Here is a 72,089-nt window from a genome sequence, read left to right on the forward strand (position 1 = left end):
CCATGCCATGCACAGTGTCAGGTATTTAAAGATGATTAAAATTGATTTGAAATACGGTTGAACAAGACTGTGGCAAGATACTGAACAAAGACTACTAGGTATCTGTAAGACTAAAATCACAGGTGATGGGAGATAAAAATTTTGGGGTTGCCCGAGTAGAAGAATATTCTACAGAGTCCTGAGAATGGATTCAATTGTGAAAGATTGAACCAGAAGATAAATACCCATATCCTTTAGTACAGAAACATATACCTCAAGGGGTTGAAGACAGCTGACAGAATAGCCAAGGACTCCAGGAGAGTAAGAGGATTTCCAGCCTTTGAGGTGTTAGAGGATTGAATCAAAATGCATGAAAGCTATTTGCCAACTGCAAATTAAATCAAAGGGATCAAGACAGAAATAATAAAGCAGTGAGCTCAAAGGAGAGAAAATAATACCATTAGGCAATGTGTCATACAACTTTAGGTCATGTGTCACACCACTTTAGATAGTAGTGACTAAATATACACCTTCTTGAATATATAATATAGAAATATATATGCTATAATATGCATTTGTTTTTTGGTAAAGGCAGAGTGTGTTAGCTAGTCATACATTAGTTTCATCATTTAATAGATAATTTAATCATATGAAGGTATATATATTACCCCTAATAAAAAGAACATGTTTTTCATGTATATATGGTTAGTGAAGATCGTCATAACCGATTCCTGCCTGTGGAACAAAGGGCAAAGAAAGTTTGTCAAATGCAACAGCCACATACTTCTAAATTAAAAATATTCACTTTTGGAATATGTCAAAAGGAACAAACCCCTTTATGTTAAAAAAGTTGTGTTAAAAACATAAAGGTCAGCAATACAGAAGAAGTTTATTTTGAAAATAAAAAAATCACTACCTCTAAATATATTTGCTATGTTTCATCAGTAAAGTAATTTTTGGTATGAACCCCAAATTTCTGCCTGTTAATTTTAAATTATCTCCATATGATACTATATTAATATGCTTTAATATAACTTAAAGCCTACATAAATGCAGCTTACAAAATTATGAGATATAAACATTTTCATGCAAGGATCAGCTCCAACCCTTTTAAAAGTCAAGACAACTTTACTGTGGTATCAGCTTTATAGAGAGCTGTAGTAATACTGCATTGCTTTAGTTCTTTGAAGAGAATCTTTATGCTTTTTAAAAAGATGCCTCAATAAAAATATTTTAGGATAATTATAGAGCACATTAAAACAGTCTTAGAAAATTATTTACAACCTTGTGATAGTATAAACACCTCAAGCAAAATAAATCTGGATCTTGTACAAAAATATTCTAAATATAAATATGAATTAAACACTGAATAAACAGTCACCATATTTAGGGGACACAATTAGTAAGGTTATATTCTGGGTGTTAAAATGAAAATTACATCCATAAAATAATGTTTCCCTAATAATTGAAGTTTTAAATATTTCCACCTCAATCACAAAGTTTCAAGCTTCACAGTCTTAAAGCTGCCATTTTTATAAATATAAAGTTGGCAAACAACTCCATTAAGACCACTTTTATGCTTTGCTCTGGTAAGAATGGCAAAAATACTACATTCTTCAAATGTTTATATGCTTTGTGAAATATATCAGCATCTCTAAATTAGATCTGATTGTATCCCTTCTCTAGAATGAGAAAGCATTCAGCTTTTGCAAGTTGAGGTTTTATTTAAGGATTTTGAAGAATACATCTCTCTACCTCTAAAAAATTTGCAAAATTCTAATAGTTAAAAACATTAATGCTGCCGGGCGGTGGTGGTGCATGCCTTTAATCCCAGCATTCGGGAGGCAGAGGCAGGCGGATCTCTGTGAGTTCGAGGCCAGCCTGGTCTACAAGAGCTAGTTCCAGGACAGGAACCAAAAAAAGCTACGGAGAAACCCTGTCTCGAAAATAAAAAAAAAATTATGCTAACATATTAAGTTGGTTCATATAAGCCAATGTATCAGACATTATATCAATATGTTAATAGTATCTGAGAGGAATATGATTGACCAGCAAGTTTCTTTGGGCCACCATAGTTCTTAAAATACTTTAATTAATTCTTTGAGAATTTTATGCAATATGATTTGATCATAGTCACACCCATATTTCCCCCAACTCTTCCCAGATATACCCCTATTTACTCCCACCCAAATTCCATGTTATTTTTTAAAAAACGGATTCTCTTCTCAAGAAGTCATTACATACAAAAAGCTCCTCAGGTAGTGGTTTAGGGCTCACGAATCTTTTCAACTTCCGTGGTAGAAGGTTTATTGGCTCAATGTTGTGCTGCAGGTCAGTGCAGGCAGCTACTGCTGCGGTGAGTTTATGAGCACAACGGTCTTGTCATATCCAAAGGGCGTGTTCTTTCTGAGCCTCTGACTCTCAAATGCTTCCCTTACCCTCTTCCACGATAGATTCTAGGCCTTGGTGTGTGTAGTGATGGATATTGATGTCCCATTTCAGGGTGAGTACACACAATTACTAATTTCTTGCACTTGATGACCTGTATGTTTGCATTGACTACCATCCAGTACACAAAGGTACTTCACAGTGAGGTCGCAGAGCTGCACCAATCTAAGGGGAGAAAGTAGGAATGTAGAGGGCAGTTTGATACTATCGCCATTTGGCAGAATAATTATAAGAGCTTCTTCACTGGGGCCCTAGAGCTCCCCAACCATGGGGATATTGGTCATATTTGCTTGTGTTTCCTCCTATGGAGTTGGCCTTAAATCCATTCAGAAAATGCTTGGTTATCCTCATACCATCCATGCCACTATTTCACCCATGAGCATATTTTGCTTGTCACACTAGTCATTATTGTAGTTCAAAGCTGAGCAAGAATGACAATGACTCCTGCTCCCACCTAGAAGCCTACACAGCATCCCCCAGTACTATGAAAGATAGTAGTCAGCATGGAGGAAGCTTCCTGATTGGTACAAGCTTGATTTCTCCTGTCATGTTTCCAAAGTGTGCAATAGGGCACTACCACCAAGTTCTCCTAGACAGCCTGGAGCATTGCCAATAGCTTGCATTGTTTGGGGGGATATCTGGGGCATCTCTGTCCAACAACTTGGGGGAAGGTATCCTGTATCTGGCACCGGGCTCTTTATTTGGCAAACTATGGCATAATCCCCTGGATAGGGCAATTACAATTCAAACATTTTATATTAACGTATTTAATTAATATATAAAATCTTATATGACATTTATGAACGTGATAGGTTTCCCTGTGTCTTTTTCAATTCATTGGTATTAGTTGTCCCTTTCTTCTGACCTGCCCTTGCATCCTTCTTTCAACCAAAAATTCCCTCCCAACTATTAAATTTTCCTCAGATGTAAAGAAAAAAATGTAAATAAATGAATGGTGCTGGAAAACATTATATAGGTGAGGTAACCCAGGACATCCCATGTCGACCTTAGTGTCAAATCTTTAGATGTGTGTGTTCATTTTAGAGTGCTGGAGAATCTAGGAAACTATAAAGGGACCATTGATACTGAGGGGAAAGAAAGGCCTTAAAGGAGGAGAGATAGTAGAGCATAGGTGATATAAGGATGAACTGATGGGATGGGCCAGCACATTTAAATATGCTTTGCATCTACATAGCACTTCATCATGTGAGTAAAGTAATTGTTACCACCATCTTTGGAATAAAGTACTTGTAGTACTAACAATTTTATTCGGCGGTGTGTGTGCATGTGTGTGAATAAAGAGGCCAGAGAACGATGTTGGCCATCCTGCTCTATCTCTCAACACAGTACTCCTTGAGACAGACTATTCCATTGTTTGGGGAGATATCTGGAGTACGCATGGGGCAGTTTGGAAGGAGGAAAGGGATGAGGAATAATATAATTACAACCTCAGAAAGTTTTTAAAGGATAAAAATATTTCTTCACCTGAAAAATCTTATCAAAGACACTTTTCAAATGTCTTGTCTGCATGGTTTGAAAGATTCTAGCATCAACATTAATCTCTCATAATGACACCTTCTCCCTGTATAATTTGAGGAGTTAAAAATAAAATCAAGGGTTTTTTCTGCCAGATAGTTAAACTTTGAGCTAAAATAAATTTATCATAGTTGTTATTAGTTATTAGAACTATCAAACCTAAGATACTATGTTATCTAAATAAACATTAAACAACCATGAATTGAGAGACTGAATGGGGAGAATGTCTAATTTTAGGCTGTAAATATGAATTGAAAATAGAAAACTGAAATTATGCTTTCAGACACAAGTTCATGTTTCTCTTTGTAGTACATAAAACCGAGAATTGTGTTGAAAACTCCTCTATATTTTCTGCTATCTCTCTTGGTAGGATTGAACCTGATGAATTATATCAGTTATGAACTAGATATTTTGTAAAACATTCCATAGACTCTATTTGTATCTGTATCATGTGGCTTTTTAGATATAAAAATTCTTATTTGGCATACTGGAATATAAGACTAACAATGTTTAAGCTAGTTTCAAATAAATAATGGAGTAAAACTATATGACTCTGCACTGACAGAACATGGGGCTTGCTTGGTTTCTGTGAATCCCAGAGTCTTGACTGTAAGAGTCAAGCATGCTTCTTTTAGCATCTTGTACTTCCACTGCCAACACAGACCTGTAGGATTACCTGCTTGATATTGCTTTATTCTACCAACTGTAAGGTTGTTTTAGACAGGCATGACTATTGCTTGCTCTCTTTTGCTCTGAAATTAGCTTACTACCTGGCACGCAGCAGGTGTCCAACACATAATACTTAATGACCGTGTACATCAACAAAGGAAAGTTTGAGGACAACATCTAAAAATATTCTTGATTTAAGAAAGTTTAAAGACAACCAGGTTATTTGATTATTTTTAATGAGTGTACTTTATGTAGTAAGAACCATACATATAACTTTCCAATAATTTAAAAATAAAAACATGCAGCCATCTAAGAACTATGTACATGCAAATATATATATATATCTATCATATATATGTTATATGTTTTCATCATGAATCATGTAAACATTAGCTTTATGGTCAAGAGAATGTATCTGTTGTAATCTGACTTGTAATCTCTCTCTTTTCTCTGCTCTCTTCACATTTTATTCTGCCTTGTCATTTCCTTCTGTTTCAAGATGGGCTTGCCTTTCTCCTTACTTTTAATTTTATTATTTCTTGTTCTGCTTCTCTTTCCATTGCTTGAATTTCTCATTATCCTACCTCTTCTCTAAATTCCTTTTCTAAGGTATGACTCATTTTTGATTTTAACTCACAAAGTAGTGCAGTTGTGTGTGCAGAATAAAAACAAAATAGAAAAATGAAAAAGAAAGATAAAATGTAAATATATTGAAAGCGAGCATGTGGCATCAAGACTTTGGGAAATTTAGAAAAATTTCCACTTATCTTGGGGTAGCCTTACCTGCGAACTTTCCTCTGAGGTTTTAAGAGAAAAACAAGCTGGAAGGTGAATAAGGAATAAAGAGCTTCATGTTATTGATGGGGTGGGCCCATGTATAAGGTAATAGAATCTAATCAACTTACATTTCTTTATCAATAGATTTTGATCATTTTTATTTCATAAAATCTATCAGTAGACTGATGAAAATGAATTTTTTAAGAAAATTTGGATGTACAAATAAAAATTTTAATATTGGTAAATCTGGTTGGAACACATCAATAGAACCCAGTCCAATTGAAGTCCTGAAATGATCACTCTTCTGTCTATGATCTACTTATTTTATATCTATTTGTCTGTCTGTCTCTAATCTATCTGTTTGCCTTAATTTGATTTATATTACTATGATAAAACACCACAATCAAAAGCAGTGTAGGTAGGACAGGGTTTATTTCAGCTTACAATTGTAGTCAGTCATAAAGATAGTCAGGGTAGAAACTTAGAACAAGAATACAAAGGTGGGAACTGAAGCAGACACCATAGAGGAACACTGCTTACCAGCTTGCTCCCTAGGTTCTCACTGAGATTGCTTCCTTCTATCAGTTAGAACCAACTGGATAAAATTAGCACCACTTTCACATCAATCATTAATCAAGAAAATTTCATACAGGTTTACAGATTTGCTCACTATCCAGTCATTGGGTGTATTTTTTAAAATTGAGATTTCCTCTTATCCAAATGACTCTAGCTTGTATCAAGTTGACAAAATAAAACCTATGAGGACTCTATCTAATCTATCTTTCTGTCTGCCTATCTATCCATTTGTCTTAGTTAAAGTTTCTATTGCTGTGAAGAGACACCATGACCATGACAACTCATATAAAAGGAAACTTTTAATTGGTTTGGCTTACATTTTCAGAGTTTCAGTCCATTATCATCATCATGAGACTTGATGGTATGCAGGCATACATGGTGTTGCGGATGAGCTGAGATTCCTACATCTTGATTTATAGGCATCAAGAAATTGTCTGTTACACTGAGAGTAGCTTGAGCATAGGAGACCCCAAAACTCACCCCCACAGTGACTTCACTCTAGTTAGAGAGAATATATGAAAACTATATATTGGAAAGGAGCCATGCCATTAAGAATTTTTCCTACTTCCATTTTTTTGTTTCTGTCCTACCTGGAAACATTCTAACTGCATAACAGGCTGAATACTAGGTTCAAGATGTTTTCCTTTTTGAGGAGTATAATCATAAATCAAATAATAGATGCAGACTATCCATACATAACTCACAAAACACATTCTTTCACTTCAAAAGCCATATAAATCAAAGATAACAGGTGTTACTAAGCTCTTAACCATCTGGCCATTTCCTTTTTGAGAACTACAGTGAGAGCTTCTTATGAAAGAAGACAACCCATCTGTAAACTGTCAAGATCCCGAGAGTATAATGAAGGGATTTTTAGAAATTGGACTAGCAGCTCATAGGCTATTATATCACAGTAGAAGTTACTGTTTTCAAACTTTAGTTATATATAATATACAGAATATTTTCCTGTAGGATAATTAAAAGAGTGAAAACAAATGAGTTTTGAATAATGGAAACAGATTTTCAGTACTGCTGTATGCATTCTATTCCTTTTGGCACAATCATCATTTTTTTCATACCTGACATGTTCCTACATTTAACTGGATCACAAAGTATAAAACGAATTGACATTAATTCATTGAGATTGGTGAGTAAAGATCAGGGTCAAAATTAGTAAAATAGAAACAAGTTAATGTCCAAGAAAGCCAATGAAATGAAGAGTGGTTCATTGAAAAGATAAACAATATACATCTTTAGTCCCAGCACTCACATGACAGAGGCAGGTGGATCTCTATGAGTTCAAGGCCAGCCTGGTCTACAGAGTGAGTTCCAGGATATCCAGAGTTGCACAGAGAAACCCTGTTTTGAGAAACAAAACAACAATAAAAAAGATAAATAATACTGCTAAAGTTTAGCCAAATTAGTCAAGAGAAAGGAGCCAGAAATTAATAAAATTGGAGATTGTAGTTATTTATTTATTTATTTATTACTCTTTTACTCTTTATACTGTTTGTAGGCCCACTTCCCAGCTTCCAAATAAACACATGGAGACTTATTCATACCTATTTAGGCCCGGTCTTAGACTGACTTATTTCTAGTCAGCTTTTCTTAAATTATCCCATCTATCTTTTGCCTTTGGGCTTTTACCTTTCTCTATTTCTGTATATCTTTTCTTTTCTTCTTACTGTGTAGCTGGGTGGCTGACCCCTCGGGTCCTTCTCCTTCTTTCGCTCCTAGATCTCACTCCCAGATTTCTCCTCCTATTTATTTTCTTGGACTGCTAGCCCTGCCTATCCTGTCTCCTGCCTTGCTAATGACGGTTCAGTTCTTTACTAGATCATTCAGGCAAAGTAACACAACTTTATAGGATTAAACAAATGCAACATAAAATAATGCAACACATCTTTGCATCCTTAAACAAATGTTCCACAACATAAAACCTTGTAATACATCTTAAAATAATATTCTACAATGGGAAGGGAAAGGGAGACATTGGAATAAATATCAATGAAATTATCTCTTTATGTTAGGAAATCCAGAAGAAATGGATGAATTTCATCCATTCCAGAAAAAAATATATATCCAATTCACATATATATAGCCTGATAAATGTAAACTGAGATGTGACAAAGGAATTTAAACAGATTTGCAGCAAGCAGTGAAGTTAAATAAGTAATTTGAAAAACAAAACAAAAATAACCCTCCCAACTAAAAAAGTCAAAGCGCAGATGAAATCACATTTAAAATATGACCCATTTAAAAAACCCACAGATTTCTCAGACCATTATGTAAAATAGAAAAAAAAGGAATGTTTTCACACTTTCTTTTATCCTAATAACTAAACCAGATACACACAACACACGCGCGCGCACACACACACACAAGAAAATTACAGACTGCTCTCCTTGAAGAACATAGATGCAAAAATAATCAATATTTTCAAACTCAATTCAAGAACATATTCAAAAGATCATTCATCATTGTCAAGTTGTTTTAATTCCAGATATAAAGGAATTGCTCCGCAAAAGCAAATCTATAAATGTATAACGCAACACAAATGAACTCACAGACAGAAATTTCATAACTGCCTGAACAGATGAAGGAAAAAAGTCTTTGCCATAATCCAACAGCCCTTCAGAAGAGATGAGGAGAAGAGGGAATGTAGCTGATGTAATAAAAGCTACATACAAGTATCAAACAAAATCATTGATTCTCAATCTTACTAATGCTAGGACCCTTTAATATAGTCCTTTGTGATATTGTGACCCCCAACCATAAAGTTATTGCATTGCTATTTCATAACTGTAATTTTGTTACTGTTGTGAATCGTGATATAAATATCAGATATGCAGGATATCTGAAATGTGGCCCCCAAAGCAGTTAAAACCCACAGGGTGAGAACCACTGCTCTAAGCCATGAAGGTAAAATCCTTCTGTATCTGCTTTCTGAACAACCGTGGTTACAGACCCACACCACTAGGCCTAGCTTGGTTTGAATCTTTAAAGTTAGACCTTAAAATTGTAATATGTACCTTGTTACTTTATATAATTCTATGAGAAATTCATACATTCTAAACCCTCCAAGAATGCAATTACATAAGAGGACTATTTTTGAATACTAAGTTATATAATGCCTCTGAAATCTATAATTGTTTTTGGCAACGAGGAAAGAGAAATGGGATGTTTGTTTGTTTGTTTGTTTGTTTGTTTTACATTTCAGTTTTGGGTGAAGTTTGTTTTTATTTTTAGAACTAAAGTGTCTACTGTTAGATAAAGTTAATTTTACTATTTTGCTTGCAGGGAAAGTCAGCTTCAATAGCTATACTGACTGTCCATGGTCATACCATCAAGGATACAGGCACAGGTGCTCTGGTCTAGAACTCAGGACCACTCTGCTCTCCCTTAAAGGGAAGAGATGGAAGATCTGGACAACAAAGGAAGAAGTGGTGTCATTGTATTCTAGTGTTTTGTTTTGCTTAAGAAAACACAAGCAAAAAACCCAAGTCCACACCTCAATTCTAATCATACCTCCCCGACTGGAAAAGTGCAACCTCTGAATCATCACCAGTTGTGCGCTCCCGGGCCCTCTATTGCTTGGAGCTTCTCTGTGCAGGCATTGACAATTACTTCATTGTGTGGCAATGACTGGCACCAAATAGACCGTGCTCCTATCAGGCTACATGAAGCCAGCAAACCTCAGTCAGTAAACCTGTTGGGCTTGTTTCCTTTTTGTCCCCAGTGACTGTCATTATTTTCCAGCCTCCCAGCCCTGACCTGGCTGATAGAGATCAGATGGTGACTGGATAGAAGAAGACTTCCCAGTCTTGGGTCCATGATGTACGCGTAAGTACTCAGCTTTTCTCAGTGAGCTGACAATGGGGACAGATATTTACATCACCTGGGACAGGCTATGCAGATTCTGACTGGTAGAAGCTATTTTAACTCTATGAGATTATATTTTGTGTTGAAGTTTTGTCTCATTGGTTTTTGAATGAAACAGAAGGGACCAATGTGATGTTTTCTTTCTAAATAGAAATTAAATACAATATATTAACAGTATTATGTTTTAACATTCAGAAAAAGCTATGCTTTGGTGAGTAAAATATTAAACACAGTTTATTTGATTTCTTACTATGCTCAACATGATATGTTTTTAATAGTATAGTCTTTAATTATAGGACAACAAAATACAAATTGAATAAGAAAGAATATTAATTTTTTTATTTGTTTAATTCCAAGAAAAAGGATGACTACAACTAATATATATATGAATATATATATATCATTTATATCACATAAATAAAATGGTTAAATTAAAATGCTTATGTGTAAACAATTAATGAGTTAACAAAAACTTGAACTTCAAAGTAAATAATCACTTACTTGAATTTTTATTAAAATTATTAATTTTATACAGCAATGTTTGTGTTATTGATTTAAACTGAAAGGATAATTGATATGGGATCAATGATTTCTTTCAAATTCCTATTTAGCCCAAATTTGCTATTTTATTCTCTCAAATAGGCGCTTAGTGTCTCTCTATATAAATTTCCCATGTTTTCTTTGATCAATGTGTTAAACATAATTCTGATTTTGTGATTCTTTTGATTGTTTAGTTTTGAGCTTGTCTTCAATGAAACATAATACATTAAGCATATGAACTATCATATTCTTAAATAAGTATTTTTTACATTCCTTAACTTACCAATACCAGCATGAGCCCGAGGAAGACAGTCCATTTCATGCATAAGGTTGACCTAGACAGATCCTGTCCTAATAATATAACCCACCACAATACCCATACTTTTAGGTATAAGAAAGTACATTACTTAGCAAAATAAAATGTACAGAAGTGAATATTATATGTTAACAATTTCAATTTAAAAAGGCATATCAAAGAACCTGAAGTCTTCATCCACCTTTATCTCAGAATTCAATGGCATGCCTCTCTAAAATCCTGACTCTCTTTCCCTCTCAATTTATGGCATCATCTATATCTACTTCCCGACTCTGTTGTATTATTATAGTCTTTTTCTACTCAGGATTTTTTAATTATACCTTTTATTAATATCTTCTTCTACTCTGACCATTTTATTATATTATGTTACATTAACGCTTCCTCAGATTTGATTCAGAATGAATAGTTCTGAGTATTGACGTTTAGACAAAAGTTGCTTTTTCTTTTTATTTATTCTTCTCTCATACAATACGTGCCGACCGAAGTCTCAACTCCCTCCACTCCTCCCAGTTCCTACTCCAACTCCCTTCTCCCCAATATCCACTGCTCTTTCACTTCCCTACAGACAAGAGCAGCCCTCCCAGGGTTATCAACTGAAGTTGGAATAACAAGACGCAATAAGATTAGACACAAATCTGTCTGTGCCTAGCCAGGCTGTCATTAGAGAGTCTTCCTCAGGCAGCTGTGGGAGCAAATACAGAGACCCACAGACAAACATTAGACAGAGCTTGTGGAACTTGGCAGAAGATGGGAAGGAATTGTGACTGAAAAGCATTTTTAGCACAGATAGACTACCCCATACTGTGAATAGATCATGAAGACAGTATGAGGCTAGTTAGTGGATTCAATAAATTCATTAGCAAAGGTACTTTGACCAAGGGATCTCATTTCAGATAGTAAATAAGAGAGAAAGCCATGCTTCTTAGAAAAGTCCCTGGCTCATGTTGAAGAGAAGAGGGAAAGGAATTATTTATTTGCACATGTTTTAGAGCCAGGTTTCCACTCATGTTTCTGGGAAAATCCTTTATCTCTCAAGACTTCACGTTAAACATAAAAGTTAGGAGGGGGTGAGAGTAAAACAGAAGGGCTGAGAGGGCATAACCATTAGCAGAATTTGTGATTATCTTTAAAGATGAATACAAAGCTATTTTGGGAGTTTGTTACTGGTTTAATTTTGACATTATTAGTTTCACTTAAATAATAATGAGGTACTATTTCATATAGTCTGCATTTTAAGTAGTAAGCTTTTCACTGTGGAGATGTTTACGATGTGTGAGTCTTTGACGGACAGCATTTTATGTTATTTTTTTTTTTGTTCTGGGTCTTGGTCAAAAGTATTTCTAAATCAATAAGTCAAATAATCCTAAATTCCATATAAATAATTATATTCTGTAATATCAAAGAGCTAACAGCTAGTTAGCATTGAGAACAATAACTTCCTTAAAGTATAAGTGATATTTTAAATCATCCCAGAGTATAGCTGTCTATTTTTGTTTCATTTCATCAGTCACTTCATGTGGTACCCCCTACAAGTGAGGCAGTGACAGGAGCTACTGTTAGCAGAAAGTAGAAAGTGGTGCCGAGAGACAACTTAATAAACTGTACCTGGATGGTTAGATGTGATATATGTAAAAATAAGAAGCATACAGAGGTTGTAATGAATCTGTCTGTCCAATCTCTTTAAAGGATCTCTAAATATGTAGGAAATGATGGTTGTTTATAAAAAAACATGTAGAAATTAGTTGGAGGGAAATAAGCGTATATTCTGGACTAAGTCAGTCATTCAAAGGCGTGAAACTTTAAACACATTTCCAAGGAGACCCTGGGAATTATCTAGTTAAATTAAGATTTAGGAAGGGTCTTTGTATCAGATTAAATATCTCTAAAGTTCATTATGAAAGTCTGATAAAAATGTGAGGAAGGAATGATGAAATTTGTTCTTTAGAGCTCTACGGGAAATTGCTCACCTAGTGACTGTATTGTTACTTGGCTGCAGCAGGTAAACTTGATAAGCAGAGAGGTGGGGTTCCACCTGCTCCTGGATCATTTCCTCACCTATAAGGAATGCACCTTCCCACATTTCGTGACACCCCACGGTCCTCCTTCATGATACTAATGAAATTGCTGGGAGATTGCTTTCCTTTAAGCTGCTACAATAGTCATTTCTGAAGCACAGCCATTCACCGCAGACACACATAAAACACTGAGCATCTGCCAATCGATATGTATCTCTCTATGTATTTAATTGCCCCTAATCATGTCTCTCCTGGTAAACAGGATGTTTTCTGTATTCCTAGTGCTAAGCATATTTCCTGTCTCATTGCAGACCCTCAGTATTTGTGTGGTATTCATGACTGCATATACTAAAGCTAAGGAACAGTTAAAGTAGGAAAGGTTAAGGGTAAATGAAACATGCAGGTTTCTGATTCATAACTGATTAACAATGCAAATAAAATATAACAAGCAATTCTGAAGATAAATAAAAAGCTTAAAAATAGAGATATTTTATTCTATGTAAACCTGTGTTGTTCTGCTGATGGAAACTTATCATTGGAGAGAAGAAGGCATCAGATAAATGTTGATTAACTAGATTTTGATTTCATTCATAATTCAACAAATATAGATTATAGTATTCTAGTAATACAGTATATACACATTATATGGCTACCTAAATTATCTACACATATATGCTGTGTGTATCTATCATATGTGCACACATATAAATACAAAATTATATAAAAGAATAAAAGTGCGTATATACACTTTTTAGAAAATATGTTTTCTGGTATTTCAATTCTAAGGAAGAAACATGATTACAACCAAACTAAAGTGAGTTATGAACATCATACATGTGAGATGAAGGTTGCATATCTTTTCCCTTGAAAAATTTCCAATTCACTTTATTTATTTATCTTCCAAAGCCAACTTTCGGGTTATATGTTAATAGTCTATGAGAGTGGTTCTCAACCTTTTTAAAGTTGCAACCCAATAAATAGTTCTTCAAAATGAGGTAACCCCCTCCCCAATTATTTTCATTGTTACTTCATATCAGTGATTTTGCTACTCTTATAAATCACGGTGTAAATATTTAATATATGTTATGGTCTTAGGTGACCCTTGTGAAAGGATCATGCGACCTTGAAAGGGGTCAAGACCCACAGGTTGAGAACCACTGTTCTATGATGCACTTTTCATTTATTTTGACAACTAATCAAGATCAAAGTTGTGAAACGTAGTTCAAAAACTTTACATATTGTTGTCATCTATTACTTTGCTCACCTGAGAGTTGAAAAGATCTAAAAAACATCTTTTAATTGTATTCAAGAAATGGAGACAAAGAATGTAGAAACGGGATCTGGGTTGAAAAGAACTGTTTCTTGAAACAGTCACTTTTATATTGTCTCAATTGTGTGCTTGATAAAAAAAACTTCGTTGCAAAGTTCCTGCATTGAGCGTGTTTAAAATGTAGGACCTTTTTATTTTTACAGAGTTTCAGTGTTATAATTGATTGCTTATTATTGCTCAAATAATTTTTCTGGCTCATCTTTTTATTCTTTTTATTTATTTATTTATTTATTAAAAATGTCCGCCTTCTCCCCGCCTCCCATTTCCCTCCCCCTCCCCCTACTCCCGTCCTCCTCCATCTCCAGTCCAAAGAGCAGTCAGGGTTCCCTGCCCTGTGGGAAGTCCAAGGTCCTCCTCCCTCCATCCAGGTCTAGGAAGGTGAGCATCCAAACAGGCTAGGCTCCCACTAAGCCAGTTCATGCAGTAGAATCAAAACCCAGTGCCATTGTCCTTGGCTTCTCAGCAGCCCTCATTGTCTGCCACGTTCAGAGAGTCCGGTTTTATCCCATGCATTTTCAGTCCCAGTCCAGCTGGCCTTGGTGAGCTCCCATTAGATCAGCTCCACTGACTCAGTGGGTGGGTGCACCCCTCGCAGTCCTGACTTCCTTGCTCGTGTTCTCCCTCCTCATTGCTCAAATTTTGAAATAACTGACTTTGAGGCAGTCATTAATTTATATGACATTACAATTAACTTAGAAAGCAGTCCATATTTTGGGTATCTTTTTTTTTTTTTAAGATTTATTTATTTATTATGTATACAACATTCTGCCTCTGCCCGCATGCCAGAGGAGGGCACCAGATGTCAGTACAGATGGTTGTGAGCCACCATGTGGTTGCTGGGAATTGAACTCAGGACCTCTGGAAGAACAGCCAGTGCTCTTAACCTCTGAGCCATCTCTCCAGCCCACCTTGGGTATCTTTTATATTATTAACTAAAAATGAAGCACTACAACTTTTGAAAATGTACAGTATAATTAAAGATTGCAAGAAAATTAAACTAATTACCCCATTTGTAGATTAAAAGCATTATAAACTAGCAATTTTATATAGCTCAAATTTATTAAGTATTTTCCTGGTTCTGTTTTATTTTTCTTTGAGGGTAGTATTTGGAGTGTCTAATGCAATGTTCAGAATGTGTGTTTCAGTATTATGCACTGTTTTAAAATGTTGGCTTAAATACTGGTATGTAAAACAATCGTGATACGTTCCAACAAATGAGATAAGATGAGGAATTTTGGCAAGAAGTAAGTCCTAAGAATAGAAAAAAAAAACCTGTAAAAGAGAGTGTAGTGTTCATGTAGGCACTGTAAGGAAAATGAAAACAGGTAAATCCTTTGATCTACATGGCAGCAAACAACTGCCTTGACTCTTCTCACCTGAGAGCATCACTGGAGAATTTTTGTATTTGCTCTTGATTGGAGTAGTTTCCTTTTTTTCTTTCTTTCATATCTCTTTCGTTCTCCCTCCTTCCCTCTTTCTCTCCCTCCTTCCATTCTCTTTTCTTTTTTGTTCTTTCTTTTCTTTCTTTCTTTCTTTCTTTCTTTCTTTCTTCCTTCTTTATGTATTTCCCTCTCTTACTAATCAGGTGAATAAACAGGTAGAGGACTTAGAGCATACACCGATATCAAACCATCAGAAAAGCAATATAAACTAAAATAAGACAAAGAGGTATAAAAAAGAAAAGGAGGATGAGAAAGAGGAAGGGGAGCATTGGGGCAGGAATAGGAAAGAAAGGAGGAGAAAAGGAGGAGAGGAGGAGAAGAGGGGGATAGGAGGAGTAGAGGGAGAGAGGCGGAGGAGGCACTTTTATCTTGATGAACATATTTAGAAATAGATTAAGAATCAGGTCATTAAGATGGCTCTCATCTTTCACTATGAACATATTTCAGTCATATACATAAACCTGAAGAGAATGATGGGGCCTGATGCATCAGCATAGATACCGCCTCGAAACTCCTTGAAAAGTATCACCTTAACTCTCGTCTCTACTACACGGATGTGACTTTTCCTGCTCCACTGACAATGACCTTCTTGCCTGTCTTCCCTTCCCTGTCATTCACCCTTCCATGTCAGGCTACTCCCAAGTAGCTATATGTTCTGGATTGTACCTGTATTTTTGACCCCAATCTTCAATTGCTTTCATATCCTTTGCCATTATTCTGACAAGTAAAGGAATGATTAATCCTATTTCTGTAGCTTATATGTCTTATAGGTAAAGGAATAATCAATCAGTTGTTATTTTCACGGCTTATGTGCCATATCATATTCTAAAAATACATTATCAGTATATATTAAGCAGTGAGTCATTTCGGTTGAGTTCGAGGGGTGTTAGATGAGATCATTGAGGCAAACACCTTCAGCAGAATTTGCAGAAACATTTCTGTAAAGTTAATTTGAGAAGTATGTTCTCTGTGGGGGAGGGCATAGAACTGGATTCCTTGCCTTCCATTAATACTTTTCCTGGGAATTGCTAATGTTTTTCACTCCTTGGCCTAATCATAACAGCGAGAATTCAGCTGGTGTTTATTTACTACTTTTTCAAAACTAACAAGTCACCAATTTTATCACATTTTAACTCGCTTGGCCATCTTTTTATCCTAACAGAAGCTGTTGAAAGAACATCAAACACTATTTGCAGATAAGTTGTTCTAATATGACAACGTCTGAGAAATGGTTTATTCACTTCCCTCTGCTGTGTTTACAAAATTAGTCAAGCTTTTGAGTGGTGAGAAATTTGTTTCCTCTAACTTTCACAGTGTTCTCTTGTTCAAAATTTGAACAATTAGCCGAGAGATTCAGAAACATGGAGGAATCAGCTGTCATTAACATGAACAAACCCAGCTAGGTGTTTCTGATATCTGTGCATCTTAGTTCAAACTTGACCATCATTCTACATCCCAGACACATCAAAAATGTTTTTAACTGAACCAAGAATTCAGGAATCACTGAGATTCCCCTTTAGCTAAATTAATAAAAAATGTACTATTTTCCTGAATGTCTATTTAATATATTACACATCAAACAAGGCATCTATTAAATTGTTCTTGGAGCCCAGAACTGAGTTTCCTGCATATGTTATGTGTTACCTGAGCATTAGAATAATTACATAAATATTAGTTAGAATAGAATCAGTTCGTTGAAATTGCCTTTTCATTTATTCACATATATATAATGTTTGGAAAATTAATGTTGTATCTGTAATGTTTAGCTGCTTTCTGCATTGAGAAAATACAGGGAAAGTAGTTGATTAACAGCTTTTCAAAAGAATAGAAAAGCAATTTCATTTATATATGGAATTTATATATGGATTTATATATGAAACTACAAGTAGGAGTTATCTGAATATGAAACCAATAATAAAAATTTCTGGCATTCTCACAAAGACAAAATTTAATTTTAACCCTTAAACAAAACGCAGTTTGTAAGTTATATTTAAAATTTAAAAAGTCAAAATTCAACTACCTTATTGTTTGTTATTCCAGAATTACATGGCACAATTTCCTAAAACGTGTATAGATTACGCGATTTTTATTATTAGTGAGCCTCTAAATGCAAAAATTATCTTTTTAAAAAATATAAATCTTAAAAAAATTTAGTTTGAATTGCAAGACTTTGCCCAGCTTTGATTTGAGGGTTTGCACCTGATCTTTTTGTATCTTGTTATGCTGTGTTCAGTTGCTATCCCTGGGAGGCCTGCTCTTTTCCGAAGGGAAATTCCAGAGGAGTAGATCTGGGTGAGAAGGGAGGCGGAGGAGAGCAGAGGAAAGGGAAACTGTGATAGGGATGTATTAAAGACAAAACAATAGAAAATAAATAAGGCACAGTTTTGAAGGGAAAATGATAAGAATGACGAGCTCTTCGATGTCTTTGCATGCAGCCTTCCAACCCAATCATTATCTCACACGTGAACGTTCTGTCGTGGGACAGAGAAATTCTAGGACATGTTAATTTTGTTTATTGAATATGCAGATTATGTGAGTTGTAAATGAGAACACTGCTGATCTCCTTTATCTAGGGCACTTATATCTTAATCACAGCTCCTCCCTCTGTACTAGATTGCCAAATACTAATAAAATACAAATCTCTTCACCTGAAAACCATGTAGAAAGCTAAGTTCAAAACATCACTGTTCATGGAAAAGAACTGCATTTTAAATGTGTGCGGGTGTGTGCATGTGTGTGTTTGTATGTGTGTACGTGTGTGTGCACGTGTGAGTTTGTGTTTGTGTGTCTGTGTATATGCTTACTTTGCCAGACACTGGCAGTTCAACTTTTGAATCCTGAGCTGTTTTGTTGGAGCATGCTTGCCCCTATGCTTCTGCTTTTTCTGGTTCAATGAGATGAATCTTCTGGCTGCCTTGTTTATTTGTCTTTAGAGAAGCCATACCTGATTCTAAACACGAGATAAGGTTTCCCTGTTATAGGAATATGTGTGTCCTCCACTTTCTATACCAATTTTCATCATAATTAAGTATATATCAGTGTTTTTTAGTTTTTGTTTGTTAAGTTTGTTTTTTTGCCAATTTCATATATGTATACACAAGACCTACCTAGGTCAGTCCAAGATACACAGCAAGATCTTGTCTCAAAAACAAAAGGAATTAGAAAAACAGAAAAAAGGAAGAGATTTGTGATGCAAAACCCCAGACCTAAGCATTTTAATAGTTGATAAATAATTACTTAGGCGAGAACAAGGGACACAAGATAACTTGAATTATAAAATATTTTATACTGTGATTGTACATATAGGTAAGTGATGATACACATACTTAGAATCCTATCATGAAGTTAGTCCCTATGTGTGTAATTTTGTCACTCACGCTGTTATCTGACTTAGTGGTTTTTGAGATTAAATGCTACACCAGAAAGAATAGGTGGAGAGAGGGAAGAGGCAAGGGGAAATTGACCTCCTAACTTCTTAAAAACACTTTTAGTCTATCCAAAGTAAAAGCCTCAGCAAGGTCAGCGGAAGCTGGGGTGTTTAAGTTAGACTTGAAAGAAAAACCAGCACAATTTAATAAACTGCAATGTTATTTGCCCTAGAAAGAATCTGCCTGTTGGTTTTGCTGAGATTCGCTTTTCCCTTTCAGTGTTCAAAATTGCCCTTAAAGTGAATATCACATATTTTATCTCCTGCTATAGTTCACTGAGCTCCATGTGTATCACTGCGTGTATGAAGATATATGTGTTAAGGAGGGTCATTAACCTCAATTAACTCATGCAAAAGAGATACTAATAAAGAGATAGATTCATGGGCATGCCCAGAAATGATGGGTTTTTGGCAAGAAGTAGAATGGCTTGTGCCCAAGAAGAATCTCTAATGTTTATCTGTGCTCCAACTTGAATAAAAATATGTTAGAACATGTGTAAGACATTGGAAGAATCTCCCCTCTGGGTGACTGTTGTGAGAACATTTGATTAGTGCATAAATATTTATGCTGCACATAGAAGACTGTATCACATTTAATTTACATCTGGTTATTTGCATTTCATTAGTGCTCAGGAGAGTTAAATATTTAAATCTTCATCTTGATTGAATTTTTATCTGATTTATTCGATTTACAAGGTTCAAGTTAATTGTATTGTATTTCCTTGTAATGTTTTAATAGCACTAGAAAGAAACAGAAATAAGCTCATTGAGAAAGTCATATAACAATGATCAAAAAGATTTAGGTAATATTGTCACAGACAGTTAAAGTGTATTTAAACAGACTTCAAAGGTATCTTCTCATATGTCCTTAAACCCTTGGCAATTTTTCTTTCATTTGTAATGCTGAGTCAAACTAACGTCCACATCTATTTGATACACATCTTTGGCTTTGTTTCTAATTGAGAGAGATATCGTTTTGTTAATTAAAGATGAGTAAGCTTACAAAGCAGTACACTTTTCATACGTATTTCACTTTGCTTGATTTTTGCATTAACTCCTTACCCTCCCTCCTCTTCTTGTGACCTTATCCTTTGGCAGTATTCTCTTCTTCCACATTGTTCTTTTCTCTTCCTACTTCTCTCTCTCAATGCTCTTTTTTTCTTTTCTAGTCACAAGGTACCCTTTCATAGTTTTCTAGCTGTTGTCTCTGTTTATTTTCATGGGCATATTTTTACATGAGAGACCGAGTCCTTGTGAAAGAACCTTGATTGGTTCACTTGATATCTTCCAATTCTATTTGCCTGCAAATTTTATAATTTCAAATATTCCCTATAAGTGAATGAAAATGCTTTGTGTATATGCACCATATTGCCATTATCCATTTATCTGTTGATGAACATTTAGGCTGGTTCTGGTTCCTTGCTAGTTTGAAAAGAACAGTTATAAGCATAGATATGCAAGTCTCTCTATAGTAGGATGTAGAATCCTTTGAGTGTATGTAACTCAAGTGTAGAAGGAGGAGCTTCTTGTTTATCCCGGCCACCCAGAATCGATATAATCATACAGAAATTTTATTAATTAAAACACTGCTTGGTCCATTAGCTCTAGCTTCTTATTGGCTAACTCTTATATTAATTTAACCCATTTCTATTAATCTATATATCGCCATGTGGCAGTGGTTTACCAACAAAGATTTGGCATGTCTGACTCTGGTGGCTCCATGGCGTCTCTCTGACTCTGACTCCTTTTGGTTAATTTAAACCTATAGACCAAGTTTTCATAATTGTCAATCTCAGTGTACTTTTTTGCGTGAAGGTGGCCCAAAGAAAAATCTATCTATAAACGGTGTCCTGTGTGTGGCACCCTATATTGTGGGCCTGATATTGTGATTTATTTTATTGTTTTATTTTAAAAAACAAAACTTTAGAATAAATACTAGAGAATAAACCTGAGAGATCCATGGAGTTACACAGAGATGATCACCCTCCTCTTTCCCTGATCGAAATAACTACCCTACCCCTTATCTCCTTCTTTTCCTCCATCGAATACCCTCTATCTCCCTCTGAATCTGAATGTGGATCTTGCCCTCTGAACTGAGATCAGACTCTATTGGCGGTATTGGAGCAATCAACACAAACAAATTTCCCCTAACGAACAAACAAAAATCTCAGGATGTAAGATGTAGTGTGGCCCCAGTGAGTTACACCATACACCCTTTAGTCCCTACATTTTTACTTGTAAATGTTCATTGCAATGAGTTGTTGGCCTGACTGAAGGCCTCTGGCTTCTGCTACAGTACTGATACTGGGCCCTCACTGGGGCTCCTCTTGGATATTTTATTACTGACTTAGGTCATAGAGATCCTGTAGCTTTGGATCTGAAGGTCTGGCCCCTTCACAAGCTCCAGCGCTTCATAGATGACGCAGATGCTGAGGTGGGCTACCTCTTATTCTTGGTTCTGGGCCTGGGTGGTAGCTGGGTCAGCCTGCCAGCTTTCCCTAATCATTACCACCCAGGCAAGCTCTCCAGCACTGCCTTGACTAGCTCATCCAAAGCAGTAGACAGCAAGAATAGGGCCAGTTCTTTTGTTCTCACACCTTTGCGCCATGCTCACCCACACTCACACCACCATGCCTAGCTCTACTGTGTGCTCACCCACGCTCACACCACCATGGCTAGCTCTACTGTGTGCTCACCCACGCTCACACCACCATGGCTAGCTCTACTGTGTGCTCACCCACGCTCACACCACCATGGCTAGCTCTACTGTGTGCTCACCTATACTCAATACCACCATGGCTAGTTCTACTGTAAAGCAAAGAACTTTCTCTCCATATGTCTGAACATGGTGAGGGCAGAACAAGCTCTTCCTCTTCATGTCTCCAAGATTGGCTCTCCCACCTGTCTCAAGTGGCAACAGGTAGGGGAGGGCATATCTCCCTTACCCTTGCCAGTCCAAAGCATATGAGGCAGCTCTTCTGCTCTCATGCTCAAAAGCCCAGCTCACCTGTACCCTCACTAACACAACAGGGTCAGTTTTAGTATGCTGCCTAGGTCAGGTGCCAAGAGTGCCCACTCTTACATGTGCTTCAGCTGGTGAGGGCAAAACCAGTTCACCCATTCTCATGGCCTCAGGACTAGTTCTCCCACTTGCCACAAGTAGCAAGGGGAGGGAGGGCAATTGTTTCTCACTCATACCACCACATGGCAGGAGAGGGGAGTGGGGTCAGTCATTGCTCTCATGCCCCCAGGCCCACTCCTGCCAAAGGGCCGGCTCTATTGTGCTGCTTAGGCAAGGGCCAGGGCCTGCTTTCCAAGGTGCTGTTGCCATTGCGGAATACTGTCCATTCTCCCACTCTCGTGACCTCAGGGACAACTCTCTCGCCCACCATAGGCAGGGAGGGGTGAGGAAGGAGAGAGGTCGTCTCTTCCTGGCTCACTCCATAACATGGTAGGTGAATTGTAGGACCAGATCTCCTAAATACTTTTGAGGGTACCAGATCTCCTGTGCCTCCACCAATGGGGTCAGCTCTCTTATGCTGCCTGGGCTAGGTTCAGGGTCTGTTCCAGCAAAAGCTGTAGCTGCTGAGGGGTAGGGTCAGTTCTCTCAGTCACACGACCCCAGGACCAGCTTTTCTCACCTTCAGTAGGTGACGAGGGGCGAGGAACATGGTGCTATCTCTCCCTTGCCCATGTCACAACATAGCAGACTGTGAGGCCAGCTCTACCACTCTTGTGTATTTAAAGCTGTTTCAACCTACACCTCTGCTAGCAGAGACCGTTCAGGTGCCTGGGGAAGAGCAGGGTCCATTCTCCAGAGTGGTAGAGTTGGTGAGGTGTACGGTCAACTCTTCTGAGTACTACTTTTCTGGATTTTTGTGAAGATTTTCCTCTTTGGAGTGTTCTATGCTTTTTTCACGGATATGAAAAGAATGTCTGGAATAAACAACTTACAGGAAGAAAGGTTTACATGGACTCATGGTTTCAGAGGTGTCTGTTCATGGTGGACTCATGGTTTCAGAGGTGTCTGTTCATGGTGGACTTGCTTCCTTGTTCTTAGAATGTGTTGATGATAATATTGTGACTGAATGTCATGGCAAAGAATGTTTTCTTCTTGACACACCACCATTGGGGAACCAATTCTCCAACACACGGACTGCTTGAGGAAGTAATTCATGTCAAAATCATAAGATAATGTTGCAGCATGGTGATGTCAGTTCCAAGGTTTGCACCCAGGGTAGTGAAAAGAATGCTTTCTCAGAGCAGCAAGGAACTATACCTGCAGCCTTTTGGAAAGCCAGCTCTAAGGCCACCTCCAGGGTATGCAAAAAAAACACACAAATGCAGCAAGGGCCAGACTTTTCTATCTGAGGAGTAAATAAGGAAGCCCAAGCTTGCTTGGGATAACCTTATCTTTTACTTCACCCTGAATAATCTCATTTTCTTGACAATCTCTCTGCACAGTTACATCTGTTTACATACAGTTACCTATCTCTCCTTACATACATCTTTCTCCTGCACAGCCATACATCTGTACACACAGTTACATCTCTTCACACAGTTTTACCTCTTTCTCAGGCAACATCTATCTTCTACATGCCATGCATCTCAATAAAGAGTTGCATCTATCTTCATAATTCTCTACACAGTTTTATGTTTCTCCTTTACATAGTCACATCTCTCTCCACACAGTCATATACTTTTTCCTTCACATACGTCTCTCTTCTATACAGTCACATTCTCTGTGTCTCGTTACCCACCCAGATGCATCTCTTCACAATTCTTTCTCTCTGCACATTCAGCCACATCTCCCTTTCAGCACTCACACATACCTTCTCTCACATCTTCCTCCTAATTCTCTCTCTGCAATTTCTTTCGATACACACACACACACACACACACACACACACACACACACACACTCATCTCTCCTACTCCTCCCTCACACTCCTCTCTCTGCACATTTGGCTACATCTCCCTACCATCACACACACATACACACCCCTCTTGCATTTCTCTCCTAATTCCCCCTACACCTCTTCTGCTTCTAACAGACAAAATCTCTGCACAAATATGCATCACATTTTCAGGGTCACTCAGCTCCTTGAGTAAACAATAAGAAACAGCCAAACTGTGATAGTTTCTCTCAGGACAGGGAGGTAACACTGACCGGTCAGTGAGTAAAGTAAGCACACAGTTCTCAGTGGTCAGGGGTCCTAGACAGAAAGTGACATTGAAATTCAGACCTTAAACAATAACCAGTTAGTTGGCCGAACCTTGAGGTTTTGAGTATGTGCAGAAGGTCCATGGCTGAGAAAGTTATGTCTACTCAAGTTGCTTTATGTACTGATCTCGAATCAACAATAAACACCAGGGAAACTGACCTTGTGTATTTGTCTCCAGGGGCAACCAGTTTGCTTTGAATTTGTTCTGAAGTCTAAAAGCAGTTAAATGTGTAAAAGGCTGTTTTTGTCCTAGCATTATTTCTATTTATCAGAGTTATAAAGTTAAGCAGAGATCGTCTTCCTGACTATACACAGCTATATGTGTGCACAAGCAGTGGGGAAAATACTTATAGCTGTTCTTAGTTAAGAAAAAATACAGTCACGCACAGTCAGTGGCCCCACTGTGTTTTCCCAGTGAGGTTCCCCATCAGAGAGTTATCCATCTGGTGGATAGACCTGTCAAATCCTAGTTGTCAACTGCTGTATACTTCCACGGCCTCTGGCAGATGATGAGCATTACTTCCTAAGTGACTGGGTGGCATGGCATCTTCCTTCTGTTCCTGTAGGCTGTACTTCACAGCACACACATATTAGGCAAAACTCCTTTCAACTTTTATGAGAGAGAATTTCTTACTTGAGACCTATTAGACTGAAAACAAGTTGTCAACAATAGAAGAAATTTGTTTCAAAATTAAAAATGGCTGTGATAGAAGAGAAACAAATCTTTACAATGGTGTCTCTTTGATCATGCGATGCTTAGCTATCACCACAAGAAATTTGGTAAAATTTGATTCTCCTGATTTTTGAAAGACTCAGGCTGCAGGAATGAAATCAAGAAAACATGGAGAAAGGGGGACCAGGAATACAAATGAATGACAATACTAGGCACATACACAAGCAATCAGGAATACTTACCAGCATAGATTTTGAGAATAGGTGTGTTGTGGGTGAGAAAGAAAGCAGTGCTCATGGGAACTCAGCCATTTTTCTTCTGGGTTGGGTTGTGCAACCTTAAGAGCTGTTCTCATCGAAATATACATAGGTATTGATGATACTAGAAACATAAAGACATTGTTTCCAGCTAGCTCAGGGTAACCACCATATTTGCGTTATTGATGCTTAATTGGAAGCTCTTTCTTTTCCGTTAATTGTCCTTAATAATAACAATAATTTGCCTGGACATCCCCAAGAGTGAGCTACTAATCATTTTTTGCCCCAGACCCAGTCAATCACTCCGTAAGACTCAAAGATTAGAGTTAGATCTGTGTGTTCCTTTCCTTCCCACATTGCGACCTCAATTCAGGCATTTGCCACCTCTCTCTTGAATCTTCAACATGACCTCCACCTCTCTCTTGAGTCTTCAACATGACCTCCACCTGTCACTAATCCCTACTACTATTCCCATCTGTGTGATTTATCCTATCTGATTAGAACTTTGGTTGCCCAGCTCCAGCAGGGAAATTTCCACCTCTTTGGTATTGTAAACCTCACACTTCTGAGTTTACAGTTTACAACCTATTCTACTCTGTCCCATTTTAGTACTGTGGTATTGGAATGGCTTCCTGTCTGCAAGTATTTTACAGAACATAAGTTCTTTAAGGCAAAAGGTACCAATTATTAGTAGTGAACACTTTCTCACATCTCGCCCTTCTGGTTTTTCTTTTTTACATTCTGTTTTCTCTGTTTCTTTTCTTTTTAAATATCAAGTGAACTTTTATTCCTCAAACTTTTAATAGTGTAGCCTAAGCTGGGTACAGAAGCACACCCCTTTAATCCAAGAGCCCTCAAGTCAGAGACAACCAATCTTGTCTACACAGCGAGTTCCAACTCAGTCAGGGCTATTTAGTGAGTATCTTTCTCAATAAACAAACAAAGAAACCCCCCCCTCTCTCTCTTACACACACACACACACACACACACACACACACACACTGTAGCCTTCTTGATAAAAATAATCTCCTACCTTATACCTCCTCCAAAGAAGTAATTGTTTCTTATATAACCTTTGAAAAGCTGAGTTGCAGCATCTTGTTTCCGTATCTGTCTCCTCTACGAATGCACAAAGATGCTAAAGGCAAAACAAATATCAAAACCTTTAGGTACCTATGGTGATTTGTGAAGTACTTTAATGTCACAGGTAACAACACGAAGATTGCTTTTGCATTAGTGAACATTTTCATTTCATATTTGTCAAAGGTTTTCATGAAAAGCAAAAACATATCACTGAATGCTATTTGAGGAATCAGAAATTAAGTACATAGCAGCTTTTGTGTGGGAAAATGATGGTCTCAATGATGCGCTGCTCCTAGAAAAAGTAGTGCGCTGGGGAATCTGGGACAAATGAACACATGGGACAAGTCTCAGGTGCCCTGAACACAACTTGCAAGCTGTGAGATTTTGTTAGAGATGCCAATAAAATACAATGAACCCTGGTCATGTCTTGAAAGTGATACTTCTACTTTTCTGAAAACTGTTTTGTATTTATGTTATTTTATTTATGTGTATGGGTGTTTTGCTTACATGCATATCTGTGCACCACATGAATGCAGTACTTGCACAGGCCAGAAGAGGGAGGGAGGTGGATACCCTGGAACTGGAGATACAGATTATGAGTCACCATGAGGGTACTGGAAATCAAATCTAGGTCGTCTGGAAGAGCAGCAAATGTTCTTAACCCCTGATCTCTCTCTCTCTCTCTCTCTCTCTCTCTCTCTCTCTCTCCCTCTCCCATATGGTTACTTTAAAAACCAATTGTTAAGAATTTCTTAAGATTATTTTAAGTCTTAAAGTCTTTTATTTTTAATCAATTGTAACCGATGGAACCATGCAAAGTTGTGCTTAAAATATTCCTTCTTTAAATGACACAAAATATTTCTTACAAATAAAAAATTTTGAATTTGATCTTTATATTTCACTACCAAGTATTTAAATTTCCAGTATGTCACACAAAAATTGGTGCAAAGGAATCATCCCATTGATAGAAGTTAGCTATAATATGTGCTGTGCTTGTGGTTTGGGGAGGGTAAGCACACTACGGTGTTCTCGCTGAGATTCAAGGAACCTAGTGCTACTTAGCAAGGCAAATTGTTTGGCAAAGAAATGAACGTAAGAAACCCACCTGTTTCAGAGACAGAGACCTGCATTGAAGAACTGGACTAAGCTCCCAACGTCCAGTTGAAGAGTTGGAAGAGTGAGAATATAAGGAAAGAGGTCAAGACTATGATGGTCACACCCACTGAAACAGTCTACCTGAGCTAATGGGAGCTCACCAGCTCCAGCTGGACAGGGAGGAACCAGCATAGACCCAAACTTGGCTCTCAGAATGTGGTTGACAGTTGCATGGCTGGGGCAGACTGTGGGGCCATTGACAAAGCACCAGGATTCGTCCCTGTTGCTTGTACTGGCTTTTTGGGAACCTATTCTCTTAGGATGGATACCTTTCTCAACCTAGATATGACCTTCCCCAAAACAATGTGCCTTCCCCTCTCTGAGGAGTGTATGGTGTGGTGGGGTCTGTGGGAAGGTGGAGGGAATGGGAGTGGGAATTGGGATTGGTATGCAAAATGAAAAAAGATAGTTTGTTTTTTTAAAAAAAATAAAATAAAGAAAAAAAGAATTTAGCAATGAAAACGAAAAAATGTGCAAGTTTCTGTGGTCATGTCCTCCTGTTGTCCTCCGTCTCCTCTGACTCCTGCAATCCTTTCCCCACTGAATCTATTTTCAATTAAAGGAAGAAAGAAAGAAAGAAAGAAAGAAAGGAAGGAAATGCCCATGAGAATGAACCATGATGAAGTCTAATGAATTGCTACTATTTTTTATTGTCTTATCTCAGACCAGTTGAATTTTCAGAAACTGAATACCCACGAATTGAGTACCAAAGAAGAGAGCAACAATTTTGGGACCCTATTCGACTCTCTCTGTTTACGTTGGCAATTGTAGCAATCATAGGAATCACAATCGGCATTGTCACTCATTTCGTTGTTGAAGGTAAGTCTTCAGGTCATGCCTCGAGTGTACAAGTGCACTCTGTTGCATAAAATTTGACATCTTGATGACATTGAATAGTAAATATAGTTTTCATTCATGTAAAAGTATAGTTTGCTAAGAACAGAAAGTCTACATTACACATTTCTGAATATTAAAATTTTAAATAAAGACTACACTGATAGGCACATGTAAATGAAACACTAAGAATTAAAAAAACAAAAAAATATTTTCAAAATAAGAACAAATAGCATCAAGTTGAGTACTCTTCTCAGAATCAATACATTTCTGAATCTCCTATAGAAAGCTTGTGATAGATAGGACTCAGTAGTCTTAGCTAGTAGTCCCAGTATCCAAGAAACTGCAGCAGGAGAATTACAAGTTCAAGGACTGCCTGAGTTACAGAGTGAAGTCAAGGTCAGCCACTTCCAATGAACAGGCTATCTCAAGATTAAAAGTAAAGAGTGCTCAGAATATTGTTCAGTAGAAGCGCAACTGCCTAGGAGGTGCTAGGTTGTGGATTCAGATCCCCCATACCACAAAGAAATAAAGACATGGAAAGAAATAAAAGTAAGAAGGAAGAAAGGAAGGAAGGAAGGAAGAGGGGTTAGAACAAAGGAGAAGGGAAATGAAAAAAAGGAGGGGCAGAAAAGAGAAAGTAACAGCTTATTATATAAAAATGTTATCCCAAAAATATCTTGAAGAAGCCAAAGCCAACATTATGTTTGAAAGGAAAATTATATCATGACTGGGGGAGAAAGGAAAACTCAGAACTAATTCTAACTGTATTGAAAATAGGACTTACCACAGGGCAGGGAACCCGGACTGCTCTGTGGACTGGAGAGGGAGGGGGAGAGGAGTGGGGGGAGGGGGAGAAGGGTGGGAGGAGGGGGAGAAGGGTGGGAGGAGGGGGAGGGAAATGGGAGGCTGGGAGGAGGTGGAAACTTGTTTTTTGTTTTTGTTTTTGTTTTTCTCCTTTTCTCAATAAAAAAAAAAAAAGAAAATAGTATCAGGATAAGTCACATGACACACAGCTAAGATCCACTTACATTTGTCTTAACATATTTATAAACATAAATGACTGACACTTTGTTTAAAAATTTAGTGACTCCCACAAGTCCTTTTTATTTTTTGATGTTTTAATATACTAAAATGTATTGAGATATAAATAGATATAAACATCCCTAAAAAATACCTGTCATTGAAGAAAATAATAGAAGCTCTTATAAAATAACTCAGTTATAAAATCATGTGACAATATGCATTGAGATACAGTCTGGATCCATTAAGACACTGCATGTAAAAAGTGATTGATTAGAACGTGGTGTCTGCTACAAACTTGACAAATATCGGTTCATTCACCTACACGCATGAAAAAGAATTAAGCCGTGATCATAAAAGTGAAACCATATATACAATCAAATGCAGTATAAATTATTTAGGTAAAAATAATTGGTTATGCATCTTTTTCAACTTTTAAGTGAACAATAAGAAACAAAATACTAGCTGGCATGGTGGTGCATACCTCTAGTCCCAGCATCCTGAGAGCAGACACAGGCAATCTCTGTGAGTTTGAGGCCAGCCTGGTCAGCAGAGTGAGTTCCAGAACAGCCAGAATTTTTTAGAGAGACCATTAAAAAAAAAAAAAAAAGGAAAGGAAAAGAAAAAAAAAACAGAAAAATTTCTTAGAATTAACTCATAAACAACAAGAAGATATAAAATTGTGGTGGTATTCCATCTCAGCTAGATTAAACAACAGTTTAAACAGAAAAAAATAAACCAAATAGTAACATTAAGTAATTGTAGGTATTAGTATTAGGCCATGTTTGTTCTCTTATAAATGTAATTCTTACTAATTTCAGATCTTTGATATAATTTTTGATCTAAAAATGTTCTCAAATGAAACTGTAATTAAATTAAAATGAGAATTTTAACACAAAATGCTGTGTGCTTTGTAAGTACAGAGTATTGAAATAGCTATTTCTTAATTTAGTACTTTTTAAAAAAAGCTTAGGACAATTATGGTTCTGGGTTCTTTTGCTAATATTATCGGAAATGTTTCTGCCTCTTTGAAAGAAAAGTAGTCCAAAGTTCCTCTCCAGAATTTGGCCTCTTATTGAAAAAAAAAAAGCATAAACTTTTAGAATACCACAGTAGGCGCTCTTCAAAGTATTGTATAGCTTTTTAGTTGTGGTTGCTGGCTCAGTGCGAGTGCTCTCAATCCCATCTTGAAAAGAGGTAATGTCAAGAAGAGGATGAAACTGTAGAGAACACCCTATGGAAGAGGTTTCTAGGGAAAGTAACAGTAGAAACCAAATCTTGAGGGAGATGCTAAAGAAAGAAAAGCACAGTTTTGCTGTTGCTTCAACACAAAATCTAAGTATGCAGAAAAGAAGACTCCTTCCCATGATAATGCAGAAATGGAAAGGCTTTAGGTAAGCAGGTAAATCACCAAATTGGCAGTCTCGAGGACAGCTCTCCACAGAACCGGCTACTGTGTGAAGAATGGGAGAAGAGGCAGCGGTACTCACAAGAAGTATGTATTGTCTTGATAGCAAAAGCATAAACTAGATTGCTGGTGATAGGGGAATTTATAAAGAGAATAGATTTTTAAAATTTGGGCAATTGTGTCATCAAAATCCTGCATGTAATAAATCTATATTAACAGTTCAAAGGAATAAGGCACATGACTTTTATGATTTCTTTTGATGTTGATTTTTCATTATATGTTGCATGTCAAATGTAGGATAATTTTGATGTGCATGTGCGTGTGTATCAGTCAGCATTCTTTTGGAACTGAGTTTTCTGTTTTGGCTAACTGCAACGATATGATGAAATTAGAAGCCGGGATTTTTGAGTTCTACAATAACTTTTGTTTTAAATGGAAATAGATTTATCAGGGGTGAGAACGAGGAACACCCCACATGTAACCCAGGATCTTCCATTCTTGCCTTTCAGATGATAAGTCATTCTATTACCTCGCCTCTTTTCAAGTCACAAACATCAAATACAAAGAAAATTATGGGGTGAGGTCATCAAGAGAGTTTATAGAAAGAAGTCATCAGATTGAGAGAATGGTAAGCTCAATGAGAAATCTTGATCTAGTCCTTAAAATTTAACAATTTGACTATTCAAATTTGTCATGCTAGCAGCCTGTATCTCACTAAGGAATTAATTTTCATTTCCCTATTTATTAATTAAATTTCACAATAGTTATCTGCTGTGTACATTTCTTTTCTGTTAGTGTTTGTTAATGATTTTGTTCTTTTATATATAAACCTTTATCAGTAATATATATTGAAAATAACCTTTATACATTTGTTCTTTGCAATTTTATTACTGTTATACTATATTTATATGGACAGGTGATATAAACTTTAAAATATTATTGATATCATTATTTTTTAATCAGTACCATTTGCATTTGCATGAGAAAACACTTCTGATTCAATATAATTAGCTTTTAAGACCCTGGCTTTGCCTTTTGCATTTAAAAATTGTGGTATATATAACTGAGTCACGTGCGTGTTTAAATTAAATAATCAAATCATTTCCTTCCAAAAATAAAAATCAGTGTTCTTAGGACTACTATGGTACAATAGTCAGTCCCATGCTTACCTGTCAGACCAGCTCCTCCACGAATGCAGTTTCAGCCTGCTAACTGAGGTGTATAACATCTTCCATTGCTCAAACTAGTTTTCACTCTATAAGTAGCATCTGAGGTGCATGCATGGGCAGCCCATATATGGTGGTTCTGTTGAACTTGACCATATTGGGTTTCATGGTCTAAGTTGATGATGACAAGCATCTGCTGCGTCCTTATATAAATCAACAGTGAGTGTCGATCTTTGTGACATTAGTTTGTTGGGGCTACCATAGAAAATGACCACAAAACTGTGTGGTTTAAAGCAATAGAATATTTTTTTCTTTAACTGTTTTAAAAGGCAAAAGTAGGAGAACCAAGTGTCAGCTGTGCCAGGAAAGGCTATAGCAAAGAATTATCCTTATCTATTTCAGCTTCTGGCTGCTCCAAAAATCCCTTAATTTGTTGCTGCAAACAGTGAAATCTATAATATCTGTCTTCTTCTTCACAAGGTCTTCCTCCTCATTTCTCTATAGTTTTTCATTGTTATGGAGACTTTTAAATATGGAATTCAATGCCCTCCAAAGCAGTCTATCTTCAGATCTCTCATTTTAAGATAAATAGCTTAATAATACCATATTTACTGAATTCTGAACTCATATATTGTTCAGAATGTACATTCAGTACATCCAATACATCTAGGATTCTAGTCTTCTTTGAGTTTATCTTGGAAATATTGCATTTTTGCTTTTCTGTATCAAATATACATACACATAAACATACACACACATAGACACATACAAACACAAAACACAGACGTACACATAGACACACACATGGCCTGCATACACAGAGACCCACACAGAGACACACACACACATACACACACAGAGACACACATTTCCATGTTAGGATTTGATTTAACATGCTTCAAATGTAGAGGGCCACACAAAATAAGTAACTAATTTAGGACTTCTTTGATGTATTTCATTAGAACTTTAAATTGTTCCTTTAAAGTATTACCCTTTTTTAGAAATGTATTCTTGTTTGAAAATTTTATACATGTATACAATGTATCTTGGTCATATCTACACTTCACTTCCAATCCCCAAGTTTCCTCAACACTCTACACCTTATTCCAATATAAGCAGCACTAATTGGATTCCATGGATTAAAGGAAAACTAGATAAATAATTATTTGTTTTCCCTGCAGTTAGAGTGGCAGGTGGTTGTAAACTGCCCGAACTGGGTGCTTGGATAGAGCCTAGGTACTGTAGAAAAGCAGTCAGTACTGAATTGTTGAGTCATCTCTCTAGCCAGCTACTTTTAGTGGCATTTCAATTGTATTTTAATAAATAAAGCTTGCCTGGGGATCCGGAGAGTAAAGCGGCCACACTGGTCAGTCTTACAGCCAGGCAAGGGTTAACACACACCTTTAATCCTAATAGACACACTAGTTGCCATAGAAACTGGGTGGTGTTTGTTTTTAATCCCAGTGGTGCACGCCTTTAATCCCAGGACTAGAGAGGATTATAAAGTGGGAGAAATCAGCTCTCAGACACAGTCTCCTTCTGAGATTCTTGGAGGCAGGATCGCCATTTTGGACTGACGTTGAGCCAGTGACTGGCTGCTTTGACTTTTGGGTCTACAAGTTGAACCCAAATATCAATCCCTAAGTTTATTAATTGTACTTCAGTTATTTTTCTTTTGTTGTCTGAGTTCAAGATATGAAATGAATCTCTCATCTATTAAGGAAATTTTTTCCTACCTTTTATCAGTGTTTGAGCTTTTCCTTACTCTTATTTCTAACACAATTTTAGTGATGTCTTTAAAGAGAAGTCTTGAACCTAAATCCATTCATTTTGATGTAGTACACATTCACCTTTTCATAATTACTAGTTCTTAGGAGTCAGTGTCTCCTTGATGCTACTTCTGTCTTTGAATATTTTATTTGCTGTTTTATTCCTAATTTCTCATTCTAGATCCACTTTTTCAAAGGACAGCAAACATAATTAAAGTGTTTGTACAGTAAAGACTTGTACACTATAAGCAAATAAGGGTTTCCTAATTGATTATAGTATCTTTTAAGAAGAAGCAACCCACTAGTTTTCATTCACGAGTACCAGAAACTATTGTGCTTCTAAGAAATGTAGAAAACATTTCATAGTCTCTTAGTTTTAATTATTTTTCTTTGACCTTTCTTTTATGCCAGCTGCAACTTTCCAGTTATTGATTCTTTCCACTTCAAACATATTTGCGATGGTAAAGAAAAACTGTAGCTTATGACTCATTCACCTATTTTTCTATCTGTTCAATAAATTTATAAATTGTTTTTGTATCCATTTTGTGAATATTTATAGAATCTATTCTCTAAGATTATGTCAAATCATGATCATAGATAGTAATCTGTTTCATTAATGGCCAAGAGATTGGCTAAATAAAGCATTATGACGGTATAGAATTACTTATGAACATTTGAATCAATGCTTTATATCACGGTCCTCAATAGAAATATTAAAGTTAGTCATTGTTCTTAGTACCTTTCTCTGTCTACAAACAACCTGTATTCTCAGGGCTGCTGATTAGGGTTTTCCATGGACTTCTCTGTTTGATCACTTGTATAATACTCTGCTCTTTGGGGCAGAGTCAAGACAGATTAAAATAAAGCAACTGCGAAAAGCTGGGGATGGGCAAAGCACTCTTTCTTAGAGACGAGCACATCAGTTGGTTGTCCAGTGGCAAATGATCAACCCTGAAAACATGCATACGGGTAACATTATGTGCACTGAACATGATATATTTATCAATATATAAAAGACATGAATTTGAAGAAGAGTAGGGAGGGATATTCAGGAGGATATAAAGGGAGAAAAGGGAAGGGAGAAATGTTGTAATTAAAATACATTCCGTCCCCCAAAGAAAAGAAACAAGATTATAATTGGTTTCATTCTCAGTTTAGCTGGTTTGGCCAGTTAAAGCTGTTCACTTTATAGTCATCGAATCCTTTGTGCTGAAAGAACATTTACTGAAACCCATTTTAGGAGTTTTTAAACATTCTAAAACAACACTAACGCTTGAGGATCTGTATTATGGTTCCTCCCATTATCTTTCTATTCAAGGATATAACATTTGAAATATGAAAAATGCACAAGATACAAACTTTTACTTTTCCACTGAAGTTTACTGAATATTTTCCTCACTGCAGACTAAGCCTCATCTAAAAATTGGGAATTAGTGATAGCAGAACTTCCAAGGAGAGGACACAGTGTTCTCTGGTTCCAGAGAACTTATTCTTATCTGTTTTGAGTCACAAGAAGCAAATTCTGTGTCTGGAAGTTCCTGATTAACAAAGATTTCTGATTAAATGATTTTTTGGACTAATAATTCCAGGAAATTTTATTTAGAATGTAGAAACAGAAGGAATGTATACAGGAAGAATATTAGCAAGGATGTGGTTTCAAAAGTCCAAGCTCAGCTTGATTTGTCTGGAAGATCTGGGGCTTAGGTTACATCACAAAGGTGATTCTGAGCAGACATAGTAGGGCTGGGTTGTTTGTCATACACCAAGAGGTGATGCCTCAAAAAGCTAAAGAATGACTTCCCAGACATCACTGGGCAAGTTTCCCAGGTCAGACAAGGACAAGGCTGCGGGAAGTACAGATGCAAGGTGTTATCAGCCAGTACTCACAGACTCTGGTACATCTATCCACTAAGTAATTTAGTTAATCCACGATCATAACTTTATTGTTGAGTAATATTCATATGCTGAAATTTCTCATCACAATTCAATGTAATGTAAAGAAGAAAACTAAAGACTTTAAAAATTTCTTGTCCCTTTGATTTAACTTTTAATGACTGAGCCATCTCTCCAGCCTGTCTTAAGAAATTTCTAAAGAAATAAAAGACATTTTTATTGGTTGGATAAGCAACTATAAAAGTAAATCTCCATTGGCCAACCTCTCTAAATCACCTGAGGGATAGTCTGTTGTTGCTTCTCTTTCTGTTTGTTTGTGCTGTTCTCCTCTGTTGACATTAGAACACATTCAGGGTGAAATCACACTAAACAAGTGTAAGTTAAAACAGCTAAGTAAAATGAAGACACGGGGGGAAAGTACAGACTCACTTGGTTTCAGAAATGGCTGATTTCAGGGGATCAAATGATGATTTTGGGCTAATGTTGTTCCTTATTTTATTTCACATTGAAAAATACAGCTAATGCCAGCTTAATGTACTTTTCCAAGTTAGTAACTGAAGCAGTGGGGCATTTTCCCCATGATCATCCTTAGATGGATGCTTCAAGAAGCAGTCATATTTGGTTGGTCAAATTTAGAATTAAAGAATAGTAAAAAAAAAAAATCAAAAAAAAAAAGAATAGTCAAGATGTTGAAATTCTGCCAATCTTGTGAGTCATGGAGATAAGTTTAGCTCCATTTGAACTATATAGATAAAGCTTCACCCTCATTCAATAGTCTACCTGGTGTTTATACTTGGAGGCATCTCAATTTAATCTAGTTTAAATGCCCTTCTTAAAGACTGTGCCCACTAGTGTTTTTTCATCATGAATTTTCAATGAACAATTCTGTCTACCTCATTGCCAGAGCACTTACACTTCCATTATCCACATGCCTATTCTAGTGACAAGTCACATTTCTACCTATCTCTAGTCTATAATCTCCATTCTAAACTAGCCAGGATAAGAGCTCACATATTCACGTCAATTATCACTGCTTCCACTTAGGATCCATCTCACATATACAAAGAAATCAGAACGACATTTTGAAAATGAGATATTGTATTTGTTTTCTTACATTTTCTTAACGGCTTCTAAATATTCTTAAAATAAAACCTAAGCTCTTCACCCAAGTTCCCAAATGCTCGCCTGCCTCAGCTCTAACTGCTCCCTCTCTACACTCTGCCTTGCTCACTTTGCTTTGCCCGTATTGGCCTTCTTTCTGATTCTTTGCGTATTCTGTTCCTTCCCCATAGAAGACTATCTCAGCATCATCTGAAATACCACTTAAGCTTCATCTACTTGGAGATCCCTTCTCTTTACTGTCTCTCAGGTGTTGCCAATGACACTTGATAATCAATGTCTGTTTTATTACTATCTAACTGTATTTTGAATTTAAGCTTGGCACCATTTTTGTTCAGCACTGTTTAACCAGTTTCTACTACAATGCCTTGAACACAGGGGACTTACATTTGTTCTGAATGAATAAATCAGTGATATAAAAGAAAAAGACAGCAATAATAAGAGTCAAAAACCAGTATAAGATCTGGGTGTTTTGTTTTGTTTTGTTTTGTCTTTACAATGCTGATTAAGCTGAGCCATTACTATAGATAGTCAATTATTAATGAATATGTAATTACTCATTCACACATACTTTCTGCAAAGCTATAAATGATGCCAAGGTCAGCACAGTCCCTTCCGGCAAAGAAATTATACTCTTGATTATTAATGGAAGATCATTCGTGGAAAAGAATAGAATCAAAATTAAAATTAAGTAATGACAGAATGGAGCAATCTGAAAGCTGTCACAGTCGGTACATAACTGCTAATTGTGTGATTTGAATGATCAGGATTTTGGAGATCAGAGGAAGCAAACTTGTGGAGTCCGTAGAAAGCTTTTCTGGAGTGGACCATTCTATCAGTGTGCTTTCCCTCTACTGGTCTATAGCCACCCTTATAGTAGAGGATACTTGTGCAACTTGCCTTATTTTCATAGGTAGACCTCAAAAAGAATTCTCCATCAGTATCTCCTGGTATCCAGGAGCAGTTTATCTTTCCCAAGAACTTAATCTTTGTACAGTTGCTTGCCCAAGGACAAAGCTTAAAAACCCAAACAATAACTGAGCAGCCATTAGCCTGCTTAGAGGCACACACACTGTTTCAAGTGTACTTTACTTTTTTAGTGCTGGAATGAAAGCCAAGAAAGACAATAACGGTGTGTTTTAAGGTGAATAAATAATTTTAGCATCTGTTTAGACATAAAATTTTTAAGTGAAGTAATCATTAGCATAATTATGTTTAGAGTTGGAACATAAAAACTTAAAGATTGAATTAGTTTATACTAGACATCATATTTTTGAGTTCTCAAGGGAAGTATACCAATAAAAATTCAATTTCTTCAAAAAAATAACTACAATAATAATTTCTAAGAAAACAGTTAATTTTTCTATAAAATAAATGGCAATCTTTTATTTCATTTTTTTACTTGGAAACTTATTAGTTTATACTAACTGACTTTTTGAGTTGTGTCCTGAGTAAATCCACACAAACTTTTTTCAAAAAATGGTGTTTTCATTGTGAACCTATCCTTTAATGTCCAAACCATACCATCTCTCTAGTACCTTTCCAATAAAAAAACATTTTGTTGGTATATTCATGTACACAGTTATTGACTTTAGAAATATATTTTCATTTACATTTATCCTGAACTTTAAACATATTAACATATTAACTTCTAAGACAGTCTCCTTTATCTCCCTCCCACCTTCCCTACCCTCTTTATTTTCTCAGATTCTTATACTAATACTTCCATATGTATATATACATATACACTTTAATATGTTTAAGGTATTTTATACATAAGATCAAGGATTCACATATGAGAAAGAATGTAGTATTTGTCTTTCTGAGTCTAACTTATTTTTCTTACTCTGCTCTTTCTAGTTCCATTTATTATCTTGAAAAATAACATAACTTCATTCTTCCATATGACTTAAAATCCATTATGCATTTATATCACAACATTTTTTTGTTCATTCATTTACTGATAGATACCTCATGGTAACCAATTTATGGAATTGGTCTACATGTTCATATTATTTTTTATAAAACCACAGACAGGCAGAGGTGGACCTCGAGTGAAGGCAGAGTGATGATGGGACCAACAAAGAAGAAAGCTAATGCCACTTACACTGAGGGAGATACTGTCTGGAAGCAAGAGCTTAATATATTTATCTTTCTATTTAATAGGTGTCAGTTTTGCTTGCACTGTGGGGGTAAACTGCAAGAACAGAAAGGATCATATAACACAGGGTTCTAAGAAGATGACAATAGTCCCCCACTAGGCTAAAACAATGAAAATGGGTTCACTAGTTAAAAGGTAGAATCTTCTGAGTGTTGTACTGGTTCTGCAGAGTCCAGGAGAGGAAGAAAATGTATAGAGCAGGAACACAGAACCCCTTGTTCCCAAAGTGTGTAGTATCTGGGGGTTGGAGTGTGAGACTTAGTTCATAAGTATTCTTTGGTTCAGTTAACATAGACCTGTGTCTTCTACCTTTTGATGGTCAGTCCAGTGCTCTTTGTGGGTAAGTTTCAGCATGCCTCCTTCTAGGGAATCAGGGCTCTTTAGGAAATAAGTTCTCTGAACATCCCAATCCTTCACAGGTTCAGTCTGGAAAGATTGAGGAACGTCATGCTCATGATATACAGTGTGGTGCAATGGGTGTTAGGCTCTGCATGCCTCAGAGCAATGACTCACAGTGAGACAGTGAGGTGTCAGAGCTGTTATCGTCACTCAAATGGTCGAGTGATATAGTAATCACTGACAAAGTCAACCGACATGGTGACAGTGGCTAACTAGATGCCATAGAGTGTAGCAAACAGGATGCTGGGCTTTTTTAGAACTGAGGTTGATGTCTTAAAAATAACCCAATTCTTTAACTGAATTGATAATTAAGACTGAAATTATTACATAAGTAGTTTGCTAGATATCAAACATATAATGTAATTTTATTTACTTTTTCAAATTCTATTTGTCTGCGTATGTGTGTGTTTGGGGGCGGGGTCTATGTAAGTGCACGTGCATACCTTTCTGTGAACATACAAGGCCAGGAGAGCATATCACATAGAATATTCTCTTATGTATATCACTTTCACCTGTTTCTTTGAGCCATAGTTTTTCCCTGGACCCAGGATGCTTGCTTTTGGGGCTAGGCTAAAAGCAGCAACTTTCTGCAGCCCCCAAGGGCTGGAATTTCTGGAAGGAAGCCTGGGTTATCTTACAGGTACTGGGATCCATATCTGTATCCTTATGATTTCAGGAAAGGATTCTTAGCCACTGATCCATCTTTCCAGCTCCCAATTTTATTTCGCAAATCAAGTTTCTAAGGCAGATATCACAGTCACTCCCATTTTACAGAGGTTCAGTAAATTTGACCATTTTGAAAAAGTTGTCCAGTCCTATGAGGATTTGAACACAGATTTAGTCTGCTCATTGGCGAAAGCCACTATGGATCATGAAAATCAATTAAAAACTTGTTCTTTACCAAGAATTTCTTGATAGATAAAAAATAATATGTTTCTCAGGACTAACATTTTTATTTAATTTTTTATCAGATGTCTAGGATATTCCGACGTTCTTCAGGAGTAGGTAGATTCATCAAGTCCCATGTTATCAAGATAAGGTATGTAACTTATAGGAGTCAGTTCTCTGCTTCCACCATGTGGATTCCAGGGATCAAACCCAAGTCATCAGGCTTGGCAGAAAGCACCCTTCCCTGCTGAGCCATTGCACCAGCTCCTATGTATGTTTTAATATAATGTTTAAAAGCTCTAGATTTCACACTGAGATAGATGGAGAGATGACAGATCGGAGATAATTAGATAGTTGATAGACAGATACATACAGAAGTGATTGATTATTTTGATAATTAGATAGATGATAGAGATATATAGAGATGACAAATAGGTAGTCTATTATCTAGTAGATAATAAGTAGATGAGATAGCTAGATAATTAATAGATTATATATACATATACAAATAAATAGATAGATGATAAGAAGATAGAGGGGATAATAGGTGGCTGATAGAGATAAAAGACAAGTGGCTGATAGAATGTTAGGATATATATGGCTAACTTCTTAGTGGTAATTAGTCTTTTTATGTCTTTTTTTTGTGTATCCCCCTTTCTTCTTTTATTTCCCTTTCTAAGTAAATTCACTTTCTAAAGTCTACTACAGGCTTTCTATCCCTTAATCATGACATACATTTCTGTATTTGAATCATCGATCAAATTATTTTATCTTTATAAATTACTCCCTATAGAAATTTTTGTTTATTACATTTATACCAAATACCAGAATATCAGTGTTTTAATACAATATCTATTGCGACTCAACTCAAAGAGTCAAAAGTGGGGGCAAAAGAGTGGGTGCCAGTAGGCAGTATAGTATTGCCTTGTCACGTGATCTTCTACTTCTGCCTGATACAAAAGAAGCACAAGATCTGGCAGTAAGGGAAGAATTCAGGCGAGCGGTTGAGTACACTCAAGAGAGGCTAGAAATGCAGTAGAGTTCTATGCTCAGAAGAATGGAGGTGACGCGCACACATTGTCTCTGCCACACTTCACTGGAGAATAATGACCTCAGCCACCTTACTGCTTTTATTCGAAATGCCTTTAAAAGCAACCTGTTCAAGTGAACACAAAGTATGGTTTCACGGGCCCCTCACAGAACTCTCCAAACTGAGGAAAGATGGAGAACACTCTTCTTATTTCCATTATGTTGCTGTCTCTTCTGCAGTGTTTGCAGCACTCATTATTGTCATGCATTCCATCTTGCTCCCTTATCTGGATGCAATGTTAAGTCTTGTGTGCACAGATATCATCCTCAATGTTTCTTTAAGTTGATGGAGAGTGCAGAGATGGAATCATTTTTCTGTTTTGCTCCAGTCCAGATGAACAGGGCGTGAACATTCTTATGGTGCTAATGTTTCGATACCCATCTACTGATAGTGCTGAACGAATCAAGAAAAAAATTGAAAGGACCTTATACCAAGGTCTGAAGATCAAACAGTTGCCTCTGACTATAAATAAACCATCATTTAGCCTCACACGTAAGTATTTTGTTGCTGTTTGCCATTTTCCCAATTCCCTTTGATTGCAATTGCCTGCAGTTGTCATAAGAATCTGGTTCGTGCCGTCGGTGGTGGCGCACGCCTTTAATCCCAGCACTCGGGAGGCAGAGGCAGGCGGATCTCTGTGAGTTCGAGACCAGCCTGGTCTACAAGAGCTAGTTCCAGGACAGGCTCCAAAACCACAGAGAAACCTTGTCTCGAAAAACCAAAAAAAAAAAAAAAAAAAAAAAAAAAAAAAAAAAGAATCTGGTTCGTGTAGCTTCCCATTTCACAAACTCGCCACTAGTAAATATCAATGGGCCTGGAGAGATGAGTCAGAATTTAAGAACACTTTCTATTCATGCAAAGAGCTCAGGTTCACTTCCCACCATCCACATGCCAGTGCACAGTTACCTGCATGCCAAGTTCCAATGTAGTTGACACCCTTCTGATATCCTTGGGCTCCTTCCTGTATGTACATAGTGTGTGCATGCATGTGCATGCTCACACATGAGTGTGTGCTCACACACACACAAACACAACACATACACACACACACTCACACTAAATAAATGAAAACATATCAGCATTGAGAAAACCTAAAATAAAAACTCACTATGAGGTAAAATTTGGAATTATACTTTTTTCTATACTTATGAGACTTTTGACAAAGTTTTTAAGTTTTTTAACCAAATGTTATTGAATATTTTAAGATCCATCAAAGGGTGGACATTATTTTCAACATTTTACATGGGGAGCTGGACAATAAACAAGGCCCTGAAACAAGAATCAGCAAGAGTAGCCAAAATTAAACAGAAATATTATGAATCTCAGAATCATTTTATAGGTACATTTTAGAGAGTTTTTGTTTGTTTGTTTGTCTTATATAATTTTTCCCTATTTGTGTGAGTGTGTGTGTGCCTGTTTAACTTCAGGTGCATGTGTGTGGAGATGCTAATGGAGGCCTGAACGATGCCTGATCCTTTGGTGTTGGGATTACAGGCAGGTGTGGATGCTAAGATCCCCCAAGTCTTCTGCAAGAACAATAAGTCCTCTTAATTCCTGAACCATCTTTACATCCTCAAGAGTTAATTTTTATATCAAATAAACAATCATGTATATAAAGAATGATTCTGAAATAAGAGAACCATAAACTATGAAGAGGTCCTCTGACATATCTAGTCAAAATATTTTCATTATTTTCCTGTTACTTCCAAAAGAAAGAAAAATTATTAGTAAAGTCCTTGTTTTTTCCAAAGTAGAAGAAAGAAGAAAATTAAGTTCAAATAGTTTATGAAATTAAAATGAAAAGTTCCTTAGAGCTAATTAGAAATCTGGAAGGATTCTTTTGTTCTATGAAAAATGCAATTAGGGAATAAAATATTTTTTTAAATAAAATACTGTCTTAAAAGATGAAAGGATTGGACTGGTCTCTTTTTCATTTACTTCCTTAGTACCTTTTATAATTGTCTACATCTCAGGACAGTAGACCTTCCAGCTCCTTCACTGTAGCTCATGAATTTCTAAGTTTAGTTACTTTTGATTTCTTAGAAAAGAGAGAAGAGACTTGCAGAATCTTCTTGGACATCTTTAAGTCAAATTAGACTGTATATTACATAGGTAGTTAGACATGATGATCATGCTATTTACTATGTATTATTTTTATTGTTAAAACATTTTGCTCCAAGAGAAACTAGAACCTATTTATCACTCTGTAAAGAGGATCCTCAGAGAAAATCCTGGCTATTGATAATGTAACTATTTCCAAGTCATGATCACAGACTTAAAGGAAAATGTAAATGATCGGAGTTCACTGCATGCTATAGTTATAGAATTTCTTACAGTTGTCAACAGTATTTTTTGGTCTATACAATGACATTTTTATAATACAGGCTGTTTTTATATCAAAATGAGAATATCCCAAGACAACACTTGATAACAAATTCATTTACATATATTTTCCATCACATACACACCATTCATTAAAAACATGTATGTGAAATTCCTAGTAAGGATTGGGGCTTACATTCCCATTTGGACTTTTGCAACACAATGGAATAATCTAAAATATGTTGTTGGGCATGGATTGTTTTGAACTAAAGTAAATCTAAGGGCCTTCAAAGACATTTCTTTCTGGATCTTGCTCTCCCTACTTTTCTCTCTTCTGCTCGAAGGTGAGCAATAGCAACTAGGTCCCTCTTTTCCAAACCAGGTACTGGGAGTCTGAGACCACCTACCTTTCTGTGAAGAATGGGTCATATATGAATTCTCTAACCCTACTCAACAGTAGATCCCAAGACCTTCTTTCCTGAGCAGTCATGTCTGGGGAAGAAGGGAAGCTAATCGCAGGGACAAAAAAGACTGATAAGGCAGGATCTGCTCACACTGGACCACTAGCTAGTCTCCGGCTACCTCTCCACAGGGCATAACTGTGGGATAAGAAGTGTGAATGAACAGAGTTTTTGTACAGGTTTTAGGTGAAGGAACTTCATGCTCTTCTCTTAGTGTCAAGTCACTAAATTTTCAGGCACTTCAATATGAAAGGATCTCAGGGAGAGAATTCCCAGTTCTTGTTAGATTAGGACCTTGAAACTGGGCCCTGAGAGTCTGCCTTCATCATTGACCATGTGATGGAAATTGGAGACTCACTTCTTTGACTTTGGCTACAGCCCTGTAAAAAAAAGCTACCAGCACATTTATCCTTGCTCCTTCATTCCTAACTGTTTTACATGTTTTTGAAAGAAAAATCATAAAATAAGATGCTCTGAGTTGATTATCAAATGAAATTCTATTATTTGAATCAATGATTGAGTCAGATGATTGTTGTATATTACTTGGCGATGAAAACTTCAATGTCTTCGTGAATCATGGATACTTTAAATAATTAACAATGCTATTCATAAACTTGTGAGCAAAATAACACAGGAAAGAGACTGTGCTGTCATGTCAACTAACTTGTGTTCTCTCCTTACAGCTATTGACAGCAGAAAGATGAGAAATCTCCTCAATAGTCGTAAGTCCCAAAGTCCACAATTAAGCGTTTATTTCTTAATAAAGAGAGTGGATAAGAATCACAAAAATGTTAGTACAGATTACAAGATTTTCTATTTCTTTTTATATCTTCATAAATCAAGTACTTAGTCTTTCCATTTCTGTTCTTAATATGTCACATATTAGGTATATATATCAATGTGATTTTATTTTCTATCCTTTATATATGTTGTATAATATTTTAGATGTTATATTAATATTCTTAAAGTATTTTGATATTCTCTCATGATTTAAGAGAGAACCAAGTTGAAGTTTTCACTTTTCAAGTGTTTGAGGTTTTCTCCCTGCTTCACTCATCACATCTGAATATATTCCGAGTCTTGTAGGTAAATATGTGCCTACTATCCATGCTGTAAGAACACTTGCAAGGCTTTTCAAAGGTTGGTTTGAAGTTAGATCAGTTGAAGATTTGACAGCAGCAAATAAGAATTTTTCTAAACTATTCTTATATTTTAGAAAATAAAAATTTGCATAAAATTAGTAAAATATATCAAAGATAATAAATTGATTATACTTGTCACATGGAGGATAAATCATGACCTATATTCACTGATGGGTTGTCACTTAACAGTAAAGTTCTATTGATTTAGATGTGGATGATCCTAATGTTATATACCACTGTGTCACTCACTAGCTAGGTTATGTACAGCAACTTGTGTTCCTCTCCAAGGCATGCATATATATATGAATATATAGCCATTTTTGATGTTTAGTAATAACCTATGTATTGATAAAAATAAATGACAGAATGACTCTAGAATGGTCAATAGGAGAACACAAATATTTTTCTATACTTTAATTACTTGCTGACATAGGCAAGTTACCACAAAGATATCTCCTATCAGGAACTCAATCCATCATAGAGAATGATTTCCCCAGACTAATTATATCTTAACAGGTATGAGGCACACAAGACTGATCAGTTTATTGCTTATTTCTTGACTTAGACATTCCAAGACACTTTCAAAATTTATGATCACCAGAGTTTGCATTAGTTTGTAATCTGTGAACTTTTCCCAATCTCATCTCTCTCCCTCAAAAGATGCTACGTCATTACACTCATGCTTGATGTAAAAGCCCAAAGCCACCTTCCCTTGGCAGAACATTTGGTCAGTCTAGATGACTGCACTTTCAAACTTTCAAATCTATTCTGCACCCAATAAAGTTCTTTCTGGTTTTGCTTCTATTTAAGCTCACTTATTATTTTCAATTTATATTATTGGTTTATATTGTTTGTTTGCGAGATTTTCTCTGTAGCCCCAGCTGCCAAAGACTGACAAAATTTTTGTATAGGCATCCCAAATGCTGGGATTAGAAATATGTGTTAATGTTTTATAGAGAGAAACGAGCTGATTTTAGAACTAAATGCCTAAGCATATTGGTAAGTATTTCTTCATTTCTTCTGAACTTTAGAGTAATAAACACTATACAAACACACACACACACACACACACACACACACACACACCAGTGACTAACTGCTAAGAATGGCATAAAGAGTTGCTGAAGCAAAAACGATTTTATTAGTGACTTTCCTAAATACAAGTCATGATATTTCCCTCTATTGTAATGAGAACAAACTACTACGTGTTTCTTTGTCAGGATGTGGGATAAGGATGTCATCTTCAAACATGCCATTGCCAGCATCCTCTACTACTGAGCGAATTGTCCAAGGAAGGGAAACAGCTATGGAAGGAGAATGGCCATGGCAAGCCAGCCTCCAACTCATAGGGGCTGGCCATCAGTGTGGAGCCACCCTCATTAGCAACACATGGCTCCTGACTGCAGCTCACTGCTTCTGGAAGTAAGTTCACTGGGCAATGGGGAGCTTTGATTTCCTTAGTCCTCTCTTGCCATTGATTTAATGCAAAGGAACAGCTCAGTCTCACCAGCTTGTCCTCCAGTCTGCACGTTATCTGCAGTCTATAGGGTATATACCTGTTTGGTTTGTGTAGTTTGATTCTAGTGCTATCTTCCTTATATTACAAGTTATTCACCATAAAGACTGATATACTTGTCTTCTACATACTCAAAGAGAAAAGTTAATCACTTCTCTCCTGCTTCCCCACCGGTTAATTAATTGATTTCCCACCATCAATATCCGGGATTATTTCATTACAATGAGGGAAAAGGCTTTGAAATTTGTTTTGGAGCATTCTCTTCTCACTGTATTTTCAAGGAAACTCCATGGAAGTTTCAGAAGGCTTATAGAGGTGTCACTCTGCCCTTGTAGCATGATATTTTGGTCCTGTATAGCAGAGTCCAGGTTCTCAGCTTGGCTTTCAGGGTTGTTTCTCTCAAAATTCAGTCATTCATAGACTCTTTAGAGAGCCTGGAGATTAAGGGACTTGGTCTTTTCTCCCTTGGGGATTGCCATTAGCATAGAGAGAATCTCAAGAAACAGGATGGGCTCTAAATGAAAGTTCTTTGCTTGCTCAGTGACACGGTCTACGTGTGCTCCTAAAGCAGCTTTTCCTTGGTACTATTGGAGGCCTTTTATCCATTTTTTTTAAGGACGTAAACAGAATGATTCCAAGACACTTAAGCAGTCTCTTTGCAGACAAAGTATAATGAGAAAGACCTAATAAATTTGAAGTTATCTCTTCCTCTTTCAATGATGAAGAAACTCACAATTTCATATCTATGAATCCCAAAGCAACTAGTACCATGTTCATGATGAACACTTACTTACTAAGACTTTCTGGCATGTTCATGTCCTTACAGTCACCCAAAATTTGTTTTTATGTGTTTGTGAAAGTATTTATAAAATAGAAATAATAACCAGAATGTCAGCTTAATATTAGTACTGATATAAGCACTCCTTTCAATGAGACCAGTGAGCTGTCTGGGGATGGACAGACATACATAAGAATTGGATGTTGAAGCTGATAAAGTAAAAATTACTATTGACCTTAAGAAGGTAATTTTCCACAGTGTGATAAGAATGGGAATGTATTCAAAAGATAATTGAAGGAACAAGTGCAGTAGCTTTAAAACTACTTTAAAGGACTGTATAAATGAGAGATGCCAGAGAAATTTGAAAGTTAATGCCAACGAAAGATTTTTTTAATACGGCAAATGTAGCAGCATATTTGGTACTTGTAAATGGAAACTGCTCATTTATTTCACGGCTGCCCAGAGCCAAATAATCACACAGAAACCATATTAATTACAAAGCTGTTTGGCCTATTAGCTTAGGCTATTTCTATCCTAAAATTAACCCGTCTTAGATTAGCCCATTTCTATTAATATGTGTATTGCCACCAGGCTGTGGCTTACTGGGAAGGTTCCAGCCCAGCAGCATCTTTCTCTTTTGGCAGCTATTGACATCTCTTTGATTCCACCTTCTCTTTCTCTCTCTCTAGATATCTATATCTATATCAATATCTATATCTGTATTTATATCTATCTACCTATCTATCTAAATCTTCCAATCTGGCTATATTATTCCCTGCCATAGGCTAAAGAAGCTTTATTCATTAACTAATAAAAGCAACACATATACAGGAGGACATTCCACATCAGGTACTGGGTAAAAATAATTCAAATAGCTAAATAAAGTGATGATCCTGAGGAAAAAGGATTATATTTTCAGAGTACCATAATTTCACATAATTATATACTTAGAATACTATTTAAAAAGGAAATAAAGTGATATTTTGAAGATAATATAGAAGTTATACAAATAACCTTCCTATTTTAATAAATGAATTTTTCCATAGAAATAGCATATTTAAAAATGGTATTTCAGTACAATCCCAGCATTCCATGTTCATGAAAGTCTGCTTTCATAGTTTGCTTCAGTCTTAAGAAACCATGTGAGTCAGGAAAAGTTTTTGACAAGATGTAGGAAGACAGGATGTAGCAAGGTCTGAGTATCTCTTAGTGTCTCTATTCCACAAAGCAGCATGTTTGAGCCTGTTATGAATCTTTGATGATGCACAAAGGGATGGCCATTCTATTTTGCTATTTTGCTATCCCAAATTGTTTGTAATCTCCTTAACTCCTGAAATAGTGTTAGTCATTATCACTCTAGTAGTGAATGTCTGGGTATCAAATGATGGTCCCAGTCCTAATGAGTCTACATTAAACAAATGTTCCATAAACAAACAAACAAACAATGAATAAACAGATGAGAGAAGAACTCTTTTTCTGCTCCTGTTCTGTCTTGTCATCCCTGGACAATCTAGTGTACTTTGAAAATGCATGACCTTTTACTACTCTTAAAAGTTGATGATTTAGAGAAGGGGGAATGATGTAATTATAATCTCAAAAATATAAAAGAAACACTTTTTTCTTAAAAAAAAAAGAAAGGAAGGAAGGAAGGAAGCAAGGAAGGAAGAGCCCTGATTTCAGAGCAGGTAGGATGAACATAATGTCCACAGACTTGTGAGAAAGCTCTGTGGTTAAGAAAGCATTCTGTTCTCAAAGAAGACACAAGTTCCATTCCCCGGAGACACATTAAGTATGGGACAACTGCCTGCACCCCAAACTCCAACAGCTCAGATGTGTCTTGCCCCCACTGACACCTATACTCATGTACAGGTAATCTCCAACTCACAAAAAAAAAACATTTTTAAAAAGAAAAAGAGAGTTGATGATTGACCAACATGGTAATCCCTTATAAACGAGGAAATTCCTTTTTAAAATTCTCACCTGTGACTTTCTTCTACCTAATTTCCCTTCATCCAGACAATGTCTGGTTTCTGTATATGTCTAATCATTCGTAATATGAATAATTCTAAAGGGACTGAAATGGACTTTGGAGAAAAAAATTATAGCAGGTAAGAGTTGGTTGCGCTGGACGTAATTTATGACGTAACCCTGGGGAAGTAAAGCAGCTATGTGAAAAGAGAGTTGGTTAAGTGGGAGGCTAAACAGACTACAGCAAAGGACTGTGTGAGACTTGCTTCCAGTAAGGGCAGCTTAACCTTTGAATGTCAGGAAGGGGTGTGGGCATGGGTGGAGGAAAACCTTTGTGCGTTTCACATTAGACACATTCCACTTAGCTTCAAAGATCACAGTAAACAAGAGCCAACAAGCAAGTTGTCAAATCAAGATGGGTGTTTTGGTGGAGAGGGAACTTGCCTACTAGGATGCCCATTGTCTAGAAGAAAGCAAAGTAATGCCTGCACAATTCTTTGAAAGAAAAGAATGAGAATACAAAGAACTCTAACAAGGCACAAACTTAAAATATGGAAACCGATAATTAAATAACTTCCGTACAATTATTTGCTTTAACCACAGGAAAACTCTTTTTCACAGGGCCACCAGCTGTCAATTCTCTCACCAAAGAAACTTTTCGAGAGCTTCATTCTAAAAGCTGGGCAGAAATATAATTTTGACCTTTTTTTATTAAAGAAAGCAACATGAACCATCACAAATCTTATCCTTTAATTTTCTGTAGAAACAGAGACCCAAGTAAATGGATTGCTACTTTTGGTACAACTATAACACCACCGGCCGTGAAGCGAAGTGTTGGCAAGATTATCATTCATGAAGATTACCACAGAGAAAGCAATGAAAATGACATTGCTCTAGCCCAGCTCACTACCCGCGTAGAGTTTTCAAACGTGGTTCAAAGAGTCTGCCTCCCAGATGCATCTATGAAACTGCCACCGAAAACAAGTGTGTTTGTCACAGGGTTCGGGTCTATTGTAGATGATGGTGAGTAGTTTCATTCTATTTTTTTATACAAAAATATTTTATTAAAAATAATGGTGCAGGGGCTGAGACTTAGTTGACAAAGTGTTGTGCTAGCAAAAGGATATGAGTTAGGGTCCCCAGCACCCATATGAAAGCCAACTGTGGGGCTCATACCTGTAATTAATTAATTCAAATTTAGTGAGAGACCTAATATTTAAATAATGGCTCAAAAAATTAGGTGACAGTGACTGAAGGCAGGCATATCTCTGTGAGTTTGAGGCCTGCCTGGTCAACAAGAGTGAGTTCCAGGACAGCAAGGCCAGCCTGGTATACAAGAGCTAAGTCCAGGACAGGCTCCAAAGCTACAGAGAAACCCTGTTTCAACACCCCCACCGCCCAAAAGAATACACTACAAGTGACACCAGGAAGAATGATTCTCTGTGTTGTGTCCTGATTTCTACTTTAATATTAGCTGAAAAAAATAGTGAATTTGTTTGTCATGCAACTTGGACTAGATTAGTATGGTTGAACTTTCTGAGCATCCAGTGAAGACTGCAGGGTGTGTTAGCATGAAAAACCTTGTATACATTTAGCATCTGTGTGCGGTTTTAAAAGATACTGTAGAGGAACCTCCAATATGATACAGTTCTGAGACTTGTATGGTTGATTTCTTTCATTGAGACAGTAGGGTTAGAGAAAATACGACTTAGTATAAACTAATATACATAAAATATTTTGTGCTTTGGCTCTAGTCTGTATTAGGGGTACAACCATATTTTAAAAACACATTATTTTTTTGTTTATTTGTGCTGTGTAATAGGGCCTACACAAAATAAACTCCGGCAAGCCAGGGTGGAAACCATAGGCACTGATGTGTGTAACAGAAAGGAAGTGTATGACGGCCTGATAACTCCGGGGATGCTGTGCGCTGGATTCATGGAAGGAAAAGTAGATGCATGTAAGGTATGTTGAAAGCCAAAGTCAATCCTTTAGAGGGAAGTTTCTCTTAGCAATTTCTGAGCTTAGCGTAGAATAGAACAACTGTCCTGAGTGCTTAATGTTCACAAACCCAAAGCAAAGCACCTTTACTATAATGTTTTTATTATTTTATTAATTGTTGTTTATATTTCTTATGTTATATTATTATTTATTTTCAGTGTAGCAAGATATGGTTAGCACTATATAACTCTCTCCATTTTATACATTAGTATGTGTTTCAGTTCTATCCATCAAATTTCATGATATTGTGTTTCTTTATTGCTGAAGAGAATTCTGTTGTAGTACATTTTTTATGACCCTTTCTTCACTAGAAAGACATCTAGTGTTTTCATTTTCTAGCTATTGTGAATAGAAAGTGAGAAGAGCAACTCTTATGTGCCTTTTTATTGTTGCTTTTCTACTGTATATTTTATCTCTGCTCTGTACTCTTTCCTTCTGTTTGCCAACTTTGACTTTAGTTCGTTCACTTTTCTCCATTTTCAAGGAATGTTATATTTAGGTGAGATCTTTCTTCTTTTCTGTTCTAGCCATCCAATACTATAATTTCCTTTTGTATGTCTCTTGTGACTCACTGATTGTCTATAAGTGTATTCATTCCATAGTTGTGAATTTGTACAGATTTTTCCATTTATTGACTTATAGTTTCAAGCCACGCTTGTTCAAGGAAGAGCTCTATAAGTCACCTCTTCTCTATGGCCCATCCCTCCTTCCCCCCTTCTCCATTCAAGTTCCTGTCTTCACTGGCCTTTGGGGGAAAGTTCAAACTAGCACTGACTGAGTCTCTTACAGTAAACATTTACTTTGCAACTGATTTCATTTTATTATTGTTATTCAAAAGTCTTGTGGGGAAATCTCTAGATGGATACCTCCAGCTAGAACCCTACTTTGTGGTTTTGCTATAAATATTTGGAAAGAATGTCTATGCCTATTGTCTCTATTTCTCACTTCCTTTAATACTGTCAGCCATCACTATTGGGTTTTCCCCATTATTTTCTCCAAATAGTTCCCCTTAATGACTCATCAGTGGCAGCAATGTTAAATTCTAACAGGCATCTTTGACGTTGTTCTTTTCTTTTATGCCCATACAACATTACTAATGCTTACTACTCCCTTTTATTGAAACATTGTCTTCTCTTGATTCTTTAATGATTTCCAGAATGTTTTCCTCTTCATACCCCATATCAAGTTGCTGATTGAATCTGTTCGATTTTTTTATCTTTTTATAACTCCTGCTTCGCCAGTTCTATATTTTCTTCCCTCTCTCTTCTTCTTTTCTCTCACCTCATAGCTTCCAGCTCCTCATCCCATTTTTTCTCTTGTACTTCTTTAGTGCATTTGCCAGATAAACATTAGCAATATTTGTAATATGCTAATCTAGTTATGTCAAAGACCTCTTTAAAATATTTCAGCACCTGCGTTTTGTTCTTAAAAATACAAAACAAAGGGACTGGAGAGATGGCTCAGTGGTTAAGAGCATTGCCTGCTCTTCCAAAGGTCCTGAGTTCAATTCCCAGCAACCACATGATGGCTCACAACCATCTGTAGTGAGGTCTGGTGCCCTCTTCTAGCCTGCAGACATACACGCAGGCAGAATATTGTATGCATAATAAATAAATAAATACATAAATACATAAATATTTTAAAATAATACAAAACAAAGCTTTCTAAGGTCCACAGGGATTCACAGTAATCCCTGAGCCATTTGACAGTCTTATCCCATACCTCTGACCTACTTCTCCTGATACTTTTTCCCTCTCTAGCTCCATCTTTTTATCCTTGCATATGCCAGATTCCTTCACACCACAGAGCATTTTCAAAAACTTTCCCTCTGTCTAAATGCAATACAGGACCACTGTCTGATGCACAATCAACTGCTCTACCTTCTCATGTCAACATCATTGCATCTCCAAGGGATGTACTGTGAGAGTACATCCTGACCAATCAAATGTTCTTATTTTAGTTTCTCTGTCATTTACCATAGCTGTGATTAGTCTTTGTTTGGGACTTATTTAAATATCAGCCCATTTAATCTACACTTCAAGCTCTGTGAGCAAACTCACAGGTGTGTCGTTCTCTCCCTCTCTCTCTGTCACACACACACACACACACACACACACACAAATAAACCTTTGTAAGTTGAATAATGGAATAATGAGGTGAGAGAAGCAGAGAAAGTTAAAATATTTTGCTCAGGGTCACTCATAATTGACAGAGCTGGGCTTGAAATGAGGCATTTCAACATCTGTAAGTGTATCTGTCTACTTAATCTCTCTCATTATATAAAAGAGGTAAAGGAGCTTTTATAATTCACTAAGAAAATATAAATTAGAAAAGATGAAAAAAAGAAAAGGAGACCAAGAGCAGGTAACAAAACAGGTCAATAGTGTTCCCAAGTGACCTTTAAAATTTCTCTTTACTATTATAACTAACAGTCTCATATTTGACATTTTATGTGCATAAAATCTTGTCTTATCATAACATATATTCAGGACATGTCTAACTAAAGAAATAAAATACAAGGATGATAAGCCATAAATAATGTAAACATTATATATGAAAGATATATTTGTTTTCTACTAAAAAAGAAAATATACTTTAAGGTTTAGAACAAAATTTTAGCTCAATTGAAGGATGCATAAAATCTGTTCAGTCTGTTTCTGTGATCCATATAACAATTTTTTATTTTCGTGTGTGTGTGTGTGTGTGTGTGTGTGTAGGCAAGGTCTGTGGAAAAGAGATGGTTATTATTATCTTGAATTGGAAAACTTGTTTCTATTCCAGGGTGATTCTGGTGGACCTCTGGTTTATGACAATCGGGACATCTGGTACATTGTGGGCATAGTAAGTTGGGGACAATCTTGTGCTCTTCCAAACAAGCCTGGAGTCTACACAAGAGTGACTAAGTACCGAGACTGGATAACCTCCAAGACTGGCATCTAGAATGGACTCTTGTGAGTTATAGCCATGGCTCACAGAGCGCGATGACTGCAGATTGTCTATTATCTCTTAGAGTCGTGAGTTATAGCGACAGTACACGGAGCAAAATGCCTGCACATTGTACATTATTACTGAGCGTTGTGAGCTATATAATCACGGCCCATGGAGCAGGATGCCTGCAGACTGTCCATTATTACTTAGAATCATGGGGTTAAAACAATGCTTCTGCCGATGTCAAGGAACTCGTCAGACCTAGACTAACTTAATACCATGAGGTGGCTTTTATGTACATAAACTTTCTACCAAGAAGGAAGAAGACATGGCGAATGACAGGTAGCACCAATGCCTCACTCATAAGGGTGACTCCTCAAGGTGACAAACACTTACAAATGACTTCCCTCAGGGTATAAAAGCTGCCAGGCTGCTACAACCTTACCTCAAATGATACATCGAGCCCCAGGATTCATCTTACAAACATCAGTCAACACCTTCGCTAGGAATTTAAGACGTCAGCATTTTAAAACTCGTGACTGGACATTCAATTGCTAGAATGAAGGAGCGTTGAACCTGCAGCAAAACTTGAACTGTAACCTGGGTTTGTATATGACAGAGCAGAGCATTATTCTCAACCACAGGAATTGTCATTATTTAAATGCATATGAACTTGCCATAACATCATGAATACCCTCAAAGCACTGGCTTCAGGGAGCATTTTGCACCGTTAAGAAGCATTTCTGGCTTACTCTTTAGCAGAATCTTGCCATCCACAAATCAATCGTAATAAGCCCAGAAAAGAGAAAAATAAAACCATTATAAGGATTTTTCCACTAGTATCAAGAAGCAGATGAAATCAGAATTAGTTTACAGATGTTTAGTAGCAGGGCACACTACACTTTTGATAGAGTGTGTTATCCAAATACTTATTTTGAAATACAAACATGAGCATATGGTTACCAATGCTTTTGTAAATCATCACTCATTGCCAAGTTATATGTCTTTCAAAATGTCAGAGGAGGAGGGCCTCATGAAAAAAAGAATAGTGCTTACTATATACTGAGCACTAATAACAGTAAGTGAATTCCTCAACAAAGGGGTTTAACTAAAGTTCAAAGCCTAGTGGTGGGCACAGTATTAGTGAACACAGGTTGAGATAAACCAATGTATCAGGAACATTGTACTTTGCCACATGCAAATTATATGATTTTATTCAAATGTCCCAGTATCTCTCAGTTAGCTCTTTCATCTGTATAGTGTGAATAAAATTCTACCTCATAGTTTTATTTTTTGAGGATTACATGCATTAATACAGGTATAGTTTTTGCAATAGCAACTGCACAGAGTAAATTCTCAGGACGAATAAGCTACTATCAATATTAATGCTCTTTGGACTTTTAAAAACACAATATTTATATTTTTAAATGCCCCTACTTCTTTGAAGAAATACAAATAATGTCAAAATCCCTTAAATTGCATTGTTAAAAAAAACAGATGAAGTATCAGATTTTCAAAATCGCTTTTATGGTATTTCTTGGATTTATTTTGAACTGTGTCTGCGGCAGACAAGTAGTTATAGGATGATGATCACCTTGCTTAGAACTCCAGCCATACATCTGTATTCACCTCCAGCTATCAACTGTGAGACCTGCATGTGTTACTCTGACTTAGCAGACAGAAGCTGTGGTATAGCCACCCTATTAAGGCTAAAACTTGCTCTGGGTCTAGTTTACATATAACTGTGCTTATATGCAACATATGTATCCAAGACAAACACAACTTTCAAAGATTCTGAGTTGCTCTAACTTGCATCTCAATGAGCTAAAAGCGCAAGAAGGTCATGCCTTATGGGCTAATGGGACAACATCAGAAAATGTAGAGTAAAAGCTTAAAGTCGGGCTTGATTGATGTTGGATTTTTCTTTTAAATTAAGATAAGCTCCTCTTTTGGTAGATATGTGAAAGCAAATCTGCCTACCAGAAAATTTTCATTCTTTCCTTTGTAAATTCTGTAACAACAGATTTGTTGTATGTAATTTTATTTATATTGCATAATACTGTGATGACTTTTTGTGTATAAGTATCTGTGAAACCGTGCATACTGATTTAAATATTTCCATGTTTAGTTCTATTGAATTTAACAATAACTTAATGCAAATAAGAATAAACATAAAAAACACAAGAATTCTTAAAAAATTGGAAAACATTTTTTTAGCAGTGTTTGTATTTCTTATTTCAAGTTTGATAACTGACTTATTGACTGAATGACATAGAAGTCAAGTGATCTTCTACTTCGTGTTTTCCATCTGACATACGGGTTACTATGCTATCTATCTCATGGAGTTACTGTGAGGCAGTGTTGAAAAATAATAAAGTTGCAAAGTTGAAGAACATCTAAAATCTCAAAAATACAAAGTATACTATTGTTAAAAGACATCAATATAGACGATACAGAAAATGCATTAAGATTATAAATATGTGTTCGTTCTTTGCAGTGTTGGATTTTTATTTCTTTGTTTATTTGAAAAACATAAAAAATGGTCTACAAGAGCTAGTTCCAGGACAGGAACCAAAAGCTACGGAGAAACCCTGTCTCGAAAAAAAAAAAAATGACTAACACAAAAAAGAAAATGGTCTTGCCATCTGTGTATTAACACTACGGTAATTTTAGTATACTTTTTATTGAAAAAAGCAAAAGTCTGATAGGTGCTCAAATTACGCTTTTTTTACTTCCTTGAAAAAGAACCTATTAAACCCTATATAGTGAATAAGAAGTGGAAGAGGAAGAGAAGGAGGAAAAGAAAAAAGAAGAGGAAGAGGAAAAAGAGGAGGAGGAAGAGGAAGAGGAGAGGAGGAGAAAGAAGTCAACAGGGAAGAAGGAATTGTAACACCACCAAAAAGAAATTTAAGCTATCCCATGTCAGTTGTACCATTGATGAACCATTAATGATGCTGGACAGTCATTTACTTCTCTCTTGAAAATCCATGCTACAATCTTCTTAATGGTTGTTCCAACATGGCAGCATTTTGACAAACGCTAGTGTTCAACCCAGCTCTTTCAACTGTCTCTGCTTCTCACAAAATAGGTTCATTACCTACCTTCTCTCCCCAGAACTCTAGTCTCTCTCTCTCTCTCTCTCTCTCTCTCTCTCTCCCTCTGTGTTCGTTTTGTTATAGCTGTCTCTTTCTCCTTCTTTCTCCTCTTCCTTCTATTCCACTTTCCCTTTCATTGCCCTTTCTCTTTCCCTTCTTTTCTTCCTGTACTTGCAAAACATTTCCAACATTCATCATACAAAAAAGGAAAGAAGGGAGAGGAAAGTAGTATCTCCAGAGCCTGTATCCTTAACCAACAGGTCTTGGCATAGATTAGGCTTGGCTCTCTTCCTGGCTGCTTTCAGTAAATTCTGTGAGGATAATCCACAAAACTCTCCTGCAATTTTCTGTTGTTACTGTTCTGAATTTTCTTCTCCATTCTTGAGCTCCTTCTACTTTATCTTCCTATCTCTCTATCTCAAATAGCATTAGCTATTCAGCTATAGCTTGAATGTATCCCCTAGTAATTAGTGGTTAGAGTGGGGGGGGGACTTAGTAAGGGGTTACTAGGTCAACATGGTAGAGAGTTCATGAATAAATGCCAGCACAAGAAAGGGGTAGCTTGTCTTGTGGTGACAAGTCCGAGCCCTGCTGTTTCATCTTCTGCACATTTTTGCTTTCCTTATCACCTTCCATCACTGGGAGGGCAGCAAGAAATCCCTCAACAGATGCTAAATAGACACTAACACTGTCTCCTTTGATCCCATTTGACTTCAGAACTTCCAGAATAATGACATAAATACAATTTTTAAAATAACTTGTTCATTCTATATTATTGTTAAAGCAATATAAAACAGACAGAAGTACCCTTTATCTCCTAAAACAAAAATGTTTAACCTCAAAGATAAATTGGCATTATTTTAACAGAAATTTGATATTTGGTTTTTCTTTCAATTATAAAATGATTCTCATACACAGACAAACAGTAGCAGAAGTTGTCAATCACAAGAAAGATGTTTTAAATTTGGTTTAGTAATTGTTCCATAAACACAAATTAAACACTATTATAATTTCACAAAATATATTAATATATAAGCCTCTTTATAATTTTATATAGTCTATTTATGCATCTAAAAACATTATCATCAAAGATATACATGGTATTTATCAGGCTTGTTAGGATACCAAGCATAGCCTCATATACGGCACAAAAAGAGATCAAGACTCTGTCACATGTAATAAAGGAAAACTAATTTCTTGATATACAAAATCTTATTATCATCCTCTTATTGCTTTCTATTTTGAGTGTCATCTTTATTTCTCTCTTGCCACTTTTCTTCCAGAGTGCCACACAAAGTCATTGTGGTTTCTTACATAAAGCATCTCCAGGGTCAAGCAAATGATGATATGTCCTGCACCACCTCATCTTATGTATGGGTACTCTCCTTCCTTATTATTGAAGCAATTTATAGTACATGTACAATATGTACACATCAAATTAAACTATATATATATATACTATTACAACATCACTTAGAGAATAAAAGTAACATTTTGTTTTGACATTATGATAAACAGAATTCTAAAATGGTCAGCAAAGACTTTCTTGCCTAATCCTACTGTGACTATGTGTGTGTGTGTGTGTGTGTGTGTGTGTGTGTACATGTGTATGTATATATGTGATATATGATATATATAAAACAATGATTGTGCCTTATTTCTTCATAAAATACATTTTTTCAGATGTTAGTAAAGGTATTTATTTTTGTATTTGGAGACTTATATAATGAAAATAGAGTAGTATGAGTTATAAATAACAAATATTTTCCCTCACAGTTCTAGAGGCTGAACAGTTTTACATATCAACATATATAGTATCTGAACAGCTCCTTTGATTGGACCTTCACATGGTGAAATGTCTAAACCACTTCTCTGGGTTGCTCTTTTATGGATTCCATCTCTAGGGTGGATCCACTGCTTATGACAATCCCTGATGCCATCACTTTACAGGATAGGTTTCCAGGCGAGGGATCTCTGAAGAACATAAGGATTCAGACCTTAGTGATCACTAATCTGTGACTTTGAAATAATAGAACGAAATATTGCACTTTGGACACAGTGTAATACGTTAGAAGTAAACTTATCGAGAATTCTACTTCTTCTACAGCAAAGTTGAGTCCATCTAGACCTCGGCCTGTAGAATAAAAGAATGTAATAAAGAGTTATTATTTTTTCCAAAGCAGCTTCCTTATTAACCAATGGTAATAAAACATATTTACAGAATACAAAGGGGCATCCCACATCAAATATAATATCTTAAAATTAAAATTAGGCAAGAGCCTATTGAGCACAGCCATAGATTGTAATAAGTCTGCCTGAATTTCTGAATTACTAATAAAATTGTAACCTTTCCATTACTTCCTTCTATTTTATTTTTTAATTTATTTTATTTTATTTAAAAAAAAACAAACTATTTTTTTTCATTTCACACAACAATCCCGGTTCCCACCTCCCATTCCTTCCACCTACCTCCCACCCCTCCTCAACCCACTACTTAGTAAGGCGCATTGCTTTGGGAAAGTTCAAGGCACTCCCAACTATATTTAGACTGAGCAAGGTATCAATCCAAAGACAGTGATTTCCCAAGAAGTCAGTGCAAACAGTAGGGATAAACCCTTGTCTCAACTGCCAGTGGCCCCGTAGTCTACCCCAGCCGAACATCTGTCACCAACATTCAGAGAGTCTAGTTTGGACCTAAGCTGGTTCCTTTCTTGTCTGGCTGGAGTTGGTGAGTTCCCATTAGCTCTGGTAAACTTTCAGTGTGTCCCCATCATGGTCTTGACCTCTTTTGCTTATTTTCTCACTCCTCCACTTTTCACCTGGACTTTGGGAGCCCAGTTCAGTGCTCTGATGCTGGTCTCTGCTTCTGTTTCTATCCATTACTAGATGAAGGTTCTATGGTGATATTCACCAGCCTGATTACAGGGCAAGGCCAGTTCAGGTGCCCTCTCCTCTATTGCTTAGTGTCTTAGCTGGGGTAAATTTTGTGGATTCCTGGGAATTTCTCTAGTGTCAGGCTTCTTGCTAGCCCCATAATGGCTCCCTCAATCAAAATATCTCTTTCCTTGATCTCATCTCTGTCATTACTCCATCTCAACTATCCCATTTCCTCAAGTTCTGGGCCCTTCTCCACTTCTCTCCTTCTCCTCCCCTTCCACCTTCCCTTCTTCCCCCATCCCCAACACCCAATTTTGTCAGGGGATTTTGTCTATTTCCCCTTTCCAGGTGTATGTTTTCTTAGGATATACCTTGCTACTTAGCTTCTTTAGGATCATGAACTATAGGCTCAACATCCTTCATTTACAGATAATATCCACTTATGAGTGAGTACATACCATGTTTATCTTTCTGGGTCTGGGTTACCTTACTCAAGATGTTTTTTTTTTCTAGTTTCATCCATTTGCACACAAATTTCAGGATGTCATTGTTTTTTTTTCCACTGAGTAGTGTTCTAATGTGTAAATGTGCCACATTTTCTTTATCCATTCTTCAGTTGAGGGGCATCCAGGTTGTTTCCAGGTTCTGGGTATTACAAATAATGCTGCTATAAACATAGTTGAACAAATGTCTTTATAGCATGATTGAGCATCTTTTGAGTGTACGCCCAAGAGTGGTCTTGCTAGATCCTGAGGTAGATTAGCATCTTATTAGATGCTTAATTTGCTAAAATCCAACACCACTTCATGATCAACGTTTTGAAGAGATCAGGGATACAAGGAACATATCTAAACTTAATAAAAGAAAATTACAACAAGCCAACAGTCAATATAAAATTAAATGGAGAGAAACTCAAAGTGATTCCACTAAAATTAGGAACAAGACAAGGCTGTCCACTCTCTCCATATCTATTCAACATAAGTCTTGAAGTTCTTGTTAGAGCAGTAAGACAACAAAAGGAGATTAAGGGAAATCAAATTGGAAAGGAAAAAGTCTAACTTTCGCTATTTACAGATGATATGATAGTATACATAAGTGACCCAAAAAACTCTATTAGGGAACTCCTACAGCTGATAAATACCTTCAGTAATGTGGCAGGATATAAGATCAACTCAAAAAATAAGTAGCTCTCCAATATGCATATGATAAAGAAGCTAAAAAATATCAGAGAAATATCACCCTTTACAATAGCCACAAATAACAAAATGTCTTGGAGTAGTACTAATCAAAGAAGTGAAAGACCTGTTCAACAAGAAATTTAAGACTTTGAAGAAAGAAATTGAAAAAGATGCCAGAAAATGGAAAGACTTCCTATGCTCTTGGTTAGGTAGGATCAACATAATATAAATGACAACCTTAACAAGATCAATCTGTAGATCCTATGCAATCCACATCAAAATCCCAACACAATTCTTCACAGACCTTGAAAGAACAATAATCAGCTTCAAAGGAAAAAAGAAAACCAGGATAGCCAAAACAATCCTGTATAATAAAGGAACTTCCGGAGGTATCACCATCCCTGACATTGTGCTCTACTATAGAACTACAGTAATGAAATCAGCTTATATTGGCATAAAAACAGACAGGTTGATCAATGGAATAGAATTGAAGGCTCAGATAGTAATCCACACACCTATGAACACCTGATTTTTGACAAAGAAGCTAAAATTATGCAATTGAAAAAAGAAAGCATCTTCAACAAATGGTGATGGCATAACTGGATGACAACATGTAGAAGAATAAAAATAGATCCATATCTATCTCCATGCACAAAACTCAAGGCTAAGTGGATTAAAGACGTCAATATAAATCTAACCACACTGAACCTGATAGAAGAGAAAGTGGTAAGTAGTTTTCAATGCGTGGGCACAGCAGACCACTTCCTAAATATAACACCAGTGACACAGACACTGAGAGCAACAACAAACAAATGGCACCTGAAACTGAGAAGCTTCTGTAAACTAAAGGACACAATCAATAAGGCAAAAAGGCAGCCTACTGAATGAGATCTTCACCCACCCAACATCAGACAGAGGACTGATCTCCAAAATATATAAAGAATTCAAGAAATTAGACATTAAAATTCCAAATAATCCAATTAAAAATTGGGTACAGAAATAAACAGAGAGTTCTCAACAGAAGAATATCAAATGGCCAAAAGACAATTTAGGAAATGTTTAACATCCTTAACCATCAGGGAAATGCAAATCAAAATGACTCAGAGATACCATCTTATACCAGTCTGAATGGCTAAGAGTTACTATTTTAGCAGTTAAGTTTATATAACTTGTTACATGGCAATATAAAGTTGATAATATTCTGAAGCTTTTGTCTCAGTTTGAACATTTGCCTCTATGCTGAGTCTAATATTAACTAATTGTCTTCCAATTTATTATAGTGACTTAGTTTTCCTTCTACTGCTATGAAGAGACATCATAACCAAGAAAACTTATAATAGGAAGAATTTGCTTTGTTTTTCAAGACAGGATTTTTTTGTTTTGCCTTGTTTGAGACAGGGTTTCTTTTTTTTTAAGAGTCTACATTTTATGTTTAATAATTATTTATAAAATTATGTATTTATGTTGTCTTGAGAAATGGCTTATTAGTAGTAACTCATAACAATTCAAAGACAGGGTTTCTCAGTGTAACCTTGGCTGTCCTGTCCTGGAACTTGATCTTTGGACCAGGCTATCCTTAACTCACAGAGCATGCCTCCGCCTCTCAGGTGCTAGGATTAAAGGCATGTGCCACCACCACCCAGCTAAAAGAACTTATTGAGAACATGCTTACAGTTTCAAAGGTTTAGATTATCACCATTATGGCAGAGGGCATAGCAGCAAGCAGAAAGGCATGGAGCTGGAGCAATACGTGAGAGCTCACAGGTTGAGACAGCAACTACAAGGCAGTAAGAGAGAGCTAACTGGAATGGTATGGGCTTTTGAAACCTCTAAGCTCCCCTGAATGGCATGATACACCTCCAAAAGGCTGTACCTTCTAATTCTTCCCAAATAGGTTCCACCAACTGAGTAACAAGCATTAAAATATATGAGCCTGTAGAGGACAATCTTATTCAAACAAAGTGGTTTTTCTACAATGAAAGAAGGAATAAAAAATAAATATGGGTGTTGAATATTATTGTCTGAAATAAAGAGGGGTCAATGAATATTGAATGTCTTGGTGCTCACTTAGGGACTCCTTAGCACAGTGAAATACAGCACAGTTTTTTTTTTTAATAGGAATTTTTTTTTTTTGAGAAAAGGAAAAAAAAGTTTCTGCCTCCTCCCAGCCTCCCATTTCCCTCCCCCTCCTCCCACCCTTCTTCCCCTCCTCCCACCCTTCTTCCCCTCCCCCCACTCCTCTCCCCTTCCCTCTCCAGTCCACAGAGCAGTCAGGGTTCCCTGCCCTGTGGAAAGTCCACGGTCCTCCCCCCTCCGTCCATGTCTAGGAAGGTGAGCATCCAAACTGGCCAGGCTCCCACAAAGCCAGAACATGAAGTAGGATCAAAACCCCGTGCCATTGTCCTTGACTTCTCATCGGCCCTCATTGCTCGCCATGTTCAGAGAGTCCGGTTTTATCCCATGCTTTTTCAGTCATAGTCCAGCTGGCCTTGGTGAGCTCCCAATAAATAGATCAGCCCCACTGTCTCAGTGGGTGGGTGCACCCCTCGTGGTCCTGACTTCCTTGCTCATCTTCTCCCTCCTTCTGCTCCTCATTGGGACCTTGGGAGCTCAGTCCAGTGCTCCAGTGTGGGTCTCTGTCTCTATCTCCATCCATCACCAGATGAGGGTTCTATGGTGATATGCAAGATATTCGTCAGTATTGCTATAGGATAGGGTCATTTCAGGTTCCCTATCCTCAGCTGCCCAAGGAACTAACTGGGGACATTGCCTTGGGCTCCTGGGAGCCACTCTAGGTTCAAGTCTCTTGCCAACCCTAAGGTGGCTCCCTTAACTAAGAATTGCGCTTCCGTGCTCCCTTATCCAACCTTCCTTTATCCCAATCCTCCTTTTTCCCCAAGTTCCCCCCATCCTCCCCTTCTCCCTTTTCTCTCCCCATCTCCCCTTACCCCCATCCCACCCCACCCCCAAGATCTCAATTTTCTCCCTGGCAATTTTATCTACTTCTCAGAGCCAAGAGGATAACTAAATGTTTTTCCTTGGGTTCACCTTCTTATTTAGCTTCTTTAGGTTCACCAATTGTAGACTCCGTGACCCTTATTTATGGCTAGAAACCAAGCAGTATTATTTATAGTAGCCAGAACCTGGAAACAACCTAGATGCCCTTCAATGGAAGAATGGATGAAGAAAGTGTGGAATATATACACATTAGAGTACTATGCTGCGGTAAAAAACAATGACTTCTCGAATTTTGCATGCAAATGGATGGAAATAGAAAACACTATACTGAGTGAGGTAACACAGACCCAAAAAGATGAACATGGGATGTACTCACTCATAATACAGCACAGTTTTAACCTTCTGAGCTTTGTTATCAGAAGTAGCCCAGAAGTCTGAGAGCACACAAAATTAACTCTAGATGCTTACTTGGGGAGGGACGATTATTTAGATCAGATGGAGCTGGAAATACCAGGAATGACTGTCCTGGAGGAAGTTCAGGATGACAGAGTCCATAGATATCATGTAGACAGGCTCTAATTAGATTACTCTGACAGTGTGTGAATTTTGAGTGAATTGTAGCAAAAGAAAAAGGAAGAGATATTATCCCTATGCAGGAAAAGGAGTCACTGGAAGAAAAGGGTTTGTGTCAGAAAGATGAAAACACAGAAGTATCAAAGAAAGTTTATGCTGATATAGCCAAGTTACTGGACCCAGGGAAAAATATTGCCAGTTGATGAGACCCTTACAATGGTTTTGGGTTCAAGGTAAATCTCAGGATTTTGTGTTTCCTTTCAAAGAGTATTTCTCTTTAGAATAGACATGAGAATACAAGACAAAATGAACACGTATGCTACTACACTAAAAAAAATCTTGTCAAAAGCATGAAATGTTTCCTGAAAACCTTATGTTTCAAGTGCCTCTGAAAGAGGTGAATGACTGAGCCAAAGACCAGACTTTTACTGACTCAGAGGGACAGGACTGCCTATTGAAAGACAAACAGAAAGTTTCCCCAAGAGTCAAGGGAGTTGCTTACATTTGGGACTTGGCATTGTTTCTCAATTAGCCAGAACAAGGAAATTCTTACTTCCTGTAACAGAGACTTTATCAAGTGATTCTTTTCCTTACCTCAAACCATAACATTTATCCGTCCCAACTTGTTCAACAAGTTTCTTATAAATCTTTAAGTATTCTCAATCTTAGCCAGCTTACACATCTGCAAGAATATCCAGGATGCTACTCATTTGACAGGGATCACACAGAGAGCAGCGTGGAGGTGGAGAAGCTGGCCTTCCCCAGTGTGGCGATGTATCAGTAAGTTGGGTTTTATTCCACATATGAATAGTTTGTTTCATATTTGTGCTTCTAAATGAAACTTGAAAATCAAGCTAAGATTTCAGTCTAATTAATTTTCTCTATTCCTGTTGTAATATTAATATTTTCTATTTCACAAAACCATGATAGTGATTTAATAGTTAAGAATTGAGATTTTTAATGTTGGATTGAATTACAGTTCAGTGTTGGATATGAATTGGAAAGTTTAGCGTGAGAATTGAGATCATAATGTACATCTCAGGGGAAGATAGAGAGCCTGAGATGCACTGAACAGTTTAAGGAGTGAGATGGAATGAGGAAGAACAAGTTTCTCACCTCCACCTATGAATTTAAAAGCTATTACACCCTTTGTATTCATTCTTAATAATGTATTACATTGATTCATGAAAAATGAAATGTTTAATTATATGGAAACCATAGTATCTTAGACCCCACTCTGAAGTTAATTATAACTAAAACTCAGATTTATAAATAAGAATTTTAATGTTCTATTTTTCATTCTTACCTCTTCAATGCATTTTTATAACACCTAATTTCTACCATTTTTCCTCTCTTGAATATCCTCCCATAGTTCCTTCTCTAGATTCCCAAAGAATGTCCATTTATTAATCATACACTTATTGTTGTATTCTATGTAACAATAGCCAAGAAGTTAAAAAAATGAAAAATGCTCTTCAATTAAAAATTGATAAATACTTTACTTTTTAAAGTGAGAAAATAAAAAACTGTATAAGAACAATTTGTGAAGTATATGAGAAGTGCAACTCAATCCATGATTATAGAAATTTTGCATTATTACAAATATAGAAAACTATAGTAAATAAACCATAAATATTTTCTTTCCTGCCCTTCTGTCTGCTCTGTTCCTCACTTTGCCATACTTGCCCTTCATCACATTAATTCTCTGTCCACAATAGAGATAAATCAGCACAAGTTGCTCAGGATAAAGGAATTGCAAATATCTTTTCTAATGTCTGGTTAAGGGTCCTCTCCTTTTTTGTCAGCAAAAACTGGATATTGATGGATGAAATTCAATTAAGACAAGTAACTAGACCAGAAACTCCCCAACAAATGTAATTCTTTGTATTTAATCAAATGGACTCTCTCTCCACCTGATCCCCTTACAACCACAAGTTAAGGTTTAGTTTGTTAAGAAGAAAATAAACAAATAAAATAAAAGGAATTGTATTTGTAGAATCAGCATACATCATGAAAAATTATTATGGTTATATTTTTATTTAAATAATTTCCAACATATACAAAATATCAATAACACACCAATAAATATAATTCATCTCAGGGGAGAATATATCTCATGTACTTGCTATGTGTGTTTGAAAGTCAGAGTATAGATCTTAGAATTCACATAAAATGCAGGCATGGTACATGCATACCTGGAACCCCAGTACTGATAGCAAAAGAGACACAAGGATTTCTGGGCCTTGGTCTTTTTCAGAAAACATGGGGTTTGTGTTCAGAAAGAGACCTAACCTCAAATGAATAAGGTAGAGTGTGGAAGATGATGCCCTTCTCTGGCCTCTGCATGGGTATAATGTGCACATACACTGCATCCCTATATACACATATACAAAAATAAATAAGTATAATTGGTCAATTTTCTTCCTCTGTATCTGGCATTTATTTAAGTACTGTTATGTGTCAGGAACTATTAGTAGCATTGGGGACATACAATTTAAATTCCTGTTAAGGATTTGTATAAATGTGAGCTCTGTATTACAGTTGACCAAAGGCAGAAGAAATCCATCAGAAAAGTCAAGGGACAAATGCCAGTGACATAAAAGGAAAGAAACTAGGAAGACATCAATAAAACACCCAATATTTAGCACACCAAGAAACCATTTAAGCTGCCACATTTTTGTAATTCTCCATTTCAAAGATTTCAAGATTTTCTCCTGTAGGTCCAAAAACCCACAATCCTATTCTCTATTCTAAAAACCAAGATGCTAATGATACAGTTTTGTATTGTTGGGTCTGTGTTTCCTTGGCTTTTTGGTTTAAAGGAAAATGAGGACTAAGGGAAAAGGAGGTGTTAATATGACTTCTCAACTCCTCCCACTGAGGATGTCCTTGGAAAACACAAATCGGCCTTTTATTTGTTAATTTTTAACCATTTTTGAGTAAAGAAAATACACCTTGTTTTAGAATGTACCATTGTAAACAGCGATGCCTAACACTCAGTGTGCTAGTTGATCCCTTTGATTGTTCTTCTAACATTTAAGATCAACTAATTTCCAGCAACAACTCACCAACTTTACTCAAATGAATTTCATAGTATTCCTGACTGCTTTTAATCTAGAAATACTTTTTTTAGTAAGTCACTGTATATTTATATTGATCTAGAATATGTAAATACATCTTTTATTTAATTTTTTAAATTATATTATTTGAATTAATTTCTTTTTTTGCCAAAACAAAGAACTACAAAACAGAACCCTGACTGAGTTTGATTTCCAGAACCATGATGGAAGAAGAAACTAACTTCTGAAAGTTGTACTCTGACCTCCACATACATGCGGTTACATGCTTTGGCTCCCTGCCACTATAATAAATAAACAAACAGACAAGTAAACAAACCATCAGATATTCTCATTTTTAAATTGAGGTACTGAATAATTGTATAATTCTGTCTTCCACAAAAATACTAGAAATTTCTTTATTGCTGAAACACCTATCAGTATATTGTTTTCCCCACCTGTATTGTTATACTTATTATAATAACAGGCATAAGTCAGTGGACCTAGTGGTTCAGATGAAAGTGCTACCTCATGAGAAGCTGAGGTAGGAGAATAAAGAATGCAGCCTGCCTAAACAATTCAGTGAGACCACGTCTTATAAACCTTTTAAAAGTTAAGTGACTGAGTCTTGCCTAGTACACGAGTGGTCCTAAGTCAATCTGCAGTATTGAGAAAGAAGAAAGAAAGAAGAAAGAAAGAGGCATGGAGTGTGAAGAGAGGGATGGAGGAAGGAAGGATGGAAGAAAGAAAGGAGGGGAAAAGACAGAAAAAGCTTTTGTCAAATGAAAATATATTTAAGTAGAAAACAAAATTTAACAACTGTAATGTGGTCATGGTGATGGAACCCGATAAAAGTCTAGAGCAGTCCTTGTTTTGTGGGATAGTGCAGTGGGCAGTAGGAGTTCAGAGTTGCCAGCATGGCACTAGGACAGAAGCAGAAGAACAATGGCACCCAAACTGAGTAAGAGTAGTTAGTACTTCTCAAACAACATAAAGTTGAGCTTTTTCAAGACATATGCATACATAATGTACATGCATTATACATATACAAATTTATATACATGTACTCATATTTTATACTTTAAACATACATTTAAATAAGATATAAACACTTTTATTAATTTATTATTAAATTTTAAAATTGTTTCATTTATTACTTGAGAACTTCACACATGCATACATTGTATTTTGGTCATACACATCCCTCAGTCTTCTTCCTCCACATACCAAATTCTTCCATCACATACCCATCCCACCTTTAGACAGGGATAGGGCCTTATGAGCATGAGCCCCTCCTTGATCCATAATGGGGTGATGGTTGGCTTGAATTCGTATATTTCTTGTGCAGGTAAAATGGCTGCTGTGAATTCATGGGTGTAATGGTCCCTTCATATCAAGAGGACAGGGTTTTGTATCTGTTTTCTCTTAACTATATGACTCTTAGGATCTTTCTTTTCCCCCTTCTTCTCTTCCCTGATCCTTGGGGTGAGGGAATGATATCAATGTCTCATGTAGGACTGAGCACTCCACAGTCACTTATTCTCTGCCCTTGACAGTTGTTAGTCACTGTATTAACTGTCAGCCACTGTAAAAAAAAAATTCAGCTCATCTGATGAGACCCACAAGCTACATTATGCTTAAGTATTTCTATAAGATAAGACATCTCATTATGATCCTTAGTATAAAATCATTCTACTTAAAAAAAAGCATTAACACACTTTGAAGTCAGCATTGCACTTACTAAATGGTATAAACATTAACCCTATAATAATAAATATAGCTCTAAATGGGACATCTATATCACACTCAGCTCCTGGAAGCTCAGGGATCATCAGGGAAGAGGAGACAAAGACTGTAAGAGTCATTGTCTGGGGATGTGTGCTGTGAGATAGTATTGGTCAGGAAAGGCAATGCCACTGTATATCTGAACTCATAGCATCTGTGACTGTATGTCTGTGACCTACACAAGAGTGAGTCATTCAGAATCCTGGCATGGATGAGCTTATGGAGTTCACTCTTATCTGGAACTATGGATGACTGGCTGTGGGAGGGGTCCATTTTATTTAGGCATGTGGTTACTTAGAGGTTACCAATGAACTAGTAGATGACCCTTCAACTAAAAACATACACCAACACTAAGTGGACTCAGGGTTTACAAACCTAGCACATGAATTTGGGAGGGCAAAGTGATTTGGGATATAGAGGAGGGATTGGAGGTGAAGGAATGGGGGGCTAGATTTGATCAAGCACATTATAAGCATATATGAAATTCTCGAACAGCAAAAGTATAGCTAAAAATAAATTTTAAAGTGTCTCTGTGCTTGTTTTACACACATTCAAAATTATTTCCTTAAGATAAATTCATTTATTCACATTTTTCTGAAATGTCACATCATGATTAACAAACTACTATACACCCTTTTTTTACTTTTCCATATATAGTTCTATATAGTTTCCTGAATAGCTGAAAGAGCTCTGGCCTAGTACGCAAAATTCACCATAGCCTTCCAAATAAGGGCTTCTTATACTCCAGACACTCACAACTTGGAGTTTAATCTTTGTTCCCTTTACCATTATAAACCGCAACTCTTCTGGCCTTCTACAATTGCCTGGTTCTTCTGAGGTTCACACTTTTGTACAATCTACCTTTTTCACTACCTCCATGTAGTCACTATGGGACCCCAGACCAAAGTTGTGAACCATATTGTTAGTAGACTTGTGCTTACTTCTTTTTCTTCCATAAGTCCTGCCTTCATTTGAGATAGCACAAATGCCTTGGATGATATGGTTGACATCCTCATCACTTATTTCCTTGATCTTCTCATTTGGATATATTTTTTTCTCAAATGCCATCACTCACGTCCACACCCTGGGTTGGTCATGACCGGGAGTTACTCTCAATGAATCACAAATCTGAACTTCTAACACTCTTTCATTCTTATAGTCTTATTCTAGTGCATCAGAATTGTTTTGTTGTTGCTGTTCTTGTCAACTCATTTATTATTATAATATGTTTTACCTTTTTCTAAGGTGGGAGGTCTCGGTTCCAGACTAACCTAGAACTCACTATTTAGTCCAGCCAAGCTAAGGACTACAATCTTTCTCCTTCAGTATCCTTAGTGGTGTGACTCTAAATATGTGTGATGAGTAGCTCTAAAATTTTAATCTCTTATATGTATCATCAGTCACACCAAATTATACACAAATTTGAATTCTTATACTGATTTCCATTTTTCTCCCTCTTGTAAACCTTAGGATCTTTTGTTGATATAAGTTTTGGTCTGTGACTCATGTTGGCCTTAAACTCATGATCCGCCTGCTTCTTAATAGGAATTAATGATGTATGCCACCATGACCACTTGAAAATTTTTGTTTATTCATTCATTCTTCTTTCTTCTTCCTCCACCCACCTCTTCCTTCTTAAAGACAAGTTCTCACTTTGTAGCACAAGCAGGCCTTGAACTTGTGACAAGTTCCTACCTCAGCTTCCCTTATAGATTTATAAATATCAGTCACTTGAATATTACTATTTTATGTGTGTGAATGTTTTACCCAAATGCATATATATTTACCTCATATACATAGTGCCCATGGTGGCCAGCAAAGGGTCTCAGAAAACCTGGAACTGAAGTTATAGATGCCTGTGAACTGTCATGTGAGTACTAAGAATTGAACTATGGTCTTCTGCAAGATCAAGATATTCCCTTAACCTCTGAGTCATTTCTCTATCTCCCACCATAAATCCCCTAATGGCAGTTTCAGCCTGACTGAGTTTTCTTGTCTTTCATCTCTCCACCATTCATTTTTGAAGGAGGCTGCTTTTTTCATTCCCAACTGCTCAGCCCTGAAATAATCATGCAGAAAATATATTATTTAAATCACTGTTTGGCCTATTAGCTCTAATTTTTTATTAGCTAGCTTTTATGTCTTAATTTAACCCATTTCCATTATTTTATATTTTACCATGAGGTTCATGGCCTACTGACAAGGTTCCAGCGTCTGTCTTCAGCAGGGCTACATGGCTTCTTCTTGATTCTACCTTCCTTCTCCCAGCATTCAGTTTAGTTTCCCTGACCTACCTCTGTTCTCCTATAGCTCTGCTATAGGTAGAACTAAAGCAGCTTCTTTATTCACCAATCAATAAAAGCAACACAGC

At 36.6% G+C, this 72,089-nt stretch overlaps 1 protein-coding gene across 1 annotated transcript; it reads left to right on the forward strand.

The window, feature by feature from the left end:
- The first annotated feature begins 9,796 nt into the window (after positions 1-9,796).
- Positions 9,797-54,208, forward strand: LOC121460966 (transmembrane protease serine 11F). Its single transcript, XM_041671665.1, has 10 exons — positions 9,797-9,828; positions 27,995-28,149; positions 31,105-31,223; positions 40,074-40,141; positions 41,409-41,572; positions 44,547-44,585; positions 46,226-46,427; positions 50,031-50,290; positions 51,090-51,232; positions 54,050-54,208. The coding sequence occupies exons 1-10, from the start codon at positions 9,818-9,820 to the stop codon at positions 54,206-54,208; spliced, it is 1,320 nt and encodes a 439-aa protein (XP_041527599.1). The 5' UTR covers positions 9,797-9,817.
- Positions 54,209-72,089: the final 17,881 nt, after the last annotated feature.

This window comes from Microtus oregoni, unplaced genomic scaffold, assembly GCF_018167655.1.
Source record: "Microtus oregoni isolate MIOR12 unplaced genomic scaffold, Mior012 000021F_ref0000039, whole genome shotgun sequence".
NCBI classification, from domain to species: Eukaryota; Metazoa; Chordata; class Mammalia; order Rodentia; family Cricetidae; genus Microtus; species Microtus oregoni.

Excerpts from the sequence above, each read along its gene's own strand:
- LOC121460966 (XM_041671665.1), top strand. Across the intron at positions 41,573-44,546 it reads ACCATCATTTAGCCTCACAC|CTATTGACAGCAGAAAGATG; the intron begins GTAAGTATTTTG and ends CTCTCCTTACAG. Across the intron at positions 46,428-50,030 it reads GCAGCTCACTGCTTCTGGAA|AAACAGAGACCCAAGTAAAT; the intron begins GTAAGTTCACTG and ends AATTTTCTGTAG.